This window comes from Heteronotia binoei, chromosome 12 (assembly GCF_032191835.1).
Source record: "Heteronotia binoei isolate CCM8104 ecotype False Entrance Well chromosome 12, APGP_CSIRO_Hbin_v1, whole genome shotgun sequence".
Classification (NCBI taxonomy): Eukaryota; Metazoa; Chordata; class Lepidosauria; order Squamata; family Gekkonidae; genus Heteronotia; species Heteronotia binoei.
In genome coordinates this window covers 24,122,116-24,194,204 of record NC_083234.1, presented here as the reverse complement: position 1 = coordinate 24,194,204, position 72,089 = coordinate 24,122,116, and positions in this window count along the sequence as shown.

Genomic DNA, 72,089 nt, shown 5'->3' with positions numbered 1-72,089 from the left:
TCATTGCACCTAATTATGTTACCTGGGAACATTTTTGACAGGACTTGCTTACCCTGCTACTGATTTTTTTTTGGGGGGGGTAGGAGTAGGGCTGGTCTACAACTAAGTTTTCCAGCCTCCAAGTGGGACCTGAACATCTAGAATTAGAACTGATCTCTAGGTTACAGAGATAGGGTTGCTAGGTCTCTCCTTGCAACTGGCATGAAATGGAGGGACTTCCCCCCAAAAAACCCAGATAAAGTTTATTGACACTAAAACTACATAGATCATCAGCAATCATAACAGATATGGAAGGACTTATCTGAAGAAAGAGAAAGGCCAAGGACTTGTTGCTTTTGTCACACAGGAAGTGACATCATCATACCAGTTGAGTTCAGGTGACACTCTGGTATTTGGGCAAAAAACTATGGTAAAACCAACTTCTACTATATAATTTTTGCCCAAATACTAGAGTGTTGCCTGGATATCATTGGTGTGATATCATTTCCTGTGTGATGCTGGCCGCAAGCCCTGGGCCTTTCTCTTTCTCCAGGTAAGTCCCCTTGCCAGCCATCTGATTGACCACTGGGGGGTCCCCTGTCTCCACTTGGGGGAGTCTGAAAACCCTAGACAGAGATCAGTTCTCCTTGAGAAAGTGGCTGCTTTGGAGGGTGAACTTCACATCATTATACCTTTGAGGTCCCAGATGTCTCCAAACCCCTCCTTCACTAGGCTGCACACTCCAAAATCTCCATGTATTTCCCACCAAAGAGCTGGCAACCCTATCTACCATCTGCATGCCACCAGTGTCACCTGCCTGCCACTTTCAAGAACCACAGCCACCTTCTGCCACCACTGGCTGAGCAGCAGAAAGTTTGCAAAGAAGTCACTGTGAAGTTTTTGGCAACTAACTGCCAATCTGCTGGAGTATAATTGAAGGTCTTTACAACCTCCAGTTGGGGCCTAGGCATCTCTCAGAATTACAACTGGTCCCCAGACTACAGAGATAAATTCCCCTGAAGAAAATGGTTGGTTTAGAGGGAAACTCTATGGCAGTATAGCACACAGAAGTCCCTCCCCAAATGCCATGATTTCTAGACTCCACTAGGGTTGCCAATTCTGGTTGGGGAATGACCTGGAGATTTGAGAGGTGAAGCCAGAGATGACAGGGTTTGGAGAAGGGAGGGATCTCCACATGGTGCAAAGCCATAGAGTCCACCCTCCAAAAGCAGCCATTTTCTTCAGGAGAACAGCAGGAGATCCACAGCCACTACCTGGAGGTTGGAAATCCCAGTCTCCAGCCCTAAATCTTGGAATTTCCCAGTCCCAAGTTGGCAACCCTAGAAAAGGTCATTGGTAACATTTCCTTTTTTCATCTCTCTGCAGCTAAGGCTATTTTGAGAAACCAGCAACATGAAATTTCGCTTCCTGATATGCACCAATATTCATATTCCCCCAGCACGAATGTGGCTGGCTACGAGCCTATAATAAGGAGGAATATTTATCAGGCTATTTCCCCAGCCATAAATATTGTCCTCATTAGCACAGGGGTTTGGAGCTCTGGAGAAGAGAAGAAGGTGGAAGACGGGATACAATAGCAGGAGGGAGGGAGGAGGGTGCAGATCCAAGCAGGGGAGGGTCAGAACAGGTCAGAAGCCAGGTCCTTGTTAAATGTTTCCGTGTGTTTGCACAAGAGACAGAGCTGCCAACGTCAGGGCATAAAAGGAGCATCGGATTTCATGGTGGCGGTGGAGAAATGTTCGAGGAGGCTGCCCGGCACTCTCTGGCCTTGAGAAAAGCTGATGTCATGTGAGTGGCATGTTGATGCATGGCCTTCTCTCTGTCTCTCTGGAGTCTGAGCAAACAAGATCTGCGACGGGACAGCCACCCCTTCTTTGCATTCTGTATCCTGCTGACAGCCCAATTCTTCACGATCAGTTCCTTGACTTTCCTTTCCCTGCATGCGGGATTTAATTTGATCCAGGCCTGGTTTTGAAGGCTAGGACTCAGCGGTGGGATATTCTTTAGTTTGTTGTTTGTTTGCTTTAAAAAGAGTAACACTAAAGGCTGCTTCACCCTTGCATGCCCTCCAGTTGATTTCTTTGAACTGGGTTTATTTACTTCATTTAGAGCTGGTGTGGGTATGGTATACAGTTGCCAAATTCCAGGAGGCTCCTGGCAATCTGTTGCGATTACAACTGATCTCTGGCTGACCAAGATCAGTATCCCTGGAGCAAATGGCTGCTTGGGAGGGTGGAGTCTGTGGCATGATACCTTGCTGAGGTCCCACCTAGGGTTGCCAAGTTCCCAGGTCAGGTGGGGCTTCCCCCACCCCGGAGGTCCCCAACCCACTGGCTCACATTGGGCCAGTGGGGGGGATCCTCCCCTGACATTGTCGGCACGATGATGTCACTTGCAGTGACATCATACTGGTGACATTGCATGCCAGCCGCTCTAGGAGCTTCCGGGAAAACTCTATTGTACCATATTTTCCCCTCCCAAATTGCTAGAGCTACCGGAGGCTGTGGGGGACTTGGCAACCCTAGTCCCACCTCTCCCTGAACTCCACCCTACTCAGGCTCCTACCCTAAAATATCCAGGCATTTACCAACCAAGAACTGGCAACCTTTGCTGGTGTGGCGTTTAGACAGGGTGCTTTTTTTGTAGAAAAAGCCCAGCAGGAACTCATTTGCATATTAGGCCACACGTCCCTAACACCAACTGTGTTCCTGTGCATTCCTGCTCAAAAAAAGCCCTGAAGAGTATCAGAGTAGGAGAGGAGGATCAGGAACCAAGAAGATCAAGGTGGTTGGAGCACTTTCCCTATGATGAACGGTGGAAGAGTCTGGGGATAAGAAGGGACGTGATAGAGATTTATAAAATTATGCGTGCATGGGGTATGTCGCAGCTTCTCCCTTAATGTATGTAATGCTGCCACCAGGAATTTAATTCCAAACACTTTATTTAACATTCCCCACTGAATTGTGCACAAGCTCTAAGTCTTCTTTGTTAGACTATGCAGCTTTGAAAATGAGACTCTTATGTTTTACTAATATATCAATCCAAGTTTTAATAAAGCAAAATAAAACTTTATTTGTATACGAAGCATATTGGTTTCAGCATGTGTAGCTACTTATAGTTTTAGTGGATAAAACAGTGGAAATTAATAACTACTAACTGAGGTGTCACACTCATCGTAACACTCCTCACTCTCAGTTCCTTCTTTCTCTCACTCTTATAATACTTTGCCAGGATTAGGGTTGACTCTCTTTAGCCACTAATATGTCCTCTTAGTATTATCAAACTCTCCAGATTTTGGCCTCCAGGCTCTTCCCCAAGTCTCTGGGAATTTCCCAACCTGGAGCTGGCAACCCAATTAGCATTACATGGCAGTCATGTGGTTAGAACTGAGGGGGAAGTACAAAGGAGGGTGACTCAGATCAGGGCCGGCCCAAGGGTGCGCAGCGTCCCAGGCAGACTTGCCACACCGTGCCCCTCTGCAGCGCCACCCTCCCCTCTGCCCCCTCCTGTCCCCTCCTTCTTTTATTGTGGCACCGCGCTCCAGCCCCTGCCCCCCCTCCCGGTGCACTCAGAGGAGTGACGCCAGCTTCCCCCTTACCCACTTCAAGGCGGGAATCTCAATAAAGCGAGAGCACATGATGACGAGAAGCTGTCGTGTGCTCTCTTAAGAGAATGCTTTACTGAGATTCCTGCCTCGAAGCGGGTAAGGGGAAAGCTGGCATTGCTCCTCTGAGCATGCTGGGGGGGGGGGGGAATTAGGTATTTGTCTGGGGTGATGGGGGGAGCCTAATTCATTGCCCCCCTTCCCAGTGCCCTAGCAAATGCCTCGGATGAAGAATCTGGGACTGTTCAGTTTACAAATGACTGAGTGGGGCATTACAGAGGTTTATACATTTATGCATGGGGTGGAGAAGGTTGACAATTTCTTTTCTCCCTCTCCCAACATTTTAGAACTCCAATGAAGCTGATGGGCAGTAGATTCAGGACAATCAAAATGCGATTAAAATACGGGATTTGCTGCCAGAGGATGTAGTGATGGCAGGAATAAACAGCTTTAAAAGGGGATTAAATAGATTCAATAAGACTCTGAATCCCACAGCCAGGAGGCAACATCAGGGGAAGGCCTCGGCCTCTATGCCCTGTCATTGGCCCTCCAGAGGAACTGGTTGGTAACTGTGTGAGACAGGATGCTGGACTAGATGGACTATTGGTTTGATCCAGCAGGGCTCTTCTGGTGTTCTTAACCCAGTCTGAATTTCTACTGTGCCATGGAAGCTTACCAGGTGACCTTGGACCACTCACTCACTCTCGACCTAACCTACCTCACATAGTTGCTATGAGAATAAAATGGAGGAAAGGGAATGATGTAAGCTGCTTTGGATGCCCATTGGGGGGAAATAAATGCATAGATTTTATACCCCTTACCTTCTCCCCAATGGATGCCCCAAGAGACTTACACTGTTCCATTTTCCCCTGAAGAACTGATCTCTGTATTCCGGAGATCAGTTGTAGAGGCTAAGGAAGGTGGGGTTTGAGGAGGGGAGGAACCCCTGCGCGGTATAATGTCACAGAGTCCACCCTTCAAAGCAGCTATTTTCTTCAAGGGAACGGATCTCTTTTGTCTGGAGATTAGTTGTCATTCCGGGAGATCTCCAGGCCACGCCTGGTGGTTGGCAATCATATGCATGAAGACAAACAGTGTTGTTTGACTGCAGAATGATGGAGCTTTGGTCTCCTATATGAATTGTTTAAATGATTTTTTAAGCTTGTAGAAGCCTCATGTGAAACAGGGCATTATGTGCATCTCTGTTGTGATCTTGTGCCTTGCTGTTTCCAACATTTACACTGGCTAAAAGAAGACTGGGAGCATTGGACTCTATCTTCACGACTCACTCTACCACATCCTGAAGTTCCAGTTTCAAAGAACTGATTGTTCTATACAAACAGATGGACTTGATGTTCGGGTGCGGCTTGTTTATGCACTTTGTACAGCATTATTTTTCTATAAGTATAAAAAAGGTCGTACAAATATTTAAAAGTATTGAGGCTTGTCTTGGCATGGATGCCCTGGTGCTTTTTGCCTGCTCCAATTTCCATGTTACTCTTGTTGGTTGCTATAATCCCCAGGTGGGGGCAGGGGATCCCTCTGTTTGGAGGACCTCCCCCTGCTTCAGGGTCATCAGAAAATGGGGGGAGGGAATCTGTCGCTGGGCACTCCCTTATACCTTATGGAGACCGATTCCCATAGGGTATAATGGAGAATTGATCTATGGGTATCTGGGTCTCCAGAGGGGCTGTTTTTTTTAGATAGAGGCACCAAAATCTGACCATAGCATTCAGTGCCTCTCTTCAAAACACGCCCCCCCCCCCAAGTTTCAAAAAAAATTGGACCGGGGGTCCAATTCTTTGAGCCCTCAAACAAGGTGCCCCTATCCTCCATTATTTTCTATGGAAGGAAGTCATTTAAAAGGAGTGTGGTCCCTTTAAACGTGATGGCCAGTGTTCCTTTTGGAGTTCAATTGTGCTTGTCACACCCTTGCTCCTGGCTCCACCCCCAAAGTCTCCTGGCTCCACTCCCAAAGTCCACAGATATTTCTTGAGTTGGACTCGGCAACCCTACCTATGCAGTGGGATTCCACCATGAAGATCAGACCAAGACAACTAAAGCATCAAATCTGATTAATGTTTTGAAGGCTACACACTCAGGCTTAAAAAAAAAAAAATCCACAAATGATGCAATAGGTTCCACTTCTGTTTACATGGAAGCATAAGAGGAATTAATCACTAGGTCCATGAATGGGTGCATACCTGGTATTGAGATAAGTAGCCTTTGGTTAAAAGCCTCCAGGGGACTGACTTTCCCTCTGCTGCCACAGCAACCCTGGATTGTTTCTACTGAGCGTACTCACTCTAGTGTGAAATGACTGGCTGCCTTTTCCTTTAGTCCACAGGAAGGCAAAAGGTTAGACATAGTCAGAGCGATCATGATTAGGAGCGAAACCAGCCTCCCACAGACAGAGCAATGAGACGGACAGTTTCTCTCTTCAGGAGAGAATGAAAGAAGGTGCTGCAGAGACCCAGTTAGGGTTGCCAATCGCCAGGTGGGGCCAGGTGATCTCCTGGAATTAATAGTGGATCTCTAGATGACAGAAGGTGCTTTCACACAGTGACTGTTTGCAAGTGCGCTCTTCTTACACTATTCTTACGCTGTTCTTGCGAAGCCCATTATTTGGCGTGTGTGTGCAGGGCCAGATTAACAATTAGGCCAAGTAGGCACTGGCCTAGAGGCCCCCAGGCCAGCTTTCCCCCATGGTTTCCCCCCTGCTTGCAGCCCTTGGAGCCTGCACACAAAGCCAGCAGCTGAGCTGCTCTTTGTTGCCTGGTGTGGCTGCTGCTGGTATTTTCACCAAGTTTGCCTCTCTCCGTCTCTCCCCTACAGTTTTGTCAAAGGGGCTTTTGAGAAGGTGCCTGCAGGCTGCAGCGGGGGCCACGGGGATGGGGCAGGTGCTCCGACTTGGAAATAATTTGCAAGGGGGCCCCAAGATTTTGGCTGTCTAGGGGCCTCCACAGGGTTTAATCCGGCACTGTGTGTGTGAACGCACCCAGATATACTCCACTGAAACCCCTCCCTCCCCAACTCCTGCCGTCTCCAAGCTCCACCCCCAAATCTCCAGGTCTCCACCATCTCAGAGCTGGCAACCCTAGACTGAAAAACCAGGAAAACTCCATTACGGCTGTCTTCTCTTTTGTCAGGCACGGCCTCTGTAACGGTGCATTACTTCACCTAAATTTTAAGGAAGCCCAAGATATGTTTGTGTGAAATGACCCTTACTGTTGGGCCTGTTTAACTGCACCGTTAAAAGTTCAACTCCTACAGAGAGCAAACCCCCAAAGTAGCAAGACAAAGTTAAGACTCCGGGGTTGACCCTAAAAATATCCAAGGACTCGTTCATACCGTAAAAATGTAAGTCTATATCTGTCGAGGGAAAGTCCAGATCCTGCTTGCGGCTTTGGAGGTCTGATCAGTCATGCGCTCAGAAGAATGTCTGGATATTAGCTCATGTTGAGCTCATATTCACAGTCTAGCCGATAGAACATTATATGTGCATCTAAGGGCCAAATCGATACCTTCTGGTGGTGGTGTTTTCATACAGGAAGGTTTCACGTGATTGACTGGGATCTCTTGCCTTTTGAAACCAAAACAGGATATAGCTTGGGAAGACTGTAAAGACAAAGAGGGGTTTTTACAATGCCTAGAAAAAGGATGGTGAATACCATTGGCAATTTCTCATCATCCAATTTAAAAATCTGGTTTACAAACCAAGATTCCAAGGAAACCTGGAGTTCTTTCTTATTTTACACGGTGAGTCTGACATTGCAATGCACAGTTCCAGGGGGTGGGGGTGGGGTGGGGCTAGAGTTGCCAGCCCCCAGGTGGGTAATTAAACACATAGAACCAAAGCTGTGCAAAAAAAGATTTAAGTATTTATCACACCATTTATTTATATAACCTTTTTCTTCTTTCAGACACTTCTGTCCTTATAAGTTTTTTCAGAATCCTTCACCGTCCATTTCATAACACAAAATAAAAAAAAAAATCCTTTCTTGGATGCCAGATTTCATTGTAAGATACCCACACCTGCTGTCCAGTGTGACTTTCACTCGCAGGAAGTACCATGTATTCACATTCCTTTTTTTCAGGCAGCAGTCTGCTTATCCACCAGGTGCAGCAACACGATTCCGGCTATTCCTGTGTTTCATTTTAAAGTCCCCTGGTTTGGAGATCTTCCTCCTGCTTCTGAGTCATCAGAAAGTGAAGGGGGGTGGAAATGTCTGCTGGGCATTCCATTATTCCTTATGGAGACTGATTCCCATAGGGTATAATGGAAAATGGATCCACAGTTATCTGGGGCTAGGGCTGCCAAGACCCCGGTCCAGGCGTGGAATCCCCCACCCCAGAGGTTCCCAACTCGCTGGCACACATTGGGGAACCTCTCTCCCTGCGTTGCCGGCCCACTGCACAATGCACACGCAAATGTCCCTCGCCGGGGCTTGAAAAGGACTTGGCAACTGGGGTGTGTGTGTGTGTCTCTGCTATGGCCCCACAGCTATGGAATCAGCTTCCAGAAGAAATGCGGGCCCTGCGGGACTTTGAACAGTTCCGCAGGGCCTGCAAGACGACCTTGTTCCGAATGGCCTTCACCGACTGAAACTGATAAACTGCTAAGTAAACTTGCCAGCGATTATAGCACCAATATATTAATGTTTTTGTTTTTAGAATTTTAATAGATTTTAATCAATTGTAGTTAAGTTGTTATATACTGTACAATGTATGCATTAAGTTTTTGTTGTTAGCCGCCCTGTGCCGCTTTGGCGGGGAGGGCGGGATACAAATAAAATGTGATTATGATGATGATGTATTTTTTGAGGTGGAGGCACCAATTTTTATCATCGCATCCAGTGCCTCTCCTCAAAACACCCTCCAAGTTTCAAAACGATTGGGCTAGGGGGGGTCCAGTTAGGGTTGCCAAGTCCAATTTAAGAAATATCTGGGGACTTTGGGGGTGGAGCCAGGAGACATTGGGGGCGGAGCCAAGAGCAAGGGTGTGGCAAGCATAATTGGACTTCAAGGGAGTTCTGGCCATCACATTTAAAGGGACGGCACAAATTTTTAAATGCCTTCCTTCCATAGGAAATAATGAAGGATAGGGGCACCTTCTTTTGGGGCTCATAGAATTGGACCCCCTGGTCCAATCTTTTTGAAACTTGGGAGGTATTTCGGGGAGAGGCACTACATGCTATACTGAAAATTTGGTGCCTCTATCTCAAAAAACAGCCCCCCCCCAGAGCCCCTGATACCCACGGATCAATTCCCCATCATTCCCTATGGGAATCGTTCATGGAGGTGCATGATGGCTCTGGGGGCGGGGCTTTCCCCGCCGGCCAGCTGGCTGGGGGAGGGAGGAAGCCTGTAAAACTGGGGGATCCCCCTCTGGGACCTGGGGATTGGGAAGCCTAGGTCCAGTTCTATGAGCCCCAAAAGAAGGTGCCCCTATCCATTTCTTTTATTAGCTTTCATGACCAAAGGTCTAAGCAAACGAGGATGTGATGCCCCATCCTTCATTATTTCCAGTGGAGGAAAGGCATTTAAAAGGTGCATGGTCCCTTCAGATGTGATGGCCAGAACTCCCTTTGGAGTTCAATTATGCTTGTCGCAAACTTGTTCCTGGCTCCACCCCCAATATCTCCTGGCTCCACCCCCCAAAGTCTCCTGCTCCACTCCCAAAGTCCCCAGATATTGCTTGTATTGGACCTGGCAAACCTGGCAGGGGGGCACAGGGTTTCCAACTCTGACTTGGGAAATATCTGGATATTTGGGGGGTTGAGTTTGGAGAGGGAAGGGACTTCAGTAGGGTATAATGCCAAAGAATCTATCCTCCAATGCATCCATTTTCTCCAGCTCTGTTGGCTGGAAATCCGTTCTAATTCCAGGAGATATCTAGGCACAACTTGGTGGCTGGCAGCTCTAGTGTGGGAAGAATTCACTTCTGTATTCCAGGATGTGTGAGCATTGCAGCATGGCCAAGTCTGAGGTCTGTTTAACTATATGCAGGACATTGTTTGTAGCAGAAACTCCTTTATATATTAGGCCACATCCCCTGAGGTAGCCAATCCTCCAGGAGCTTACAGGGCTCTTCTTACAGGGCCTACTGTAAGCTCCAGGAGGATTGGTTACATCAGGGGTGTGTGGCCTAATATGCAAAGGAGTTCCTGCTACAAAAAAAAGCCTTGTGCATTACAATGGAACAGTTTGCTTCCTCCTAGATATTTCTGTCCATTGGTTTCATCTCACAGGTGAAGGGGGGAGTGTTTGTTTTGTTAGTTCTGTTGGTCGACTAGAAGTGTAGATTGTAAGGACTCCCTTTTTCTGAAATCAATTGTTTGTATCCCAGTATCTCCTTGTTAATAAACAGATGTTGTTTTGAGCACACCCATCTCTGCTGCATGAACCTGAGAATTGGAAACTCTCATCCGGACCTATAAGTAAAAAGGGGCATTTACACAGTCAGCACTTCCTGTGAACAGGCCAAAGCCCCAGAATTTTCTGCAATGTGCATATTTTCCATTGATAAATGCTCAATTTATAGGTGACAGAAGGGGCAGCCGTCTTACCTTTGGTAATGGTCTCATCAGCGTCTGTCTTTAAAAGACTTTTAGGAAGGGGTTGCTTGCCTGTGATTCAGTAAAGATGTTTGTAAAACATGGTTGATGTCAGTGTGAAAAGCAATCCATGAATACAGCATGTTGAAAACCATCAGCTAGAAATATGATATCAGGTATTTAGAAGAAACGAGAAGCAAATTTGGGGGTGGGGCAAAGAAGAAGGAAATCATTTTATCATAGAGTTGCCATAAGGTTGGGGTGGGGTGGTGACATGTAGCAATTCAGTACTAAAGTCATAGGGTATCAAATCATTCCTTGACAGGATTGATGTCACTTCCTGTTCACCCAGGAAGTGATGTCATACTCAGCCCAACAGCCATTTTTGTTTATTTTTCTCCTTCTACACTGCTCAGAGCAGTGGTAAGAAGTGGAAGCCAGAGACATGGGATTCCTCTGTCTCTGGCAAGAGCTTGGCAGCACAACTCTCTTGTCATAACTGAGCTCTACAATGCAATCTTCCCTCCATTGTGTGGAGCCTTGATATTGAATTATTGGCATTGCAGAGCACAACTAACACTAATATGATGCCAAGGAATCAATCATCTTTATATACCCATGATTCTCTTGTGCATATGACTACCGCACCAGAAATGTATGCAATGCAATGACCCTAGGTGCTAGAGAGGGTCTTTCCCTACATGTTATCTCCTCTCTTGTGAGCCTGGATTGCATTTTTCCCCCTTTTCCACATGTATTTTGCTCCCTCTAGTGGTCACCTCAATATTTCATCTCTGTATACTAGGGTCACCATGATGTGGAGCCAGGCAATGGCAAACCACCTCTGAATGTCTCTTGCCTTGAAAATAGGATTGCCAGCTCTGCACTGGGAAATCCCTGGAGATTTGGGGAGCAGAACCTCGGAAGCGCATGTTTCAGAGACAGGAGGGAGCTCTGCAGGATGTAATGCCATAGAACCCACTCTCCAAAGCAGCCATTTTCTCCAAGGATATTGATCTAGGTCACCTGGAGATCAGTTGTAATGACAGGAGGTATCCAGGTGCTACCTGGAGGTTGACAACTCTACTTGAAAACCCTACAAGCAAAAAACAACATTAATTGAAGTCCTTGTCAGCTAGTCTCCTGATGTTGGAGAGTATTCCTGGGAAGGAAAAAAAGACATAAAGTTTTAAACATGTTTGTATCGGGTTTCTGAACTGATGGATGTATGCAGGAAGATCAATTTATAATTGCAATCCAACTTTCCTGTACTTTAAAATGCATCTGAGATTTTGGTAGAGTTTATTTTGTAAAACTGATACAGGAGGGACATTGCTAGCCCACCCCCCGGGGATTGAACACACTCCCGCCTCTGTCGAAAAAGAGAATCATGACACTCATTGGAATAGTTTGGGTTCTGCTCACAGTGGATGTCAGCTTCATCATGGGATACAATAGGAATCTATTTTCCCATCCAGACCACAACAATTTCATGCTACTTCCCATTAAAATCATTTTCATATGAGACATTTTATGTCGACTGGAGATGTAGAAATGGTTCGTGGTTATTGTGCTACAAGAACACCATCATAAAAAATTAGACATTTCTATACTTTAACTAGGAACAGTTTATTTATAAATATACCTGATAGATCCAGGCCCCAAAGTGTAAATCCCAGATTTACAACAGTAAAAAAAGAAAACACCCACTGAATACAGATCTCTCAGCATACATATGTACTGATTTACTTCATTTGTATGCTGCCTGTCTCCTCGGTGGGGACTGAAACTGGCTTACAATATTCTCCCCAGTGCTTTTTTTTTTTAGTAGGAGCTCACAGGAACACAGTTCCAGCTGGCTTGGTGCTATGGGGAGTGGCCTAATATGCAAATGAGTTCCTGCTGGGCTTTTTTTGCAAAGAAAGCCCAATTCTTCCTGTGAGGTAGGTTACCTGGGAGTGTGTGATTAGCCCAAACTTAGCCAGCAACCTTCCATGACAGAGTAGGTATTCAAACCTTGGTCACCCAGACCAACATTCAAACCACTACACTACAGCTGGCCCCCACATCTGGTTTGTGCCCCCTCCCCCCAGGTATTCTACATCAGATTTCTGGAAAATCTCCTTTCCAGCTTCATGAAGGTGGGAATAGGGTTGCCAGCTTCCAGATGGGGCCTGAAGATCTCCCAGAATTATAGGTGCTCTCCAGACAATGGAGATCAGTTCCCCTTGAGGAAACAGCTTCAGAGGGTGAACTCTGTGGCATAATACCTTTCCAAGGTCCCTCTCCAAACCCCCACCTTCCCCAAATCTCCAGGAATGTCCAAACCTAGAGTTGGCAACCAACATCATGTGCCTATGAGACCCTAATCCAAACCCAGCCTGGATTTCAGCCCTGCTTAACCACACTAAAATTAATTAACTCTGCAGTAGATTGCTGCTGATAAGATGCCTCGTCTTGAATTAATTGTCTCTCTAGACTCTTGTCGTCTGTCGATGTGTGCACGCCAGAATACTGCTGAGTTGAGAAGCACATGATGCTGCTAGAGGGGAAGTGGGGGGCTAAGAAGCATGAACCCCAAAGTTCCAAAATGCCCCCCCCCCCAAAAAAAAATATATCAAGGGTGTCAGGGCTTGTGTTTTGATCTCTCCCAATTTGTAGGTCTTTGTAGGCTGGGATAACATTTGCCATGTGTTTTGTTTTTTTTATTATTATTTTTTTGGGGGGAGGGAAGTCAATCATATGGAAGCAATTTGTCAAAGCATCATTAAGCAGAAAAGCAGGGGGGGAAAAATAAGGTGCTTGTAGCATTAAAGCTCAAGTGATCGGCAAACTGGGACCGTAATTCACTGACACTTAATGGCATTTACCCTGCAGATGTGCTTTTTAATACAGAAATATCAGCTTACCACTTTGAAAAATTAGCCCTCGGAAGGCTGTCAGTGGAGCATGCTCTGGAGAATGTGAGATGTTGCCTGGGCAACAGTGTTACTCCAAAAGGTAGGGTGGGGTGGAAATGGTTGAATTCTCCTACGGTAGGATGGTCGGGCATCTGAATCCGGAAGGCCTTCAGCATTTCAAAACTACGACCAAAACACTGGCATGGGTGTTCATTTTTCTTTTTCTCCTGCTTTTCTCCCCAAATGGAGACCCAAAGCAGCTTACAACATGGTTCTCTCCCATATTCTCCTCACCAGCAGTGTTCCCTCTAAACGGAGTTAGCATGAGCTAGCTCACAGATTTTTAGCCTTCAGCTCACAGATTTTTGTCTTAGCTCAGGGAAAATGGCCCCAGAGCACAATAATTTATGCAGTAGCTCACAACTTTAGTGCAGAGTAGAATTCTTGCTCACAAGACTCTGCAGCTTAGAGAGATCATTGGTCACCAGGGGTCATTTTGTAGAAAAAGAAGTGCCGGAGCTCATTAGGACAACTCATTTGCATGAGCTGATATAATTGAGTACACCTTCCGGTGATGTCAGGAGTGGGTGGCATATGCAAATGTGCTAATGAGCTCCAGCACCTCCTTCTATGAAATGACCCCTGCATGGCAAAGTGATGGATTTGAACTTAGAGCCTCCCATATCCTAGTCTGACGTTCTAACCACGACACCCCACTGGCTCTCTGTCGATACAGCATGGCAGCCAGCTACAATGCTCAATCACAGTCAAGCTTGTGGGTTTAGCAGATTTCCCTTTCACCCCACAGGTATTGTATTTTGACTTTGGCTGGACAGTTTACTATGATTATTATTGTTACTCAAATTGGTCCCCATGCTGGGTGTGTCATGCACAGAACCATACATCTGGGGCTGTTGCAGTTTGTAATATACATTGATCCCTTTCTAGCACATCACCCTTAGAAAAGATAGAGAAAATCTCAAATACAGAAATCTTTATTCCTCTAACAAGATGCCAAACTAGAAAAAAAAAAGAAAAAGAAATACAACATAAAGCAAAAGCATACCTCCTAGCAATCCTTTCCTCGGTGGCTAGTTAATTGTGAAGCAAATGGGAAGTAAGGTCTACGGAAAGTAAAGGGAGAAACCCATTTGTTGTCTGTCCTGAAAAAGAAGAGACTGATGTACACTGGCCTGGGGTGAGAGAAGGAGAATCTGGCCTTAGATGGAAATTCCCAGAGCAGTTGAAAAATCCAGGACTGCAACCAGCTATGAGGTTAGGGATCCAGAGGAAGAACGAAAGCCCAAGAGCAGGAAGAGGGGATCCAATGATTCAGCAAACCAACTTCAGAGCTGGAGAAAGAGGCTAAGCTGCAGAGCCAGTTACTACATTGGAGGGGGCTAAGATGCGACCAATATACAAGTTTGAGTTGCTGTAGATTTTCCGGGCTGTGTGGCTGTGGTCTTGGCATTGTGAGACCTGATGTCCTGAAAAACACAAAATGCCCTACAGCTTTCAACCACACAACAGATAAGGTTAGAATTTTAATAGCCAATCCATATACAAAACAACCCACTCAGGAAGCTCCTCCATTAGAATGTCACAGCCCAGGAAGCTCCCACAAGATAATGACTCAGCCCTACCCCACCTGCCTGAGTAGAGATAAATTACCTGCCTACCAACTTCTTTTCAATTTGATCCAGAGAGAACTCCAGTTTTCTGGGTTACACCTCTGAGGATGCTAGTCACAGTTGCTGTCAAAATGTCAGGTCTCATAATGCCAAGACCACAGCCACACAGCCTGGAAAATCTACAACCAATGGACTCTGGTTGTGAAAGCCTTTGACAACATAATATATAGGTTTTGTTTCAAGAAGGAATTCTGGAATTGACCCAGTCCCTACTGGGGAGTCTGAATTTGGAGCGCTTGTGGGCAGACGAACCTTTAGGATGAAAGCCAAAATCCTAGGATTGCCCAGTTGGGGGCAGGGGATCCCCCAATTTGGAGGCCCTACCTCTGCTTCAGGGGCATCAGAAATCCTTTTGCTATCTATGCTACCAGTGGGCTTTGGAAACAAAAGTAGAAATATTTGGATTATAACTCTGCTAGCCATTGCTAGGATTGTAATTGCTTCAAAATAGGGAGATAAAAGCTCACCTTCTTTATCATCCTGGCAAAATGAGGTGTGGGAATGTTTTGTCCATTGCAGGAATTACTTGTTGTCATCTCATGCCTAATTGGCAAAATTATCAAGAAAACATTACAGCAGTATGGTTTCCAGTAGTATCATATTTGACTCAGCAAAATATGGTTCCTAACAAGCCTTATTATCGGGACTTGCTATTTTTTCTAATACATGTTATTCCTTATCTGTATCTTCCCTGTAGCAAATATGTATTTGTCTTTGTTTTAATGTATTGCCATATTGGTTTGGTGTAAGTTAAAAATAAAGATTATTTCAAAAATAAAAAAGCGGAGGGACGGGACAAGGTGACATGACTAGAGACGTCAGCACTTAGTTGGGAAACACCTGGAGATTTGGGGGGTACAGCCTGCAGAAGAGGGGGTTGGGGGAGGGGAGGGACCTCAGCAAGGTGAAATGCCATAGAGTTCACTCTCCAAAGCAGCCATTTTCTTCAGTGGAACTGATCTTGGTCATCTGGAGATCAATTGTAATAACAGGGAGATCTCCAGGTGCCACCTGGCATTTGTTAATCCTGGACATGACATCACTTCCAGTATTCCATCGAAATGATGTTGCATCATTAGCATAGTACCTCACACATACACTCTCTGGTTGCCTGTCATTGACTGGCAACCCTACAATCAGCATTGAACATTATTGCTGGATAAATTTCACTGAAGTTGAAAAGTTAATCTCTCTATCAGGTGTTCTTAGTAAAGCAAAGATCTTCAACTGAAAATCCAAAGCACTGCTGTCCTTCTCTTGGTAATATGCATTTTCCAGACTCCACCACACTTCCCTTCCAGGGAACACACCGTCTACAACTCCCCTGGGTCACCATAAACCTTTGCCTAGCAAGGAATGCCTGGTTACGAAGCTGCCTGATGGTTTCAGGTTCCTTTTCGGAACAGAGTTGGAGAAGGGGTGTTGGGAGATCAAGTCTGTTGGGGACAAGAAATGATCCAAGGTTTTTCTTGGAATGGTTTTAAGTCATAGGGTTCTTTGTTGGCTGTAGGCAGCGTGAAGGTCATTTGTTATTTAGGCAGCCTCTGTCCTTTGTGGCCTTCCTCCAGCAAGAGCTTAGATCACGATATTGTCTTGCAAAACTCTTTGAAGAACAATAACAGAGGCAAAAAAAAAGTTCCTCTTTTTTTAAAAGGAGGAGAACAAATGTAATCTTATCAGGAACAGGCAGCATGAGAAAAAAAACAGGAAAAGGCAGGGAGGCTTGGAAACCAAGGGGAGAGGGAGAGAGAGCAAAGGAGGACTCCGAGAGAAGCTTCTAATAGTCCCAGAGAGACGTCTCTAATCAGAAGCTGACTGCTGAGTTGGCACATAGCAGTCTGAAGCTTGTGGGGGGGAGAAACAGAAAAGACAATTGTGTATAGACAGGTTGGGAGCAGCAAGGAAAAGAGCCAGAAACTGAAGGTCACTTCGCCAATTAGCCTTTGCAGAAGTGTTAGGCCTCGCAAGAATGTAATGTAATTCCCGTGCATTTAGTACTGAGGCTTCCTAAAGGTTACAGTTGCCAAGTCCAATTCAAAATACATTGGGGGTGGATCCAGGAGTCTTTGGGGGTGGATCCAGGAGACTTTGGGGGTGGAGCCAGGAGCAAGGTTGTGACAAGCATGATTGAACTCCGAAGGGAGTTCTGGCCATCACATTTAAAGGGACCGCACACCTTTTAAATGCCTTCCTTCCATTGGGAATAATGAAGGCTAGGGGCACCTTTTTGGGCTCAAAAAATTGGACCTCCTGGTTCAATTTTTTTGAAATTTAGGGGGGCTGCCTCCTCTGGGGGGTCTGACAACCCTAGGTAGAAAGCTGATCTGCTCATGCCCCAATTGACATTGGAAAAGTGTGCACATTTTATCGGATGCATTTGAGCTAAGATGTGAAATGATATTGGGGGTCAGGGACAAAAGACCAAAGATGGAAATTGTCAGTTCTCTCAGAATTACCACCGATGGCTAGACTACACAGATCAGTCCCCCAAGCACAAAATGGCTGCTTTGTAAAGTAGACTCTACAGCATTCCTCCTCTTAGGTCCTTTATCAAACCTTATCCTGCCCAGGCTCCATCCTCAGTTCTTCAGAAATTTCCCAACCCACTATTGGCGCCCTATACATTGGATAGTATCCCTCACTTTGAGGCAGAACAAAGCCAGAGTGGCCTTTTTGCAGATATCTTGTTCTCAAAAGAGGAGCCATTTCAGTGAAGAAATTCTGCTTTATCCTAGCTGTGTTCCAAAATCAGTGTCTTCTACACCTTTCTGCTATTTGCCGCAGTACTGAGAGAGAGAGAGAGAGCAGTTTTTTTTCCAGCTTGAGGTGGGGGCTTAGGAGGCTACATTCTTACAAGGTGATGATCCCCCAACAACCACAGGGCCGCCATGTTTGATGTTCTGAGCACCGTTTCCTAATCTGAGCAAGGAAGAAAGTGTCAAGGCTAATGAAGTCCTGTTGATCCAGTCTGGATCCGAAATGTTTTGCAGGTGTTTGTTTTCACAGATGAGGCTAGATAATGAATAAAACATGTTTACTCCCTTCATCAGCAGGAAGCGAAAGGCTCAAGCCTTACGACTTGGGGAACGATGTGAAATATGAGTTTGAGCTCATCCGAAAAAGCCCCTAACTCATCCAAGATGTTGCACTGTGCATTACTGTTCACGGGGAGTTATTGGCTAGAACGGGCTTGTAAGGAACCTGGGGTGGGCAAGAGATTGGGAAGGAGGGGAATGCAGTGATCTTTTCCAAGACAGCAGGATGTGATCTTTGAGCAACAGTGATATAATGTCAGGTATTAAAAGCCAAGCTGCTCTTTGGCCCCTTTCTCTGTAACATGGATTTAACCCTGTTGCTTCGGAGTCTGGCAGAAAATAAAGGGGGGGGGGATGCCTTTGCGTAACAATGAATCTCATGCAAAATGAAGGATTCTAACTCTGGGTTGTGAAATCCTTGGAGATGCAGAGATGGAGGCTAGGGAGTACAGATGTCAGCCTCCACATGAGACCTGGAAATTACAGCTCATCTCCAGACCGCAAAGATCTGGGGAAGGGTATTTCTTCACCTAAAGGGTGATTAACGCATGGAATTCACTGCCACAGGAGGTAGTGGCAGCTACAAGCATAGATGGCTTCAAGAGGGGATTGGATAAACATGGAGCAGAGGTCTGATGGAGCAGAGATCCATCAGTGGCTATTAGCCACAAGGTATAGATGGAACTCTGTCTGGGGAAAGTGATGCTCTGTATTCTTGGTGCTTTGGGGGGCAACAGTGGGAGGGCTTCTAGTGTCCTGGCCTCACTGATGGACCTCCTGATGTCACTCTATTCCCAAGGCAATCATGTGCAGACCAGAAATGCATTTTTGCTGCCATCCTGAGTGCTTCATGAGTGGCCAAGCTCTATAGCAGCGCTGCACAAAAGCTTTACACATGCGCAACACATGCGCATAACTTTGGGCAGGTCCTTTCTCAAACATAACCCCCAAAGAGATGTGGTGTTTGGAAGTGTGAAATACATGTGACACACTTGGTATAGGGCAACATATTCCTGGTTTTTTTATGAGCAAAACTGTGAGGAGGAGGATAAGAAGAAGAAATCTCCCTTTAGGCTTTCCCCTCTTTCCTCCAAGGAGCTCCGGACAGCACACATGGTCCTCCCCTGCTCCATGACCTTCAATCACTGCAACAATCCTATGAAGTTGCTTCACTTGCGTGAGAATGACTGATCCATTATGGCTGATCTGAGATTTGAACCTGGATCTCACAGCTCTAACTCTTCACACTGGCCATTTTATCCATTTGTTCTATGAGTTAGCCTCATCTTGTCAGATCTCAGAAGCTAAGCAGGGTCAACCCCGGCAGTTAGTATTTGGATGAGAGCCCACCAACAGAAGTCTAGGGTTGCTATGCAGAAGCAGGCCTCTGTCTCTTGCCTTGAAAACCCCATGAGGAGTCACTATAAAAAAACTGCCACGTGAATGGCACTTTCCACCACCAGCAGACATAACTAGTAGGCCTCCCAAGCCTCTGGTCAAGGTAGGTCATCCTCTACCCCAAGCTCTTGTTACTAGACACCCTTCCAAGTGGGGAAAGATCAAAGGACAAAGTAGCAGGAACTCCTTTGCATATTAGGCCACACACCCCTGATGTAGCCAATCCTCCAAGAGTTTACAGTAGGCTCTTCTTACAGAGCCTACTGTAAGCTCCAGGAGGATTGGCTACATCAGGGGTGTGTGGCTTAATATGCAAAGGAGTTCCTGCTACAAAAAAAGGCCTGGAACTCACCACCAGCAATCAGGTGTGTGATGATGTCACTTCCGGATAAAACCCAGAAGTGAGGTCAGTCCCACCCCAGCAGTGAATGACATGGTGGGGGGCTCGTTACGCCAGCCCCTCCAACACATCCCTATCCTGAACCCTCCCGCCAGTTACCAGGATTGGCACAACCTGGCAACTCTTTTCCTAGTTTTCTGCCATTGTTCCTTTCATCTAAAACATACACATGCCCCTTTCCTCCTTTGCCAGCCCTGAAATCACATTCCCGTGTTTCCCATAGAGACTTCCTGCTTCAGTTCTCCATCCAGCTCTCCTGAATGTTGTTTATCGTCCGATGCATTATTAATAGTCATTTTGCCTTTTGGGTCAATCTAGGTCCTCAAGCAGAATGCTTAGCTTGTTTTAAATTCTTCAGGATACTCAGCTTTAGGGGCCGGACTCATTCACAACCGGGCTCCCCAGTGGATTTCAGGCCTGACCTTGGCGTGTTTTTCAGCATGATTTTGAACAAACGTGGGCCGCTTTGTGGAATCCTTTTCCTTCCCAATTCTGTCTGTAAACGTTCTGTGTGTTTTTAAACCCAGACGGCCCTTTTTTCCCTGTCAAAAGCATTAACTGTCAAGAGTGGGAAATGCAGCTGCTACGTTTGGTTTTGGCTTCTCTCCTCTTCAAAGGCGGTGACACCTTTAGCCCACTCAGAGGGAGGGAGTTTAAACCAAATACGAAAAGCTGGTTCACGTGACCACCTTTGAGATGGAAAAGAGCATACAGATAATTTCCCCATTGTTGTTTTAGAAGATGGAGTAAACTCAGATTGCGAGTTATCATTGGAGCCGGACTGGATATTTGCAAATATCTTCAGAACGTTTGACTTTGCCAGTCCAGTTTTGAATGTGAAATTGTGTCTGGCCTAATGCTTTAAGCATTATTTCATTGTTTTTGGTTTTCTTTCTGTTGCAACTACTAAATTTATTCCCTGCCAACAACTTAGAGTCTGGCCAGATAACAGATTAAAAAATGATTTAGTCAGGTGGCCAGTTAAATATTGTCAAATGTCAGTCAGGTATTTTAAAAGTATCATTACATACATGCTCCACTGAGTCATAACTAACTCATAGTGACCCCGGCAAAGGGCTTCCAAGGCAAACAAGAAGCAAAAGTAGTTTGCCATCATCTTCCTCTGCAGAGCTGTCCTTGGTGGCCTCTCATAGAAACATAGAGTTGGCAGGGACCTCTAGGGTCATCTAGTCCAACCCCCTGCACAATGCAGGAAACTCACAAACACCTCCCCCTAGATTCACAGGATCTTCATTGCTGTCAGATGGCCATCTAGCCTCTGTTTAAAAACCTCCAAGGAAGGAGAGCCCACTATCTCCTGAGGAATCCTGTTCCACTGAGGAATTGCTCTAACGGTCAGGAAGTTCTTCCTAATGTTGAGCCGGAAACTCTTTTGATTTAATTTCAACCCACTGGTTCTGGTCCTTTCAGGGCCACAGAAAACAATTCCACACCATCCTCTATATGACAGCCCTTCAAGTACTCTCTTCCAGTTTAGCTTCCATGACCTGACAAGACTGAACTATACTATGCTAGCTGTCTCTCCCAAAGAATTATTAAAGGTAGAGGTAGACAACTGTGCAAGCACCAGTAGTTTCCGACTCTGGGGTGACATCGCATCACAACGTTTTCACAGCAGACTTTTTATGGGGTAGTTTGCCATTGGGTGTTTTCGCACTCACGTTTTACTGGCGCCACGACCCTCCTCACGCCGGCGAATCTGCATGGATTTCGCACCAGAAGCGCCGGCGCACCCAGAAGCGCCGGCTACTTCCATCGCTAAGCCAGCGCAAACGTTTTCCTGCATCTTTGCGATTTCCGTTTGCGCTGGCTTAGCGACGGAAGTAGCCGGCGCTTCTGGGTGCGCCGGCGCTTCTGGTGCGAAATCCATGCAGATTCGCCGGCGTGAGGAGGGTCGTGGCGCCAGTAAAACGTGAGTGCGAAAACGGCCATTGCCTTCCTGTCATCTACCCTTTACCCCCAGCAAGCTGGGTGCTCATTTTACCGACCTTGGAAGGATGGAAGGCTGAGTCAACCTCAAGCCGGTTACTTGAACCCAGCTTCCGCTGGGATCAAACTCAGGTCGTGAGCATAGCTTGGACTGCAGTTTACCACTCTACGCCACGGGGCTCCTATTATTAGATCACAAAAAAAGATACCCATCAACAGCCCTGTTATTTGTCATCAGGTCATCGCCTTTTTATTTGTAAATTTCAGATCATATCCTAAAGCTAATTCTAATGCCATTCTCTGATACCTGGTTTCCAATGCGAGTTGGTCACAATCCCACTTCTGAAGGAGCAGGACGTGGACCTGGCTTGCATGACCGAGACCTGGGTGTGGGATGGGGAGACAGTTGCACTCTCCCAGATGACCCCCCCCCCCCCGGGTTACTCGGTCTTTCATCAATCGCGAACCAGCAGGCGGGGGGGAGGGGTGGCGCTTTTCATACAGGAGGGTTACTCCTTCCAGGCTCTCCCGGCCCCAACGATTGATGGTATTGAGTGTGCCAGTCTGGCGTGGGATGTCGGAGATGGGTTGGCGATCTGGCTGGTGTACCATCTGCCTTACACACCAGCCAGCGCCTTACCATCCCTGATGGAGGCAGTGGCAGGCTGGGCATTGGAGTACCCAGGGCTTATGATCCTGGGTGACTTCAACGTTCATGCCGACGATGCTGCCTCCAATCAGACGATGAGCCTGGTGTCTTCCATGGCAACACTAGGACTCTCTCAATTTGTTACAACTCCTACTCATCAGGCAGGGCACATGTTAGATCTGATCTTTGCATCTGGGATTTTGGTGAATGATATCGCGATAGAAGCGGTACCATGGTCAGATCACCTAGCCCTTAAGGCCCGTATGGAGACACTGCCTCAACCCTGTATGGGCGGAGAGCCTATTTTGGCTTGCCCGCGGAGCCTGATGGACCCGGAACAGTTCCAAATGGCTCTGTGGGATCCCTGGCCCCCTGGCAATTCCCTTGATGACCTGGTTGAGGCCTGGCAAAACCAGCTTTCCAGGGCTATCAACAAGATTGCACCTCAACGCCCTCTGTGCCCTCGTGTAAAGCTGGCTCCATGGTACACCTTGGAGCTACGACAGCTGAAACAAGGGCTCAGACGACTAGAGAGGCAGTGGTGGCATACTCGTGACGAAGCGACAAGAACATCCTATAGAACGTTTATGAGGTCTTATGAGATGGCAGTCAAGGCCGCAAAGAAAAATTACTTTGCGGCCAGGATTGCATCTGCAAATTCGCACCCGGCACAATTGTTTAGAATAATTGGAAATCTTATTACACTGCCTCAAGGCAGACCAAACGTGAGAGAATTAGAGATAGGCTGTGAGGCTTTTGCGAATTTTTTTGCAGATAAGATCACGTCGCTCCGCCAGGACCTGCATATCACATTGGATACAGTATATGAACTTGAGGCTCCGTGCCTGTCTTCTGATTTAGTTCTGGATCACTTCAACTCACTCAGCCTGGAGGAAGTTGACGGAATTCTCTCTACTGCATGCCCAACAACTTGTGATTTGGACCCTTGCTCCTCCTGGCTGATTAAATCCTGCCAGAGGGAGCTTAGATGTCCTTTATGGGACATCATAAATAGATCCCTCATGGAGGGGCGTGTTCCAACACCCTTGAAAGAGGCTATGGTCCGCCTCCTCCTGAAAAAAAGTACAGCAGACCCGGCCGAATTGGCAAATTACCGACTCATCTATAATTTACCGGTTTTAGGTAAAATTATTGAGAGGGCAGTGGCGTTGCAGTTGCAGGGTTTTCTGGAGGACACTTCCATCCTAGACCCTTGCCAGTCCGGCTTTCGTCCGGGTCATGGGACGGAGACAGTGCTGGTCACCTTAGTAGATGACCTCCAGCGACAACTGGATCAAGGTGGTGTGGCGGTGCTGATGTTATTAGATCTGTCGGCTGCGTTTGATACGGTTGACCATCAGTTACTGACCCGTCGCCTCGTCGACATAGGGGTTAGGGGGTCGGCCCTACAATGGCTTTCCTCCTTCCTCAAGGGATGGGGACAAAGGGAGGCAATCGGGAGTGAGCTATCCCAAAGGCACACACTAGATTGTGGGGTGCCGCAGGGAGCAGTCCTCTCTCCGATGTTATTCAACATCTATATGTGCCCCTATCGCAGCGCCAGCCTCACGGCCTCACTGGATCTCTAAATTTCAGTCTCTTCGGGGTATTTTACTTGTTTAGATGGATGGGACCACAGCAGCTTTGTAGTTTTTCTCACACAATATAGGCTCACGAGAACTTGAACTTAAAACCACAGGTTTATTGTTACAAACAGTCTTAAACTGGGGATATGGGAGATATTTACACAGGTTACTATTTTGTTTCAGGCTTCACGATTACTTTTACTTTCTTGAGTCTTGCACAGTTACACAGTCCACCTTTAACTCACTCTCCCACTCTAGCCAAGGTCTGGCCTCTTGGGATAGATGTGTCTAGTCTCACCCCTCGACTGGAGTCTCTCCTCTCAGCCCTTCTTGGTGTCTCAGACCCACATCCACTCCCTCAGCCTCCTCACTAGATCTTTAGAGTAGTTTCCCGGTGTCTGTGACCATTCTGGTCTTAACTGACTCACACACACACAGCCCTCTTGGCTGGTTTTGTCCAGCTGGCAGTCTCTGGAAGACTTCCCCGTCTCCGTCTCCAGCTTCCACTCAGGATCAGCTATCTTTTCAGCCCTTCTCAGGCCCCAACTGACCCTCTCAGTCTTTCTGTCAGGCTCCAACTCTGACAGACTCCTGACTGAGCTCCTGCCTCAGCAGTTTCTTGTCATAAACTAACTTTTTTTTCCCTCCCTGAGAGCTGAGAGCACTCTGCCCCCACCCTCAGGTCACCTGACCCAGCCCTGTGCGCCTTCAGTTTATTCTTAACCCACTGCTTTCCGTCACATGTCCCTCCCCCTTTTGAGACATTGCGCAAGGCGAAAGGTCTCAGCCTTTTGCTGAGCAATGGGACATGGGCACACTTGCTTGGGTTACACTACGTTATAACACTTTTGTCATAACACCAACTTCAAAATTATATACATTCTTCCTCAGTTATACAGTCTAATACTCTTTAACATTACTATACAAACAGACTTTTAAAATTTTACATTCTTCTAGACAGTGCATCTACTATCACATTTTGCTTCCCAGGGATATGCTGGATGTCAAAGTTGTAATCTTGGAGCTGTAAACTCCATCTTATCAGTTTGCTGTTCGTATCTTTAACTTGGTTCAACCATTTCAGGGGAGAATGATCTGTACACAGTGTAAACTTCCTTCCCCATAGGTATGGTTTCAATTTACCTATTGCCCACACAATCGCTAAACACTCTTTTTCAATTACTGAGAGGTGTTGCTCTCGGTCCAATAACTTTCTACTCAGATACAGAACTGGATGATACAGTCCTTCCTCTCCTTGCTGACTTAGTGTTGCTCCTACCGCAACATTAGATGCATCAGTAAAGAGGGTAAACTCCTTTGAAAACTCTGGAGTTCTCAACACTGGTTCCGTGGTCAGAACCACTTTCAGATGTTCATACGCTTTTTGACACTCTGCATTCCAGATTACTGGATCAGGGTTCTTCTTCTTGGTGCACTCACATAGCGGTGCTGCTATCGTGCTAAACTCAGGTATGAACCTTCTGTAGTACCCTACTACGCCCAAAAATGCTCGTATTTGTTTCTTGGTTTGGGGTCTAGGCCACTCGTGTATGGCTTGCACCTTTCCCCAATCTGCTTTGATCTTACCTCCTCCTAGCACATGCCCTAAATACTTAACCTCGGCCATGGCTAGTTGACACTTAGATGCTTTGATGGTGAGACCCGCATCTTTCACTCGCTGTAACACAATGGCCACATGCTGCAAGTGTTCCTTCCATGTAGCACTGTAAATAGCAATATCGTCAATATATGCAAGAGCAAATTATTTCAGTCCCACTAACATCTTATCAATTACTCTCTGTAATGTGGAGGGAGCAGTCCTTAACCCAAATGGTAATACAGTAAACTCAAAGAGTCCCTCTTTGGTTACAAACGCTGTTTTCTGCTGATCCTTAGGATCCATAGCTACCTGCCAATAACCTTTTGTCAAATCTAAGGTGGTAATAAAATTGGCAGCTCCAATTGTCTCGACCAACTCGTCTATGCGAGGCATTGGATACACATCCGGTACTGTTATTTTATTCAATCTCCTGTAGTCTACACAAAACCTCATGGTTTTGTCCGGTTTGGGGACTAGGACTACAGCTGAGGCCCACGGACTTTCTGAAGGTACAATTAAACCCAGTTGTAACATCTCTTCTGCCTCCTGCTGTACATACTTGGCATTCGGGCCAGTCACTCTGTATGGTTGGAGTGCTACAGGTCTCGAATCCCCTGTGTCAATCTTATGACACGCTAAGTTCGTCTTCCCTGGTACATCTGAAAAGATTGTCTTGTACCCTCCCAATATCGTTTGTAATTGGGCTCTCTGTTCTCCATTAAGAGAAGGGGCGAACTGAACCTCCTTAATGGTTTCTTCCTGGGATATTTTCCCCCAACCCGACAATTCAGTTCCCTCCCTGACTCCCTTCTTTGCAACTAAAACCAAATTACCCCTGTCAAAATAAGGTTTTAGCATATTCACATGGAACACTTTACATTGTTCCCCATCTTCACTTAAGTTCACTACATAGTTCACGTTGGAGACCTTATGGGCGATGGTATAAGGTCCCTCCCAGGCCACATCTAACTTGTTCTTCTTCCTGGGCTTTAAAACCAGTACTCTATCTCCTGGCTTGAACTCTCTGTCTCTGGACTTGGAGTCGTACCACTGCTTCTGCCGTCGTTGCGATCTTCTCATGTTGTCTGCAGTCTCCATCATCTGCTTGGCAATTCTTCCGGCGGTGCATTGTTCTTGCTTCTGCTGAATGAGCCGCTGCAGTTCTGTTTCACAAGTGGTGATGCATAGCTGGTATGTAGATGGGGAAGCTATACTGCTCAAAACTTGCACGGTTGGTTTCCTAGCTTGGACAACAGTTCCATTAGTTGTCTTGGGAGAGGATGACAAAGGTGCACACATACCAACTGACGACTCTGATCGAAGAGGCTTGCTGGACTGGACGATTTCTTGCTCTGTTGCTTGGCTGTGTCCTCTGCTCACTGGTTGGGCCACCTTAGAGGGTTCCAAAGAGCCAAACATGCTCTCCCACTCTTCTTCTGTCATCTCCCCAGTTCTCTGCCATAGTTCCTTCAGGCTGTCATCTTGTTGCTGCTCTCTGAGGAATTCTGCAGCAGGGATGGTCTGCAACATTGTTTCCTCTTCTTCTGCTGATTGCTGTACACACACCTCAGGAGCTGCTTCTGGCCTGCTTCTGGTAACAATGTTTACAGGATTAGCTTGCTGTCTCTTTAACTCAGCAGCTAAATCATTGCCCAATAAAAGCGATGTTCCTATGTCACTCAGGACTCCCACAATCCAATCACCTTGGAACTCTCTATACTTGATAGGAACTTCTGCCAGGGCCACTTCAAATGTAGGTCCTTTAATGCCTTTTATGGTGTAAGTTTTCCCAGGCAAATACTGATGACTTTTTACTAATTCTGGCTGTATTAGGGTAACACGCGCCCCTGTGTCCCTATAAGCCTTGACTTCCTCGTCATTTACTGTCACAGTCTCAGTATATTCCTCACTCAAGCTCTCCTGCACCTTCCACACTTTCAGAACACTATTGGGTCTTTCTGGTGGTGTGTTCTCTGGAAGTGAGGGGTTTGTTTCTGCTTCTTTCTGTTGACTCTGTACCATTTTGACTGTCTTAGCTGGTGGGGTCTTTTTTCCTTTTTCTGGGCAAAACCTGGCATAGTGCCCTATTGCCCCACATTGGAAACAAGCAGCCTGGGTCCTTCTATATGGAGGTGGACTGTACCGCTTTGCAGGGTTGTTGTTACCCGCCCCAGACTTCTCTGGAGAGTTCCAGACTCGGGGTTTTTTAGTTGGAGCAGTCCACATTGATCTCCCTAGATCTGATTCAATCTCATCTAGAATCATAGCTGCTTCTTCTACTGTTTTCAACTTCTTGTCTCTCAGAACCCACCTATACTGAGAGGGGACTTGGTTATAAAACTGTTCCAAGCCCACTAAGTTTTTCAGGTCCTCTAAAGTGGAAACTTTACTCCCTTCTACCCATCTGTTCAGGGCCCTGTCTAACCGACAACCTAGTTGAGAGTATGTTTCTCCAGGCTTCCTTCTGATTTCTCTAAATTTTTTCCTGCTTTGCTCTGCTGTTAAGCCAAAGCGGACTCTGACCCTTTCCTTATACAATTGATAATCAGAAGTCTCCTCATCCCTCAGTTCAGAGTAGATTTCACTCAACTCTCCACAGATCTGAGGTCTCAAATAAATCATTCTGTCCTCATCAGCAACTCTTAAATCTTTACATGTTCTTTCAAAATTAAACAAAAAAGCTTCTACATCATCCCCTTTTTGATACTTGGGGAATTTCTTTTGTTCTACTGTGAGGCGCCTCTCATTTCTAGTATCACGTTGAGACTCAGGCCTTCCTTGAATCTCCTGGAGTTTCAACCTGTACATTTTTTCCTCATGTTCTCTCTCTGCTTCCCTTTCTCTGTGTTCTCTCTCTGATTCCAGCCTAGCCATTTCCATTCCTTTTTCTCTTTCATGTTCCCTCTCTCTGTGCTCTCTCTCTCTTTCCGCTTCCCTTTCTCTGTGTTCTCTCTCCTCTCTTTCTACTTGAATTTTGGCCATCTGAATTTGTTTTTCTGCTTCTATTCTGGCCAATTCCAACTGTATTTTCATAGCCTCTATGCTATGAGTAGGATTCTCCTCAGGAATCTCCTCTTGTGTCTGCCCATCCCCCGTGGCTGTGGTAGTTCTCTTAGGAGGAGCCATTTCTGACAGGAATTTTTCACAAAACTGTCTTAATTCCTTCACTGCAGTGTCCCTCTACTTTCTGTGTGTCTTAGTGACACTTATTTTGGGGTTTTTCTTCGAAATCCCGACGCTGGCAACCAATTATCGCAGCGCCAGCCTCACGGCCTCACTGGATCTCTAAATTTCAGTCTCTTCGGGGTATTTTACTTGTTTAGATGGATGGGACCACAGCAGCTTTGTAGTTTTTCTCACACAATATAGGCTCACGAGAACTTGAACTTAAAACCACAGGTTTATTGTTACAAACAGTCTTAAACTGGGGATATGGGAGATATTTACACAGGTTACTATTTTGTTTCAGGCTTCACGATTACTTTTACTTTCTTGAGTCTTGCACAGTTACACAGTCCACCTTTAACTCACTCTCCCACTCTAGCCAAGGTCTGGCCTCTTGGGATAGATGTGTCTAGTCTCACCCCTCGACTGGAGTCTCTCCTCTCAGCCCTTCTTGGTGTCTCAGACCCACATCCACTCCCTCAGCCTCCTCACTAGATCTTTAGAGTAGTTTCCCGGTGTCTGTGACCATTCTGGTCTTAACTGACTCACACACACACAGCCCTCTTGGCTGGTTTTGTCCAGCTGGCAGTCTCTGGAAGACTTCCCCGTCTCCGTCTCCAGCTTCCACTCAGGATCAGCTATCTTTTCAGCCCTTCTCAGGCCCCAACTGACCCTCTCAGTCTTTCTGTCAGGCTCCAACTCTGACAGACTCCTGACTGAGCTCCTGCCTCAGCAGTTTCTTGTCATAAACTAACTTTTTTTTCCCTCCCTGAGAGCTGAGAGCACTCTGCCCCCACCCTCAGGTCACCTGACCCAGCCCTGTGCGCCTTCAGTTTATTCTTAACCCACTGCTTTCCGTCACAGCCCCCTTGCCCAGATTGCCCGGAGGTATGGGCTTGGGTGTCATCAATATGCAGATGACACTCAGCTCTATCTGCTAATGGATGGCCGGCCTGACTGCATCCCAAGGAAGTTGGACCTGGCTTTGCAGGCCATGGCAACTTGGCTTAGGCTGAGTGGGCTGAAGCTGAACCCGACGAAGACAGAGGTCCTTTGCATGGGTTGCGGCACTCTGGGGAAGGAAATTCCTCTCCTGGTTTTTGACAGTGTACCGCTGAAAGCAGCGCATCGAGTCAAGAGCTTGGGGGTCCTACTGGAGCCTTCATTATCAATGGAGGCCCAGATAGTGGCCACTGCCAAGTCGGCATTTTTTCATCTGAAGCGGGCACAGCAGTTGGCCCCCTTCCTAGAGCGCCGGGACCCAGCAACAGTGATTCATGCAACAGTCACCTCAAGATTGGACTACTGTAATGCCCTCTACATGGGGCTGCCTCTGTGCCAAACCCAGAAGCTGCAGCTGGTGCAGAACGTGGCGGCTAGGTTGTTATTAGGGCTCCCGAAGCGGGAGCACGTACGGCCGGGCCTGCACAGACTGCACTGGCTGCGAGTTATATACTGGGTTCGTTACAAAGTGCTGATTATTACCTTTAAAGCCCTATACGGCCGAGGACCTGTCTACCTAAGGGTCCGTCTCTCCCCATATGAACCCCAGAGAGCACTGAGGTCAGCGGTGAAGAACCAGCTAACTATCCCCGGGCCAAAGGAGGCAAAACTCCAAAATACTCGTACACGGGCCGTCTCTATTGCAGCGCCACACCTTTGGAACCAACTCCCGGAATAAGTGCAGGCCCTGCAGATCCTTGAACAGTTCCGCAGGGCCTGCAAGACCATCCTTTTTAAGATGGCCTTTGCTGATTGAATGATCGATGGATTCGCTTAAAGTGACTTCGCCATCATATTTGTGATAGAATAGCACCAGAAATGTTGATTTTTAATTTATAATTAGAATGTTTTAAGATTAATGTTGTTTTTAATACCCATTGTATAACTTATTGTATGAAATGCTGTTAGCCGCCCTGAGCCTGCTTCGGCGGGGAGGGCGGGATATAAATAAAATGTTGTTGTTGTTGTTGTTTGTTGTTGTTGTTATTATTATTATTAAAAGACACCCACAAACATCTGAGAAGAGATCTTCTATCTGGCTTTGTTTGGGGATAGGTGTTAATGAAGGAAGGGCTGTGGCTCAGTGGTAGAGCATCTCCTTGGCATGCAGAAGGTCTCAGGTTCAGTTCCCAGCATCTCCAGTTAAAAGGGATTAGGCCAGGGGGTGGCCAAACTGTAGCTCAGGAGCCACATGTGGCTCTTTCACACATATTGTGTGGCTCTCAAAGCCTCCACTGCTCCATCGGCCAGCTTGAAGAAGCCATTTCTCTCTTTAAATCACTTCTTCAAGCCAAGCCAGCAAGCAGCTTGGAGAATGCATTTAAAATTAAAGTTGCTTTCTTTTCACCTCTCCCTCCTCTCATCTATCTATCTATCTATCTATCTATCTATCTATCTATCTATCTATCTATCCCTTCCTTCCTTCCTTCCTTCCTTCCTTCCTTCCTTCCTTCCTTCCTTCCTTCCTTCCTTCCTTCCTTCCTTCCTTCCTTCCTTCCTTCCAACATCTGGCATTCATGTCTTGCAGCTCTCCAACATCTGACATTTCTTCTATGCATTAAGCAAGTATGGCCACCCCTGGACTAGGCAGTAGGTGATGTGAAAGACTTCTCTCTGCCTGAATCCCAGGAGAGCCACTGTCAGTCTGAGTAGACAATACTGGCTTGGATGGACCAATGATCTGAGTCAGTATAAGACAGCTTCATGTGTCACTTCAATGCCAGCCTGATGACATCTTCCAAGCTTCATTCAGACTTCCACCTTGACCCTGTCTGTGGAGTTCGGACAGCGATTTCCCCGCGGTGAGCAGCTCGTCTCCGGACAAGCCATTTTGGAAGCAATTGGCTCTTCAGGAGCCCTGTGCGGTGCAGATGCACCTGTGCTGGTGGGTCCCTTGCGGCATGGATGATGTAGTTGGACTGGTGAGAAGCTGTTCCGCTCCTCTTGCAGCAAGAAGTTGATGTTATCTAGTCCTTTGGCCCTTTCCAACTTTATTGTGTGATCCTCCGGTGATGAGATCCAGCAATGAGATCCCTGGGGGAGAGGGGCTCTGCTTCCTGGCTTCATTTTGAGCATGCAGGAGATGAAACTCAGCTGACCCAGAGAGACGCAGAAAGGAGGGCTCAAGTAAATCCAGGTCTGACTTCAACTAATAAGGCCTTTCTGTGCTCCCAGCCAAGAGCGTATGAATCATGCACGCATCAAGAACTTGTAAGCACCATGTCAACCTAATTCTTTTCCCCTGAATGCAGCTGACTTAGTCAAGATTCTTCCCCATAACCTGAGCATTTGTTTGCCTTCCCTATGGGCAAATCCCCCAGCCTTCAGACATTGCCTGTAACGGTCCAAAATAGAAAGTGGAAGGAAGTGACCTCCGCGCAGACATGCACACACATGCTTTCCCACCACAAACAGTCCATGAAACTTGGCACAGCTTCCTCGCCTCTAATTGATTCCAAGTGCCTTCGGTCGGCTGTTAGAAAAATTTCCTGCTTGCAGCTAAAGGAAAAGATGGAGAGTCGGAGGAGATGAGGGCCTCCCGCCTCCCCATTCCCAGCCTTAAAATGTGTTCCTCATTTACCCCCCCCCCCCATCACATCTTGTTAGGTTTTTTGGAGGAAGGGGGAAAGTTTTATGTCTGCTGATGCTTCGTGACTAGTAGCCAAGAGAAAGGTTACCTTCTGCATCTTACCATGGAGAAAGCGCAGCACACCTGATGCCCTCTTTGCTTGTTGCGGCGGTTGCTTGTTTGCTTGTTGTGGCGGTTCCTGGAGACCTGGAAGAGTGGTTTTGACCATTAGGGAAACCGTCCTCCATCAAGTTAACTGCTGAGGGACTCCTATTTGCCTGCCGTGGAAACCCATGCTTGCCTTCTCTTGCAAAGGATTCTGGGGCACACAATGGATTCATGAGTAGCATTTTTGAACAAATGCCAAATGCAGTAAGTAAAAAGTAAAGTAAAATTTTATTTGTATCCCGCCCTCCCCGCCTAGGCAGGCTCAGGGCGGCTAACAACATCTCATACATATACAATAATAAATATGAAAACTTTAACGATAAGACTTAAATTTAACATCATTTAAAAACCAGTTAATGTATTTAAAAATTCATAATTTAAATTAATCTGGCCGCAATGGTGGCGTCCTGACGCTAGTTTCTGCCGGTTTGATTAGTTCCAGTGGTTAAATGCAGCCTATGGTTGACCTGTCTGTTCACCACTCTTGTACTTCAGCATATTTTAATATTTCCAATGACCAAACAAGGATGAATGCGGATGTATATTGCCTTAGTGGTGAACAGGGTCAGTGTCAGTGTATCTTCAGGCGGGGCAACTACCAGAAATGAGGGTTATTGGCAGGGGCCACTGCCACCCATACCCCCTGCCCAGCCCTGACCTTCACAAAACAATACCGGAGCCCGAAAAAAAAAAAAGTTTGATCTGATAACAGTACAAAGGCTTGGAAAACAAAATCCAAGTCTGACAGAAGCATGAACAACGCTCAGCAATTCAATTCAGAAGCTGGTAAAACAATTCCATTTGGAAGGTTATGAAACAATTCAGTTCAGAGCCTCATGATTTTTTTTTTCCCCCAGGACTGAAGGCTGTTTTTTCTCCTGCTTCTATGAACATCAGTATGATGCCTAACTGAAAAAAGCAATAGGTTCTAATTGATATGAAGCCCTATAAATAGAGATGGCACTTAAATCATCCACAACGTGTTCTGCCCAACCAATCGCAGCCCACACAGTAATTACCAAAGAAGGCAATTATCATCATTAGACAAAAATGTCTTGATGGAACTCCTTGTTCACATGGAACTCAACCCTCTTGAGAGCCAATTTGGTGTAGTGGTTAAGTGTGCGGACTCTTATCTGGGAGAACCAGGTTTGAATCCCCACTCCTCCACTTGCACCTGCCGGAATGGCCTTGGGTCAGCCATAGCTCTGGCAGAAGTTGTCCTTGAAAGGGCAGCTGCTGTGAGAGCTCTCTCAGCCCCACCCACCTCTCAGGGTGTCTGTTGTGAGGGGAGAAGACATAGGAGATTATAAGTCGCTCTGAGTCTCTGATTCAGAGAGAAGGGCAGGGTATAAATCTGCAGTCTTCTTCTTCTTCTTCCCATGCCATCTTGATGTTGTTGCCCTAGGAATGCCAGCCTCCAAGTGAGACCTGGCGATCCCAGCCTACAGAGATCAGTTCTCCTAGAGAAAAATGGATGCTTTTGAAGGTGGACTCTGTGGCATTGGACCCCACTAAGGCCCCTCTTCTCCCCAGGCTCCATCCCTAAATCCTCAAGAGTTTCCCAAGCCACATCTGGCAACCATACCTCCCCATCCCCTGCTGGTGACCACAAGGCACCTGGCAACCCCAAGTTGTCCATTGTTTGACTTACTGAGAAGCCCAGCAGCTTTGCTCTGTGCAGTAGCTGCATGCACATCATAGTCGTGGACCACTCACGCCTTGGTAAATAAATAATACTCATATTTCCATTTGTGACTGCTTTTACACTTATACAGGCCAGAGACTAATTACCAAAGAAGGCACCTATCCCCCGGGTTCATGGTCAGCTCATTACAGCATAAAAAAAGAGAAACTGATCATAGAATCTTTGTGCTTGTGCAACTGAATGTGTCTCAATGGCCAACATTGGACACATTGTCTGCTTTGTGCAAGAACTGACTGCAAGATCCAGTTCAAAATGTTGAGCTTTTCTTCCTTTTAGCAGTGTGTCTTCTCAGTTGGGAGTGTTGGCAGCAGCCAATGCAGGAGTGAGGAGGAAGTGGTTGCAGCAAAGCAGTCAAGTAATCACACATTCACTGTAATTGCATTCTGCATGTCGACACCATGAAGCTGTTGGGCTGCGACTAAACAGCTCATCGAGTGTTCAGCTTCCGTTCCTTACCGGCATGATATAAGCAGGAGGCAACCCAAAATCTCTGGAGGTTTATATGATCCAAATTACTAGGCTGTGATGTCCATATTGTATCACAAAATAGTTAATAAACTGGGTGTCTCACTGAAATGTCTTGCAAAGGTATTGTTCACAGTAGAACCAGGCATCAGATTCAGCAGGAGCCCACAGGAGCGCAGCGCCTGAACCTTTCTAAGGGTTCCCTCACCTCCTCCCCACCTTAAGCTGAGAGACACAGAGACTAACCCATGACTGTTCTGGGGACTTGAATGCAGGCCTCCTGAGTCTATGCTGTAACCACTTCAATATACCATACTGGAGCCCAAAAGAGGATTTTTGCAACCCTTCTAGCTCTACAGTCCCAAGCAGAGTTCAGCCATTCTAAGCCCACTGACTGACTGATTTAGAGGGGCATAACTCTGATTGCACTGTAAATGACTTGAGCCTAATGACTCTCAACAGCCCATCTGTAGTGCCGAGCACTACAGGAAGGGCATCTCCTTGGCATGCAAGGTTCAAAAGAGCAGATAATAGGTGATGTGTAAGACCTTTACCTGAGACCCAGAAGAGCCTCTGCCATTCAGAGCAGACAATAGTGACCTTGATGGACTATTGGTCTAATTCAGTGTAAGGCAAAGATAGAATCAAATAGTCCTCAGATTCAGCGGGAGCTCACAGGAGCTCAGCTCCTGAACCTTTCTGAGAGTTCCACCTCCTCCTTCCCACCTTGTCCATGGAATAGTAGGTACAGCTGCATAACAATCCCTGGATGAGGTCCACCACCTATTTTTCTACAAAGCAACCCCTGAGTAAAACAAGTATATCTTCAAATCCCAAAAATTGAAGATTGCGACAGAATTGTTAACATGCAATTCCTGTTTCATTCATCAATTTCTTCAGGTTTGGGATTTACTAAGAAACCCAGAAATTAATCTGGTGCTCAATTCTGTTTCGTTTCCAAGGTACTCGAAGGTCTCCACAACGATTCTATAGCCGGCAAAAAAGCTCAGTCAGGCTTACAGCATCTAACCTGACTCGGGACCTGATATAGCAGCGCAGCTCAAAGTTATTGCATATTCTTTGTGGTACTGAGGATTAGCCGAGCAGAGCTCATAACAGCAAAGTGAAAGTCAACTACATTTCCCAGAAGGCCGCACTGCCTATCCATCATTAGGTACTTTCATTATGTAAATATTTGCTCACTGCTGCTCTGGGGGGGGGGGGGGGGAGAAAGGAAATGCTTGTCATAAAGAAGTCAGATCAGAGAGGCTGTTTCAAACATTCCCCAAGAAATCCAACGGCGCTTATTACAGCCAAAGGGGAAGAAAGTCATTGTTCGGAATCCCTAGAGAGCCCTGTAGAGTAATCTAAAATATTGCACCAAAATAACTTTTGATTGTGTTGCCAGAATTTGGACTCCGGGAATCTAGAATGTCAGCAGAGGAAGCACAATAAACAGAGAAAAGGAGCCAAGGAAAGCAAAAGCGGAGGAATGCTGGATATGACTTTAAAAAACAGTGTCTCCGCCCGCTTCCCCCACTCTCTAGTCAGGGCATGGACAATGCAGGCTGGAACTGGTTGAACAGTGTTTCTTTCTCTCTCTAGGGATTCCTTGCATCTGTAGTCCTCTGCAGGGGTCTAAGAGAAAATTCTTCCCAACTTCATCAAGCTCCAGTTCCAAGGACTCTATAAAACTGATACATATCTGCATTGAAAATGTGTCCTAAAGAGGCTTATCCAAAGTATTTTTGACCCAATATTGATGGGGTTCTATACTACCAAAGAAGAAGGCCGCCTACCCATGCTGGTCTGTAGCTTCACACTGTTGAAATGTTGAGGGATTGAATTTCTGCATAATCACTTAACAAACCTAGTTGGATACAGAATTCTTATCACACTTTAATCTCCCCTTGCCTCCATGTTTAGCCCCAATGGTGCAGAGTGGTAAGCTGCAGTACTGGAATCCAAGCTCTACTTACGACCTGAGTTTGATCCTGGCGGAAGCTGGGTTCAAGTATCCGCCTCAAGGTTAGCTCAGCCTTCTAGTCTTCTGAGTAAAATGAGTACCCAGCTTGCTGGGGTGAAAGTGTAGATGACTGGGGAAGGCAATGGCAAACCACCCTATAAAAAGTCTACCAAGAATGTCATGATGTGACATCACTCCATGGATCGGTAATGACATGGTGCTTGCACAGGGGACTACCTTGGGCAGTCCATGACCAGGGAGCTGATTTTTCATTGATCATTTGTCTGCTCACAAGTTGTTTGAGCCAATTTATTAAGCTGCTTTTAGCATATTTAAACAGCACAATGCAATCGTTGGTGTTTCATGTGTGCACATCCTTATACAACTGGGTGAGAGTTCTAGTTTCCTCTCTGCCCCACAGACCTGTTATCACTGCACATCCTTTGGCAGCCAATCATGTAAATAAATAGTGAGCAAATCAGTCACTCAACTGCCATTTGGGCCAGAGCAACTCCAGGCAAATTCAAAATTCACCTGGCTTAGCTGCCATCTTGGTTTGCATAACAAAACTGTGTTGAGAGACTCCTGTCTCCTCCCACACACACACATCATAGATCAACTTAAAGTTTGGCCAATGCTGTTCATCACCAAGATAATTCCCTCCCCCATGCCCAGGCTACACAGCCAATGAGCAGCTGTTTTAGGAAAACCTACTTTCAAAGTTAGCCAACTGTCCTTACCAATGCTGCCCTAACAACCCATACAGTTCCAAAAAACACAGCCTAATCAGCCCTAAAGACCACCCATAATTATTATGGCACCCCTTCTTATAGATTAATCCAGAGGAGGTGATGTGAAAAACAAGATAAACCGGAAGAGGCACCCAAAATCCCTGTCCATACCCAACAGAAACCTGCTGATCTCTAGTCAAATGATGGATAGGTGAGGCAGCAGTCATAGCAAAAGCCTGTGGGAAAGATATGGATGTGACTGAATATCTACTTCTAGGCTCCATTTGCCCTGACCTGGATAATATTGGGATATTTTGTAAACATATTAGAGTTTTGCGCAGTCTTTATTGGCATGAAACAGATTTAGCAGTAAAATAGCAATATAAATAATATAAAATCCTAGATTATAGAGTACATAGGGAGCTAAAATACATAAAATAAGTTTTATATATATATATATATATATATATATATATATATATATATATATATATATATATATATATATATATATATATATTAATCCCTCTATACACTTGTTTTGTGCAGTCATAGAAGTGTGATATTGAGCGCACAAAATAAATCTCCCAGGAAGTATACTGCAAAAAAAAGGTAAACTTGCATTTATTCAAATAGATCCAGTTTACATTCAGGTTGCACTCAAAAGAAGAGAAAGAAGCCTGATTTAAGCAGTGTTTTCCTCTATCACAAATGGCCAGCTTGTCCGGCATCATGTTTGTGAGAGAATATGAGGACATTGTATCTACAGAAGAGACTTGCAGAGATATGTGTCTCCATGGAAGGCAATGTGCAGAAAGGGACAGTAGAGAAGAGAACAGATGATCTTTATTCAGCCATCTAAGTGTTTCAAACCATATACCTCCAGTCCCAATGCTTCTGTTGTTTTATACAGTTTTTTCTGTCCCTGGCTTGTTTTTATAGCTTGTTTCAATATTGATATTTTTTTTAAAAAAAAGAAATTATTTTAGTGTATTGTTTTTACTTTGGCGAGCTGACTCAAACAGATCTCCAAAGAGGTGGCATAGAAATTCCCTTGATAAATAAATGTATTGCTTTTCTGAGCAATAATCTGGCAGAGAGCAGTGCCAGATTAAACACTATGGAGGCCTCTGGGCAGTCGAAATCTCGGGGGGGGCCTCACAAATCATCTCCTAATATCTCCTGCAGGCACCTTCTCAAAAATCCCTTTGACAAAGCTGTGGGGGAGAGGCAGAAGCAAACCAGCCCAGGGCCTCTAAAGACGTGGGGGTCCATAGGCCGGTGCCTACTCAGCCGACTTGTTAATCGAGCCCTGGCAGAGAGAATGGAGACTAGGCCTATATCTGTACCTGCTTTTCACTTGTTAAGTGAAAAAAACTTCACAATATGGTAAAGAAAGACTATTGGTGTATAATCGTTGCTAGCTGCCTCTTGATTCACTGGAAAACTTGGTGAACTGGCATGTCTGGGATACACAGGCTGCTCTGCCCTGTCAGGCATCCAGAAGTTGAAAACAGCAGTAATTGGCTGGCTTCCAAGCCAGGGACCCTCAGTGACACAGCCATGTTTGGTTAAGCAACAATCCTCATGGATGCCAATTAACAAAGCTTACTGTAAGTAGGAGAGTCAATTTGATGTAGTGGTTAAGTGCACGGAATCCTATCTGGGAGAACCGAGTTTGATTCCCCACTCCTTCACATAAACCTACTGATGTGACCTTGGGTCAGCCACAAGTTCTCTCAAAGCTGTTCTGAGAGAGCTCTCTCAGTCCCACCTCCATCACTGGGTGCCTGTTGCAGGGAAGAGAAGGGAAAGGAGATTGTAAGTCTCTCTAAGACTTGTTTGGATAGTGAAGGATGGGGTATAAATCCAACCTCTTCTTCTTCCTATCATTTAATTTCTGTACCGCTTAATGGGTCATGTTAATACTTATGCTGTGCTCCAGCACTTTCTGGAGCTTTTAGACCTCTAAAATACTAGTGTATTGGTTATTGAATTTCCCAGATTGTTGTCTGTGCTGACTCATTATGTGTAATTCATCTTGAGTCCCTGGGAGAAATAATAATAATAATTCACTTGGTTGAAAAAGGAACAGATATAAAGCAAAAGAGCAAAACCAGAAAGGAAGGGGCATATATATATATATATTTTTTAAAGAAATCCCTCTTCCCCAAGGACCTTCATCTCAGCTTGGAAGATGCGGCCACCTACAGGTTGTTGAGGCTCCAGGAAGTCAGAAGGTCAGAAAGAACAAAATTAACCCAACCATTCTGAATCAGTAAAGAAGGCGCTGATAGATACCATTAAAGACCAAGCAGGTTAAAAGTGTGTCAGGGCATGAAGGGGCTCCTCTCCTAGTAATAAATGCATCTGGCCTGTATTGCTGGATAGATCATATATCTGACAATATCCTCCGTCTAATGCTTTGCAGACCCAGGGTATATTATCATACCCCAAGCATGAACTCTGCAGGGAAATCATGTCAAGGAATAGCGGAGGAAGTTTGCTCATAAACCAGAATGGAGAGTAGTTCCGACCAGTCTGTGCGGCTGGCTGCAAGTCTTGTTGGAGACCAAGAGGTGGTGCTCATAGACTGACTGATGCTTTCACTGGGCGCTTTGCAGTCACATTAGGTGGGGATGATTGTGTTTCTATATACGTATGCACAGCACAACCTTCTCCCCCTCTTAGCCCTTGTCTCTGTGCACTCAAAGCTGGACTTTGTCTTTCCATGCCGGATAAGCTTCTTGATGGTTTTCCTACTGCACAGGCCAGCAACCAGTCCCCCCCCCCCACACACACACACACAAAGCAACAGGAAATCTCTTGTATATGGCAGGGGTAGCATATAACTTTTAATTCTATCTGCCCTATGCTGGGGTGTCACTAATTGAGTTATATCAAAATCAAAGGAATGTTCGTTTTTCCACTTAATGGCATTATCATGAAGAGTCACAACATAAGGGATTTGATTTGGTTGCAGTTTCCCAAAGAAAAGGAGAAATATGGGATCCAGTGCATACCTTAGGCTTACATTGTCCTTATTGAAGCACCCGGGGCTTGTGAAAATAATCAGAAGGACTAGATTATGTTACCAACCTAAGATAGGAAATAAGGGCAAAAGGTGGTAGAGGATCCTTTAGATCAAGGGTGTCAAACATGCAACCTGGGGACCGAATCTGGCCCCTGGAGGGCTCCTATCAGGCCCTCGAGCAACTGGCTCTTGTCTGCTTCCTTCTCCATCTCTCTTGCTTCCTTCTGCGTCTCAGCTTGCTTTACAAGGCTTTCTCAATTGCACAGGAGCTATAGAGCAAAACCTTGATTTTCTGAGGCTGTTCACCATCCTGGTCCCTGGGGAAGGAAGGAAAGAGCCAGAGCTTTCTTTGGCCAGTTCCCTGGATCCCATGAGAGAAATACAAAGAAAGCACCTTTAAGACCAACAAGTGCTAAAGTTTTAAGCATATTTAAGGGTTTCTTTAAAAAAAAGAAATCTTTAGTTGTGTTTGTCTGTGTCCTTTAAAAAGTGTATATCTCTTCTACATAATCTTAAATAGGTACAAACATGACCTGGCCCAACATAGACTGGCCCGGCCCGACAAGGTCTCATTTATGACAAATCCGTTCCTCATAACAAATAAGTTTGACATCCCTGCTTTAGATGATGCAGAAAGTCCAGTTGCCACTTTAGGATGTGAAATCAGCATTTCTTACGGGAGTCTTCACTGCTGAAAAGGTAGGGTTGCCAAATCCCTCGCAGCCTCTGGCAAGGGATTCTCCTCGCACGTGCAAAGCATGCGTAGTGTCACGGCTAGGGCCGGGTCAGGCAAAGTCCAGAGGCAGTCCGAGGTCTGTAGCCAGTAAGCAGGAGGGTCCGAGGCGCCAAATCCGAATCACTGTAGAAGTATCGCAGGTCTGAGGTCCAGAAGCCGAGGTCAGGGAGTCCAGAAGTCCAAAGCCAAAGTCAGGGAGTCAGGAACCAAAGTCAAGCCGGAGTGGATGCTAAAATGTCAGGGAGATGACTAGTTGCTTCCCCAAAGCCTCCTCCCAAAGCCCACAGCTATATAGCCCTCTGCTGGCTGTTGCCCGTTTGGGCTAATTGCTGGCTCAGGGAGGCAGCCAGGATCCTGTTACCACTCAAGCATCCTTGCTCTTGGAAGGGCCAGAATCCTCTCAGAACTCAGGGCTCAGGGAGCATCTTGCTTGTGAGCGTGCCGCCCTCCTCCGATCCCTGAGGTCCTGCCGGAGGCGGTCACGCACACGAGCCACCCGAGAGGGCGAGGCAGGGGGGCTGGGATCTTCTCCAGCAGGAGGCAGGGGCGCTGGTGAGGTGGCAGGGGCACAGTTTCCTCATCAGACTCAACTTCCTCTGAAGGGTCCCCAGCACCCATGACACGTAGCACGATGATGTCACCTGGAAGTGACGTCATCATACTGGTGACATCGCATGGCAGCCACTCTACACATACCATAGAGTTTTCCAAATGGCTAGAGCGTCAAAACCATAGAGTTTCCCCGGAAAATGCCTAGAATGGCCATCACGTGGCATTGCCAGCGCTATGACATCACTTCCAGGTGATGTCATCACGCTGGGGACATCGGGGAAGGTTCCCCATGTTGGCTCAATGTGGGCCGGCAGGTTGGGAACCTCCTGGGCTGGGGAATCCCCGCCTGGACCAGGTGCTTGGCAGCCCTATGAAAGGGGTGGGGGAGGAGAATGATCCTCTATTGGAAGGTAGAGCTTCTCTAATGACCATTTAGTCTGTGATCAGATTTCCTGATGTTTTAAGATTAGAAAGCAACTGACCTTTTCTTTTCTAGGACTGAAGGCAGCTCAGGAGGTATTTCTGTCAGAAAATATTTCAGGGGGTGGGCTAACAGTCCCTCCTGCAATATTGCAGCCCCAGTCCTAACTGGTTCTTCACAACTGCTGGATCCAGTCACAGGTTGCTCCCCCTGAACCTGCAGGGTACGTTCCAAAATCTCTTTGCAATGTATACTTTGCCCCTGAGAGTTACTGTTGTGCAGTTTCCAGAGTATTGGTTTTGGAGATGGGAAACTGTTGGGATTCTGAAGCAGAGTAACAAAAGAGGGACAGGCTTGTATGTTGAGCTTTTATTGAAAGAAAAAAACTTTACTAGAAAACTGGGTAGGTATATACTCCAACAGAAAACCAACCTAAGTTGCCGAATACTGCCGAGGAGCAAATACTAGAGGAGGGAAGATAGCACAGTATAGACCAATTTCACCATATGTCAAAAGCAAAGTTGGTACCTGGATGGTTGACCATGAAGAGAGACTCTGCAAAGGAAGGCAATGGCAAACTACCTCTGCTCTGCTTCTCACTTGCCTTGAGATCCCTTTGCTGGGGTCACTGTGAGTTGCAAGTTGATGACACGTATGTACATATCAAATATTAGATGAAGAAGAAGATATTGGATTTATATCCCGCCCTCCACTCCGAAGAGTCTCAGAGCGGCTGGCTCACAATCTCCTTTACCTTCCTCCCCCACAACAGACACCCTGTGAGGTGGGTGGGGCTGGAGAGGGCTCTCACAGCAGCTGCCCTTTCAAGGACAACCTCTGCCAGAGCTATGGCTGACCCAAGGCCATTCTAGCAGGTGCAAGTGGAGGAGTGGGGAATCAAACCCGGTTCTCCCAGATAAGAGTCCGCACACTTAACCACTACACCAAACTGGCTCTCAGATGAAACTGTTGAGCATTTAGCAGCACTTGGGCAAACATTCTCATATTCAGGGTGTTGTGTTTGTGGACTCAAGTGGGGACTGAACTGGGTGTTCCTGCCTGGCTCATTGGAGCCATACAATCAGAACTTGGGGACTTGGGAACAATGGGCAACAGGATCCAAATCCCTGCTACCCTGCACCAATCACAAGCCCCTTCTGGCTTGAATGATCCAATAACATGCTTGCACGGGAACCCTGAGTTGTATATAGTTGGCCCCGTTGGCTCAGTTCTCCAGTCTTTGTAGAGCAGCCACCTACCATGCTGTATCTAGTAAAGAGCTGATTATCATTACCACCTCACCACTTCTATGCGTGGAACCCACTATATTATACAGGATACATGTGATGAATGTCCAGAGACAATCTAGGTTCTACTTTGTCACACTTCCCATGTCTAGCTGGTTGACTTTGTTCCCCCATTTTCCTCCAAGCACCTTCTTACAGCCCATCTAGGAGCTGCACCAGACAGGAAGAAGCGAATTTGTTCCTGTCATTCTTTTCTTTAGACACACTTTTAAGGAAAAGATGGCTGTTGCGTTGCTTCCCTCCTGGCCTCCCGCTTTTCATGGCTCTTATGGACAATCCAGACTCTGCTTCCTTGCGTGGTGTGTAGCTTGTGTTTAAGGCCCCTTGCAGCATGCCGCATCTCATGGAACGATTGCATGGCAGTCTGCCGATTGACCTCTTTGTCCCTTCATCTATAAATAACTAAACGTGAAAAACCTTCTTTGTGCTTTTTCAAGTAGTCAGCATTAAACGTGACAAAGGGAATATGCCAGGGGAAGAACAGGGGAAAGGAAAGGAACGATGTAGGATAGATTAACGTGACTTTACAAAAGCTTTCTCTTTCTTTCTTTCTTTCTTTCTTTCTTTCTTTCTTTCTTTCTTTCTTTCTTTCTTTCTTTCTTTTCTTGCCTGCTTGCTTTTTGCATTACATTTTATCCAGATATTCATCCAACAACCTGAAGGTGGTGTGCATTATTCTCCCCTCCTCCATGTTATCTTCACAAAAAGAGAAGAAGAAGAGACTGGATTTATCCCCCACCCTTCACTCTGAGTATCAAAGCAGTTTACAATCTCCTTTCCTTCCTCTCCCCACCTTCTGAGGTAGGTGGGGTTGACTAGGACTTTTTTTTAAGAAAAAGCCCAGCAGGAACTCATCTGCATATTAGGCCACACCCCCTGATGCCAAGCCAGCCAGAACTGTGTTCCTGCTAAAAAATAATTTAAAAAATCTCTGGGGCTGACACAGTTTTTTCAATGGTCTTGAGAGAACAGCTCTGAGAGAGTGACTGACCCAAGGTCACTCCAGCAGTTGCATGCGGAGTAGTGGAGAATTAAACTTTGTTCTCCCAGATAAGAGTCCATGCATTTAACCGCTACATCAGACTGGCTCGCTAAGTCAACTGTGACTTGATGGCAATGTTCCCTCTAAGCTGCAGAGTTTTGTGAGCAAAAATTCTATTTTGTGAGTTACTGGCATTAAAGCTGTGAGCTACTGCATAAATTATTGTGCTCTGGGGTCATCCTTCCTGAGCTAAGACAAAAATATGTGAGCTGGAGGCTAAAAAATGTGTGAGCTAGCTCACACTAACTCAGCTTAGAGAGAACACTACTTGACGGCACTTTCCACTGCTAAACTATGGAGGCTTCTGACATGGTATTTTTCGCATTTCTCTCACAGAGTTCCAAATCCTTGGTCTTGCATCCAAAGGGCAACTGAAGCATTAAAAATTCTCCACTGTTCTGTTTTGATGCTCTGAATGTTCTATACACACAATTTGCCATAGCTTGCAGATACTTCTATTCATTCATAACCTTTCTCCCACCGCATTGCTCATGTATATTGATAAAACCCTGTAAGGCAACTCCTCCAATTGCACCTGCTAGCATGGCCTTGGGTCAGCCATAGCTCTGGCAGAGATTGTCCTTGAAAGGGCAGCTGCTGTGAGAGCCCTCTCCAGCCCCACCCACCTCACAGGGTGTCTGTTGTGGGGGATGAAGGTAAAGGAGATTGTGAGCCGCTCTGAGACTCTTCGGAGTGGAGGGCGGGATATAAATCCAATATCATCTTCTTCTTCTTCACATTGCTAATACCATTGTGTTCTTAACATTCTTAGTGTAAACATTGCAGATAAGTCAATCGAACTTTTAAACCTTTGCACTATGATGGCACCCCCAATGTCACTGTGGTTTTTAACATAGAGATTGTGCTGGTTATATACCAAATAAACTTTTGGAACTACCAGTGTGCTGTTTCACATGTTCCACTTGTCTGAAAGCTTCCCAGGAGGAGAAGAAAGAAAGAAGACTTAAAAAAAAAAAGATTTGCTTTCTTTATAAATATACAGATAGAGCACAGATGGAGGCAAAGAAGGCATCCAGTTGGGCAGCAGATGCTCTACTCCTCCCTCAGAGCTTCAGACAGAGGAATCCTGCACCATCCAGGTGCCTTAGCCAGTTCCAGCATGGGTCCAACTTCTCTGCCTGCCATCAAAAGTTCACCTTCTTTTTCATGTGTGCCCACCTGCCTGCTTCTTTCAGCCAAGGGAGGGACACCTCCTCCAATGCCCAATGGTTGCTTGAGTGGAGCCATTATGGTCCGTGGAAGGGATAGATCCACAGTCGTTAAGAAGGATTTTGTTATGTCAGATAGACTGAATCACAGTGATCATAGCCCAAGCTTGTTATAATACCTATCATCACAACCAAATTGTTTTTAGTTGTAAAATCCAAGGGTGGAATTCTAGCAGGAGCTCCTTTGAATATTAGGCCACACACCTCTGATGCAACCAATCCTCCAAGAGCTTACAAAAGAACCTTAATATTCAAAGGAACGCCTGCTAGTATTCCACCCCTGGTTAAATCTAAGGGAATTCATTCAGTTGTTTCCAAACTGAAACAGTGCCCCAAATCCCCAAATTGGTGCCGCATTGGGTATGGAGTCCATCCTATTCTATGGGCCCATAAGGGAGCAACATTTTTAATTTTGCCCGCCGCCCCTCAAAAAACATGTAGATCTGGTCCTGACTGGACTTCAGGAGAGGACATATAGAGGAATTCTGGAATAATCAATGGATGGAAGGGAGGAAATCTGCTCCTCACTTTCTCAGGCAGCTGTGAAATGGTCAGTGGGAAATCAGTCTGTGACATCCTCATGGCATGTCGACAGGGGTAGAGTTTCTGGCCACATGTGGCTGGGAACCTTTTTTTTAGTTGCACATATGAGTTTCTGACCTCAAAACAAAAGCAGTCAGCAGAGAGCGCCTGGGGAGTCCCCCTTCCATTGAATCGAGGTGACCCTCCCCTGCCCTTGCTGTTATGGCCCATGCCTTCCAAGACGAAGCATCCCATAAAATGCTTTTTAAAATGCCTTATGAACCACAATTATGTGTGGTAGGTAAATTCTATGACTGCCTACCAAGCTTCAACAGCTGCCTTTGAACTGCAACCCAAGATCAACAGTGTGTTTTTATTTGGGAATCAATTTTTAAAATAAATAGGTCCATATTTGTTCATTATTGGGCTTGGGTTAAACAACTTGCAAGTGCCAATTCAGATGTATAGTGATGAAAAGCTGTTTATTTATAGCTTCTTGCTTTATCTTTCCTCTCGCCTCCTTTGAAGAGGTGGCCAAACATTTGCAGAGTTATTTAGATGTGAACTTTGATTTTCATACCACATGGAACACTTTCCTTGTAGCCCAGGAAAATGTTCCAGGACAGGTGAGGATGTGACCTCAAATCTATCCAGCCAACATGCACAGAAGATGCCTTAAACTTGCAGAACCTGAGAGATGGGACTCAATGGTAGGGTTGCCAGCTCTGGGTTGGAAAATTCCTGGAGATTCAGGGGGTGGAGCCTGAAGAGGGAAGAAATGGACCAGAGCAGAGTATATTGCCATAGATTCCACCTTTCAAAGCTGGCATTTGCTCCAGGGAAACTGATCTCCATTACCTGGAGACTAGGACCAATCCCCCACTAGGTTTGTTCTGGTGTCAGAGCTCTTTTTCCCCTGATGCTTCTGTCTGATTTTGCACAAGCTGCTGCTGGGCTGCAACTTGCCTTGCCTCTTTCCTGTGGCAAGCAAGATCCTCCGAAAACCGGTATCTGATTGCTGTGGGAAAGAGGAGAGGCAAGTCACAGCCCCACAGCAGCTTGTGCAAAATTAGATGGAAACGTTGGGGTGGGGGGAGCTCCAACGCCAGAACAAGCCTAGTGGGAAATCAGTCTAGGTGTAATTGTGGGAGCTCTCCAGCCACTACCTGGAAAGTGGCAGCCCTAGAACGAGCAGCTTTAGAGAAAATACAAGCTTTAGGAGGCTCCCTTGGTGAGAAGGGAGTGAAAAAAGCAAGGGGAAATTCAAAAGATTAGACGCCTGATGTACAGATGGGAGAGTTAATGTTGGAAAAGTTGCTATTGATATTTTCTATCTTTTTGGCTGTCTTATTCTCCCATATGTTCCTGACAAGCTACTAATGTCATCTGGGCAGATCCTGCTCTGCAGAAGAAAGATGGGAAGCCACAAGGAAGAGGAACTTTTTCAGAGTTGTACTCTATTTATGGAACTTCTTCTTACTGGAAGCTCCCCTAACATTTTTTTCCACTTCTTTTCCAAAACACTTCTTTTCGCCAAGCTTAACTGAGAGGTATTTTTTTTAAAAAAAAAAATTCAGATAGTTTTATATGATTGAATATAATCTTTTAAATTTTTATTGCACTGTGAGAATCATTGCCAATTGTTGCATCTGCATGGGTGGAGAGCGCAGGATGTGAATTTCCGAAATAAATATCAAATTCTGAATAAAATCACCGTGAGACTTTGAGGATAGAACAGAAGGAACTTTCAACTCCATCTAATGATGATGGGAGTTTCTCCCACAACACTGTTTCTTCATGTAACATTGCTGGGGATGCTTCACAGGCAAGAAATAGACTCAAAATATTGTCTGGCTATATTTGGTGGCCTCAATAGCAGACAGAGCATGTCACTGTCTGCGTGTGACACTCTTGGCTGCAACAGCCAATGTCACACGAGAGGGGCCAACTGAAACCCTCTGATATTTCAGGATCTCCCTCTTTGGTGTCTGAATCATGTCTTGCCCTCTGGTGCTGCGATAAGACCCCGAACGGCAGAAACGATGACAGAGAGTAATTGATAAAAGGCCCAGTGACTCTGGGCCCTTGCCAAAGACAATTCTGGAAGTCACATACCTCAACTCCATTCATCAGCCCAGCAATTCTTGAGGCATGATATAATTTCCTCTCTTCAGAGGGACTTGTGTGCATCAGAACTCGGAGATAAGTGAGGTTTCTATCTCGGAACTATCAAAAATTTGTGGGAGAGAAGAAGACAAGAAGGCCTCTTTGCCACAGCTGGTCTAGTAGAGTTGCCAACCTCTGGGTGGGGGATGGAGATCTCCTGGATGACAACTGAACTCCAGCCTACAGTATTCACTTCTTTATTTATTATTCATTTATTTAAATCATTTTTCCCCACTTCCGTTGGATGAAATGGCTGCTTTGGAAGGTGGCTTGCCTGGCATGATGCCCCACCAAGGTCCTTCCCCTCCCTCAGCCCCACTCTCCCAGGCTGCATCCTCAAATCCCCAGGTATTCCCGAACCCAGGGTGGCAACCCTATAATGCAGCAGGATCTTCTGTCTCTTCTGGGCAAAGGGCTCTTGAGATTTGCTGCATCAGCCTTCATGTTCAAAACATACAAAAGCAGTTATCATAAAAAGTGGTGGCTCGAAATTTCCCAGGATTACAAATGATTTTCAGGAACAAAGATGAGTTCACCTGGAGAAAATGGCTACCTTGGAGGGAGGACTGTATGGCATTCTACCCCACTTGAGCCCCTCCCTTCCTCAAACCCCACCTTCCTCCACCCTCAGACTCTCCAGGTACTTCCCAACCCGGAGCTGGCAAGCAACTATGTCTGTGGGGACTCCCTAAGAAGGTGCACTGGCCCCTACTTGCCAGACCTGCTGAACATCCTCATTTATGTGCCCCCCACAGAAAACTTGGAGTGTTGATAAGAACAGCCATAAAATATACATCGTCTGATGAGAGGACTGCAAGGGAGGCCGCTGTTGTCCCCATTTTACAGACAATAAAAACTGCCTAACAGTGCCAGATTAAACCCTGTGGAGGCCCCAGGCAGTCAAAATCTTGGGGCGGAGCTCACAAATTATCTCAGAGTAGGAGCACCCACCCCACCACCCGCAGCCCCTGCTGCAGCCTGCAGGCACCTTTTCAAAAGCCCCTTTGACAAAGTTACAGGGGAGAGGCAGAGGTAAACTTGGCAATGACACCAGCAGCAGCCACACTAGGCAAGTCAGGCAAACAGCAGCTCAGTTGCTGGCTGTGCATGCAGCTGGGAGGGCTGCAAGCAGGAGGGGAAATGGGGGGAACCTAAAGGCATGGTGGCCCATAGGCTGGTGCCTACTTGGCCTAATTGTTAATCCAGCCCTGCTGCCTAAGAGCAGGTTATTTATCCAAGGGCCATGCCATACATTTCCTTGGCGGAGATGGGAATTGAACTCAGTCCAGCACTTCAATCTTTAGACCACCCCTCCTCCATTTTGCATTCAGATGCAACAGTAAGGCAGGTGACTTCAGGAAAACCTCTACGCTCATGCTGAGCTTGCATGCAACCCAATTATATGTGTGTCAAATTAAATGGTATCGTATGCATGTTAATTTGACTGTTCAGCGGGACATACTATAAGAATACAGCCTAATGATATCCCCCCAGGGAGAGAAGGAAGACCACTGTCAGAAGTTGCCCATTACTTTGTTTACATGCCTTTGCTATCTCTTCTTGCGGTGGCTGGGAGATCTCTGGGAATAAACTTTTTAAAAGCCATTTGGGAGAACATTTTGTCAGTGAAATATATACAGAGGATCAAGAGTCCCATGAGATACGGCATTTAAATATTTGCAGGCTTTGGAAAATCAGGTTAGCGTTGCATTCGGCTGACACTGTTGTTATTATTATTTGCAAGTCATGGCTCATAGAGCTCTCTGGATGGAGATCTGGATTAACAGAAGAATTTGCCTATGCAAAAAAAAAAAAAAGATAGAATCACAGCTCTGCAGCTGACTCTAGCAGGCTTCTGGGCTGCTGTTGAAAGGACGTGTCGTTTCTGGACTCTCTTCCTTACAAGGTGACATTTTAGAATCTGGCTTTTTAGAGCTGGTTTGCATATGTGTAGATAGCACTAGTCCTGCGCATGCAACATATGTGTGTAAAGGGACAAAACATATTGGGAGCAGGCTGGAGCACACGGGAACCACTGTGGAGTCGTGGCTAGGGCAGGGGTGTCGAACTCATTTGTTATGAGGGTTGGATCTGACATAAATGAGACCAAGTTGGCAGAGCTGGTGCATGGAAGTAGGTGGGGTAGGTGACTGCCTCAGGTGCCACCTCCTTCCCCTGTGAGGCTCCCAACCCCGCTCAGGCGTCCTGTGACTCCTTGCAAGGAGCGCAGGATGCAAGCGTCGTAGAACTCCTCTGACCCCAATCAGGCTTCCTGTGATGTGGGAAGCTTGAGCGGAGGCAGAGCTGGCTCTTGCGAACCACATTCCTTGCAGCTCTCCCCCAACTTTGATCAGGCTTCCTGGGATGTGGGAAGCCTGAGTGGAGCCGGGGTAGGCGGGTGTTGCAGCAGTGGGCACAGTTAGAGCCAGGCTCTGAGCATGTCCACTGCCACATGCCCTGCAGTCGGGGTGGGAAGCAAATTTTTTGCCTGAGGCAGCAAAAGTCCCAGTGCCATCTAGGGTTGTCAAGTTCTCGTTGTGTGCACGTGATGAAATGACATCACCCGGAAATGACGTCGTCAAAATGGTGGCACGCACGCGGGGCCACTCTAGGCGTTTCCAGAAAACTCTATGGTTTTCCAGGACACTCTAGCCATTTGGGAGGTTAAAACTCTATGTGTGCTGCCATTTGATGATGTCATTTCTGGGTGATGTCATCATGCCAGCAACGCAGGGGGAGGTTCCCCCACCAGCCCAGTGTGGGCCAGTGGATTGGGAACTTCCGGGGCAGGGGAGAAGGAAAGGAGAAGGGCTGGAACACTTTCCCTATGAAGAAAGGTTGAAACGCTTGGGACTCTTTAGCTTGGAGAAACGTCGACTGCGGGGTGACATGATAGAGGTTTACAAGATAATGCATGGTATGGAGAAAGTAGAGAAAGGAGTACTTTTCTCCCTTTCTCACAATACAAGAACTCGTGGGCATTTGATGAAATTGCTGAGCAGGCAGGTTAAAACGGATAAAAGGAAGTACTTCTTCACCCAAAGGGTGATTAACATGTGGAATTCACTGCCACAGGAGGTGGTGGCGGCCACAAGCATAGCCACCTTCAAGAAAGGTTTAGATAAAAATATGGAGCAGAGGTCCATCAGTGACTATTAGCCACAGTGTGTGTGTATATATAAAAAACATTTTGCCACTGTGTGACACACAGTCTTGGACTGGATGGGCCATTGGCCTGATCCAACATGGCTTCTCCTATGTTCTTATGTTCAGACTTGCTCATGGGCCTGATAGGAGTTACACATCTGACACCTCTGGGTTAGGGTGTCAGAGGTGGATCTGTGAGACCCAGCTTTGGAAGAGAGACAGTGGCTCACTGGTAGAGCATCTGCTTGCTATGCAAAAGGTCTTAGGTTCCATCTTCAGCATCTCCAGTTAAAAGGACTAGACAGAAGATGCTGTGAAAGACCTTTGCTTGATACCCTGGAGAGTGCCAGTCACACTTTCAGCCTAGTGGAGGGTTATTGTGAGGATGAAATGGAGAAGAGAAGGACAATGTAAGCCATTTTGGGGTCCACTGAGGAGAATGGTGGGGTATAAATAAGTTAAATAAACAAATATGGGGACCCTGCCCCTACCCAAAACGAAATACTTGTGGTCCTGTCTACATGTATTTTCTTCTCATAAAGACAATGTGTATAGGCTCCATGTACAAAAGGGAGGAGCCCCATGGTGCAGAGTGGTAAGCTGCAGTACTGCAGTCCAAACTCTGCTCATGACCTGAGTTCTATCTCGACAGAAGCTGGGTTCAGGTAGCTGACTCAAGGTTTACTCAGCCTTCCATCCTTCCAAAGTTGTTAATATTAGTACCCAGCTTGCTGGGGGTAAAGTGTAGATGACTGGGGAAGGCAATGGCAAACCAACCCATAACAAAAAGTCTGCCAAGAAAATGATGTGATGTGACATCATCCCATGGATCAGCAATGAGTCAGTGCTTGAACAGGGGACTACCTTTACCTTTACAATTAAGGGACATTGTGTCATCAACTGTAAGTCAGCCACCAGCCTCTGCACTCACCTGTGTTTGCAGGTATGAAACTTCCAAGTGCCAGGTAGGAAGCTGACCTGTGGTGCAGTTTACGTAATGCCCCTATTGAGTGGGCTGGAACAAATTGCCACCCAGAGTGCATATCCAAAGCACTGGTTGGCTGATTGACTCAGACCTCATAGCAGCTCCTGAAATATCTGTTCTGGTGGTAAAAGCACATGTGGTCTGAAACGCTGGGGGAGTAGGGCAGAGGCTGCTTCCCCTAAATGAGGCTACACAGTATAAAGGCTGTCACTGCTTTGTGTCTTGACCCATAGATGAGAAGATCAAGCTGTTGGTCATGGAGGGCAACTTAAAACAGAAAAGCCTCATCTACCATCCTGTAGCAAGAATTTCCCACTGTTCTCCAGATGTATTCTGCATCATAAACATGTGTGTGTGTTTTATTTCTCATGAGCCCTTCTGATATGACAGCCAGAATTAATTTTTCTTATTAGTTACTCTAGTCTGGTGTCCAGCCAATACCAGATACTTCATCGCCTCCACAACCAAAATTGCTAGTATGGTGCATAGACAAATTCATCCTATTGCAATACAGAAAGAGCACAGATCAGTAAGCCTCGTCCTAACCTACATGAATCCAGGATCTAGAAATTGACTCCCATCTCAACCCTCTAGGAAATGTTCCTTCTTGATGAAATATACTTGTAATTAATGTCATTTTCCTTCTTCTGGCACACAGTTGTCAAAGGTGAGGAGCTAAACTTGAAAGAACAGCATGGATACATACAGGTAGAGGCAGGTAAATAAAGCATCTCTAAAAAGTTGAGTGATTCCTGAGCATCGGGAAGGCCTTTTCTTCAATGCCAACCATCTCCCCAGTATCCTGAAGAGCTGCTGTCTGTCAAACAGCTCCATACTGAGCCAGAGGGAACAACGGCTTATCCAGCTCATAAGTTATCCACTTATTTAGACTCTGCTGACCTAGCCATGCAGATCCATATGACCATAAACTCCAGACTGGGGCTGCCTTTGGAGATGTCTTGGACGTTTCCATTGGTGCAGAATACAGCACTGAGGCTCCTGTTTGGGGTCAGTTACTTGGATACTGCTGTGACAACTGCATTAGTTACCTATTTGCAGGGCTTTTTGGGTAGAAAAAGCCCAGCAGGAACTCATTTGCATATTAGGCCACACCTCCTGATGTCACCATCATTTCACGTGGTGTGGAAAAAACCCAGCAGGAATTTGTTTACATATTAGGCCACACACCCCTGACACCAAGCCAGGTAGAACTGCGTTCCTGTGCATTCCTGCTCAAAAAAAGCCCTGCCTATTTGCTTCTGAGCCAAATTCAAAGTGCCACTTATCACCTTTAAAGCCCTTTATAACCTGGGACCTTCATACTTCTCAAACAGCATCTCATGGTGTACTCCTCTGTGCCAGTTACTTTTCCTCAGCCTTTTCCTGCAGGTTGTGCATTTGGCACTTTCATTTGCCACATTCTAGAAGACGTGCAAGATTCTTCTGCTCCGGAGGGCATTTGATGAAGGGTAAACTTTTTTTAGCTGTGTTACCTCTGTGTATTGCCTTTTAATGGTGTGTTTCCAGGGCTTTTTTATGTAGCCGGAATTCCTTTGCATATTAGGCCACACCCCTCTTATGTAGCCAATCTTCCAAAAGCTTACAGGTCTCTTCTTTACAGGGACTACTCTTGGAGGATTGGCTACAGCAGGGATGTGTGGCCTAATATACAAAAAAGTCTTGTGTGTTTGTGTTATTGTTCAGCGCTAGTGATGTCTGTGTCCGGCGATGCCTACTGTCTTGTTAACCACCTTGAGTGTGCAGAAACATGGCAGGGCAAAAAATATTTTAAATAAATAAATTTAAAAAAAAATTATCTGATGTGTTATAAGGCAGTTTCCTATATTATGGAAAGGATATTCAGTCCAATTCCCTGCTCAGCCTAAGAAGTCCAAAGCTTAACCATCCCCACCATTCACACGTCCTACAGACTTTTAGGGTTACCAACCTCCAGGTGGGGACCTAGGGTTTTTGTGGCATTCCAATTGATCTCCAGACAACAGAAATGAGTTTCCTTGGAGGAAACAGCGACCGATATCGCACTCACCTTATGCCTCTCTCATGTTCATCTTCTCAGTGCAGCTAACTTCCAATTTCCCAATATCTGCGCCGGGACTGCAGCAAGGATCAGCATTTTTGCACGGCAAATGAAAACTGGGTTTTAGCGGTTTCTATTTGCTGTGCGAAAATGCCGATGCTTGCTGCAGCCCCGGTGCAGAGAGTGGGAAATCGGGAGTTAGCCGCACTGAAAAGATGAATGTGAGAGCGGCGTAAGGTGAGTGCAAAATCGGCCAGCATCTTCAGAGGTGGACTCTAGGATATACCATAGAGTCAAGGAGAAATTAAAGCCCCTGCTGAACTCCTTCCCATCCCCAAACTCTGGCCTCCCCAGACACCACTTCCAAAACTCCAGGAATTTCCCAACCCAAAATTGACAACCCAACTTCCAGCACATTTATTTCTTCCCATGTGCTCTTGTTGCAATACAAAATGGGCACTTGATATTACCGGCACAGAGAATTCACAATAATATCGTCCTTCTCTGGGCTATAAACAAAGACATGTCACAAATATCTCATACAAACACCCACAGTGGGGAGGGTTTGTTTCTGTAGCCAATATCCTCGCATGTATTTACTACAGAAGGAACCTTCTGTGAATTGTCACCACCACTCGGGCCGAATTCATGAGATGATGCATTCCATCCGTAACAGATAAATGCAGAACCTCGGTCTCTGTGCCCAGCTGGAATAGATTTTGGCTCCTGTCTGTTGGAGTGGGAGGGAAGGAAGCACAGAGAAATGCAGCACACTCCACAGATCCTCAGGCTGGAACAATTTATTGTGCTTCATCTCTATGTGTGTATTACAGTCTTGGCAATTTCAGAGGAGAGGGTCTGCCAGCAGAGACCCGGTAATGCCGCGCTCCGGTGTAAAATGAAACGGACGAGTGAGAGGGTTGCTTCATAATGCCCTGGAAACGCTACGGTCCAGAGGAGCATCCAGCTATCTCTTTGATTCCCCAAATACTTGGCCCCCTACACAATCTGGCAAGCAGCCTCTAAGATGTACAGAAGTGATAAAACCACTTGCCAAGCCCTCGTTGTCATCTGACTCCAGCTGGGAATGCAGGCTGCATGTGTCTCCCGGATTCGGGCTTGCCGTTGTTCCAAAAAGCCCAGCTGCTGAAGGCTAATTAACTATTGTTTGTTTCTTCACATCACAGCAGTGCCAGAGATGGCCTTGGAGGTTACATATTGCAGAGTCTGCCATGGCCAAGGTTCGGGTTAAATACCTACAGGGGGAGCAGATATAAATCCAACTGTGGTTGACAGTAGCATGAGCAATTGGTAGGGTCAGACGGGTCCTAAGGGAATGAGGGAGTTTGGAGGCTGGGTGGACAAAGTTGGGGCTGAGTCATAATGGAGGGGTACTTTTCTTGAAAAATGTTGCTCCTGTCCTATGTTGGCAAGAGTCAAAACAATTGGGGAAAAATGGGGCACAAATATTTGCCCAGGGCTTTTTTTGTAGCAGGAACTCCTTTGCAGGCTTTTTTTTTGTAGCAGGAGAGCCAGTTTGGTGTAGTGGTTAAGTGTGCGGACTCTTATCTGGAAGAACCGGGTTTGATTCCCCACTCCTCCACTTGCAGCTGCTGAAATGGCCTTGGGTCAGCCATAGCTCTGGCAGAGGTTGTCCTTGAAAGGGCAGCTGCTGGGAGAGCCCTCTCCAGCCCCACCCACCTCACAGGGTGTCTGTTGTGGGGGAGGAAGGTAATGGAGATTGTGAGACTCTTCGGAGTGGAGGGCGGGATATAAATCCAATATCTTCTTCTTCTTCTTCTTGCATATTAGGCCACACAACCCTGATGTAGCCAATCCTCCAAGAGCTTACAGAGCTCTTAGTACAGGGCCTACTGTAAACTCCAGGAGGACTGACTACATCAGGGGGTGTGGCCTAATATGCAAACAAGTTCCTGCTACAAAAAAAACCCTGTATTTGCCCACTGACAGTGAGAGAAGGAAGTATTATCCTTCCTTGGGTCTGGTGGCCTGGGCTAATGACCTCTGGATGGAAAAAAACTGCAAACGAGAGAAGTCACTTAGGAATATTGGAAAACGCAACCACTGGGTTACAGTGACAAAAGTTCATAGATGGAGCCTGGAGTTACAACTGATCTCCATGACTGCAAAAATCGATTCCCCCGGAGGAAGCAGGGGCTTCAGTGGGTGGACTGTATGGAACGGCATCCTTGCTGAGCTCCCCCAGTGCTCCAAACTCTGCCCTGCCTAGGCACTGCCTCCAAATCTCCAGGAATCTGCCCAGCCAGAGTCAGCAGCTCTATCACACAGCCAATATAGGGTTGCCAAGTCCAATTCAAGAAATATCTGGGAATGTTGGGGGTGGAGCCAGGAGACTATGGGGGTGGAGCCAGAAACAAGGTTGTGACAAGCATAATTGAACTCCAAAGGGAGTTTGGCAACCACATTTAAAGGGACCGTACACCCTTTAAATGCCTTCCATCCATTGGAAATAATGAAAGATAGGGGCACCTTTTGGGGGGGGCTCATAGAATTTGACACCCTGGTCCATTTTTTTTTTTTTGAAACTTGGAGGGTACTTTGAGGAGGGGCATTGGATGTTAAGCTAAAAATTTGGTGTCTCTAGCTCAAAAAAAACCCAGCCACCCCAGAGCCTCAGATACTCGCAGATCAATTTTCCATTATGACCTATGGGAATTGGTCTCCATTGAGAATAATGGAGTGCCCAGCAGGCATTTCCCTCCCCTACACCCAGCCCCCCACTTTCTGATGACCCTGAAGTGGGGGGAGGGCCTCCAAATTGGGGGGACCCTTCCCCTCACCTGGGGATTGGCAACCCTAGGCCAATATGATTGGCTAGTAAGACACAATGACCGATTTCTCACTCACCTTACGCCGCTCTCACGTTCCTCTTCTTAGCGGGGCTGCCTTCTGATTGCACACTGTGCAGCTGCAGCTAGTGTTGGCTTTTTTATGCAGCAAACAGAAACCTCTAAACACCAGTTTCTGTTTGTGGTGTGAAAAAAATAACGCTAGCTGCAGCCCCGGGGCAGATAGTGTGAAATCGGAAGGAAGCCCCGCTGAGAAGATGAGCGTGAGAGCGGAGTAAGGTGAGTGGGAAATCAGTCCAAATGTTGAATTTTGCAGCTCTGTTTTTGGCTTAAACATTCCTGTTCAGTTGTCTCTTCTTTCATTTGCAAATTGAACACATGGATGGGTATTATTATTATTATTTCCTTGTTCTGATCTCCTTCCTGTTGGCTTTATGAAAATTTTGAACTGATACACATAAACAGTGTCTAACATGAACAATGATGTAAAATTAGTTTGTAAATGCTGTCAAAGAGACATGCAACCCAGCAGGCAGAGCTCAGAAACCCATTCGGAGGCTCAGCTGTATGGCATGTGTAACATGAGTCAGCGGTTCTGATCCAGCTTGACTCCTGGTCAAACATAACATCAGGAAGCTAAAGTCTGCAAGTGCTCTAAGGCTTTGTTCAGCCCAGAAGCATAGATGTAGAAGAAGATATAATAAGTTATTGGATTTATACCCTGCCCTTCACTCTGAATCTCAGAGCAGTTTACAATCTCCTTTACCTTCCTCCCCAACAAGAGACACCCTGTGAGGTAGATGGGGCTGAGAGAGCTCTCTCCCAGAAGCTGCCCTTTCAAGGACAGCTCTGCGAGAGCTCTGGCTGACCCAAGGCCATTCCAACAGCTGCAAGTGAAGGAATGGGGAATCAAACCCAGTTCTCCCAGATAAGAGTCCACACACCTAACCATTACACCAAGCTGGCTCTTCCTCTTGGGAAGGAGGGGATTTGGCCTCTCCCATGCCCTTTCCCTGAGCCACAAAGGCCCTGTTTGCCCTGCTGTGGGGGCACTACATGCCCAGACCCTGCCTCCCCCCATGCTATATTCCCATGCTGTTTGGAAACATTAGTTCCCGGGTGTTACCTGTGACTGGGGTCAGGGGACGCCCAAGTGAGCTGATCTCCAGGGGTCCCAACACATGAGCTAAAGACTAGTACTTTCTCCAGTAGTCTTAGTATCCCTTCTTTCATTGGAACATTGGACCTGAAGATCCTAGAGGCCCCCCAGACCTCCCAAGTCTGTCCTCAGTCCTGCAGATCACACTGAGAATTCCATCACTTATTTGGAAACAAATCTGAAAACCCTTCTGAGGTGTGAAATTATGAAAAACAGCAACTTCAGTGTACCTGGAATTTTCAGTGGGGAGGGAGGAAGGCTTTTACATCTCATGACACTTCTTGTCTTTTCCATGGCGAGGACTGTGCAAAACTAGCCCGATCTTTTCAAATGGAGTCAGTTTGCACAATCTTTTAATGCCATATAATTTGGACAAGAAGCTGAGCATAGGATTCATAGTCTCAGTTCTATATTTTCTGAAAGGGCAGGACAAGCAAGCAGAAAAAAAGAGAGACCTTGGAAAAGAAGCAAAGAGGCTCCAATCGCAGGGTTCCTTCCTCCCTCCTGTGTCCTCAGTACATGCGCAGCAACAAGCCTCTGGAAAATATGCGAGTGGGTGAATTTGGCTTCAGCTAAATCCCAGATGGAACTTTATATCACCCTCATCGCAAAAGCATCATGCACAGTTTGACACATGAAGAGACCCAGAAACTTCCGCATGGACCTCTTTCACACTCCACCCACTGCTGTTAACATTGCTGTTGGCTGATGAAGAAATTGACCAATGCATAGGGCTGGCCCTCTTGATAACTGTAACAGCAGAAGACAACAATGATTTTCCCTCACTAATTCCAGTTACACACAGACACATATATGCACACATATATACATATAAATATGCAGGTATATAACTATTCTGAATTCCTGTGTTTGCAAGGGTTGTTGCCCATGGACTATGATTTTCAATAAACTCCCACATTTACAATGGGACTCTAATGGACTGTATCCAGATTGGCATTCATGCCATGCCAGTTATGAGCATCTGGCCCCTATGGACTGTTGCTATGCTGAGCCAAGCCAGGCTCAGGGCACCCCTGCTTGGAGTATTACTCTGCGGGTAGCCCCTGCTCACAAAATCCTAAGGACTCCAGACCGTGCTTCACTTCCTTGGCTGCATAGTCAAACTGCAACCCTGTCTTCATGGAAGACATGGCCAGCTACAGACCAAGGGGAAGCCATGCTCCTGGAGGAAAAGAGATGCCTGCCTCTGTGGAGCAGCCACAGATTTCCTGGGTGGTCTCCCATCCAAGTATTAACCTGGGTTGACCCTGTTTAGCTTCTGAGATTTGACGACACCAGGGTAGCCTGGACCATCCGGCCCCTTTGCACATATGCAGCAGTGCAAAAACATGATGCAAAGCAATTCAGCTGGTGCTCACACATAGCCATTAACCACAAGCCAAGCCAAGCCAATCACCCAATGGGGCCAATACCTTCAACTGTTGAATGCATTTCTGGTGACACTCACAGCAGCATCCCTTCTCAGAATAGGTCTTCAACAAAATCAGATTAGGGCCAAAGCATGGAAAACGCCAAACCAGTTTTTGAGAAATTGCTCCGCTACCCTAGGCTAGATTTCAAAACAAGCACATTTACTGTGGCTATTGGCTAAGTATCCATCATTACTGGACTCCTGCAAAATCATGCTGATTTTGCACTCTCATTCTCTCCTCCCTATCCCTAGACAGTTGCGGAATGATCAGCATTTCTTTCTACATCCTCTTTGTGTCCGTTCCAAATCTTTTTCCTCTTGCAGTGCATTGTATTGAGGACCACTCAATACGTGCTTATCCTTTATGGATCATTACATTTACTTTTCTTATGGCCACCCCACTAGATGAGAGGCTGCTTAAAAATTCCTTCCTCACCAGGAGCCTTCATTATTCTCTACTGATTTCCCCCGTCCCCAAATATTTCAGTGGTAGTTTTTGCAGCAGGAACTCCTTTGCATATTAGGCCACACACCCCTGATGTAGCAAATCCTCCAAGAGCTTACCGTAGGCCCTGTACTAAGAGCCCTGTAAACTCTTGGAGGATTGGCTACATCAGGGGTGTGTGGCCTAATATGCAAAGGAGTTCCTGGTATGAAAAAAAGCCCTGGCTTTTTCCATTGCTGAAGAGGCAAGCTGTTTTCCCTTTATCTGCTGAAAAGGGGCTTGCCTTTTTGGTAAAAAAGGCTAAGGAACATCTGGTCCTTCAGCTTTAGTTTCGCTTTATTTTCAGTGTGGGTTCAGGTTCCCAGATCGTGCTGCAAGAACTCCTGACCTGCTGAATTTCACAACGAGGCTCCATAAACTGTCAGGATTCTTCTCAGATCCCCGAGGGAACATTTGAAATAAGTAGTCTCAGCCGGGTGGTATTTTCACCAGCTCATAAGATTTTAGAGAAAGGGAAGCTATTTCCCCCCAACCCACACTGCAAATAACAGAAGGTAATTCTCAGGAAGATTCGCTAAGCTTTTGGCTGCGAGTCAGAAAGCATTAAAACTTATAAAAAAACATTTATTTTATCCAATTTCTCTCCAGAGCTTTGTTCAACATTATTATGAATGGGAAGGCTTATTGTTAGGTTTGCACTGTACAGATGGATGGTTCTCATAACTCCACTTAGCTCGAAAATTACTTGACCTATTTCGTATGAAACAGCCTTGCTAAAGCCAGGGAAACAGTTGGGCTTTCGGGGAGCTATGATCTATTCGCAATTTGGAGACAGCCTTCAGACAGATTTGCCCCCACCCCCCAGTGCATGAGCACAAATTGACAGACACTTGGAGTCTTGGTTCTTGCGCAGGGGCAGGCAGTGAAACCCACTGTGACCATTTTTATACAACCACTAGTGACCGTTTCATGCTCTCAGGTGAAGTCATTGGAGAACTGAGCTTGCCTTCCCCACAATGCATTCCCTAAGACTGCGGTGAAGACACTAAATAGGGATCATACACCATCTCTTCATCCATCATACTGAAGACCACCAACCGTGCCTACTGCCTTTAGGATTGCACTGGAGATGATCTAGGGTTGCCAGCCTCCAGGCAGGACCTGGAGACTTCCCACTTTTACAACTGATCTCCATGGAGAAAATGGCTGCTTGGAAATATGGACTCTATGGCATTGCACCCTGCTGAGGCCCCTCCCTTCCCCAAACCCCACCCTCTCTTGGCACCACCCCCAAAGTCTCCAGGTATTTTCCAACACAGATCTGGCAACCTTATGACCTTAGGCAAACTTTTACAGTGCTAATCAACCCCTCAACTCCAATGACGATAACAACACTCCCTTACTACGATTACTACTAATACTACTACTAAGCAATAATAGTAAGGGTTTTCAAGGCAAGAGATGTTCAGTGATGGTTTGCTGCCATTGCCTGCTTTGACGTAGCAACCCTGGACTTTCTGGAAGCTCTCCCATCCCCTAACCAGAGCTGACTTGCTTAGCTTTCATAAGATCTGATGAGATTAGTCGGGGCTATCCAGATCAAAGCAATGATACTAATATGTGTGTATGAAGAGAAATCAAATTGTAGTTGACTTACGGTGACCCCAGCAAGGGTTTTTCAAAGTAAGTGACAAGTAGAGGTGGTCTGCCATTGCCTTCCTCTGCAGAGGCTTCCTTGGTGACCTCCCATCCAAGCACTGACCCTACTTAGCTTCTGAGAGCTAATGAGATCAGGCTACATGCCACTTTCCCAAGCAATAATGGTTAATACTTGGATATATTCATCAGGTAATGCAGACTTTTGTTTGGTAAACTGCCTTGACTTTCCCAAAAAGGTGTCTCTCCCCCCCCACACACACACAAACATACATGCACAATAGACCAGTAACATTCATGGCAATGCTCTGATTGAATCCTAGTTTTCGTATTTATAAATTTAAATAAGCATGACCATATATTACATTAATGTTCAAAAATCTGTTGATAAGTTCTGTGCTTTAATTTTAAATTTTGGGGGAGGAAACCTAAGCCTTCAGTTCTTGGTTCCAGGCCAGAAGAAATTGCGAAAGCGGTAAATCAAGGATGAGAATCCCAGACGTACGCTGGAAAACAAAGGTCTGTCATGAAACTGTTGTTGCAACCCAGTAAGAAAACCAGTCACTTGGTGAGAGAAAGCTGTTTAGAATGAAGATTTGAACCAGGTTTTGGTCTGGATATCCAAGCTTCTGTTTCTGAGTATTTTGCCTCGGCACTCTGTGTTCAAGATTATTTCAGGAACACAAAGGCTGATCAATTATCTTGGGATTCCTCATGTTAATTCCATTCACCCTTTCCATCATGGCCCCCACTCTTCGAGAGGCTTCTCAGTCTAAGGGGATAACACTTAGGACTGGTTCCCTCTGACTCACAGGCCATGTGGATTTTCTCAGAAGCTCTAACCAGGTTGATAAATTTATAGTGTAGTGTGTTTGTTTATAATATCCCCACTGGCTGTTAGTCTTGGCTTCTGTCACTGTTTTGGAAAGAATTTTGGTTTCCAGAGATGAGACCAAGCCACCGACCTGGATCCCAAAATCCTTAGACTTGTTTTGAGGGGAAGAGAATACATCACAATCTCTATCTGCAGCCCTTACCAGGATAGCCCAGGCAAGCCTGATCTCATCAGATCTCAGAAGCTTAGAAGGGTCAACTCTGGCAAGTACTTGGATGGGAGACATCATTGGAATACTAGAGCTGGGAGGCTGGGGCAGGTTTTATTCACCCACTTCCCTGAATATCCTCCAGGCCCCCAGTAAGGATCAGTCACCAGACCTCCAGGTGTATACACACTAGGGTTGTCAAGTCCAATTCAAGAAATCTCTGGAGACTTTGGGGGTGGAGCCAGAAGACTTTGGAAGTGGAGCCAGGAGACACTGGAGGTGCAGGAAGGTTGTGACAAGCATAACTGAACTCCAAAGGGAGTTCTGGCAAACAAATTTAAAGGGACCACACATCTTTTAAATGTCTTCCTTCCATTGGAAATAATGAAGGATAGGGGCACCTTATTGGGGCTCATAGAATTGGACCCCCTGGTCCAATCCTTCTGAAACTTGGAGGATAATTTGGGGAGAGGCACTGGATACTATGCTGCAAATTCGGTGCATCTACCTCAAATAACAGCCCTTCCAGAGCTCCAGATACCTGCAGATCAATTCTCCATTATAGCCTATGGGAATCGGTCTCCATAAGGAATAATGGAGTGCCCAGCAGGCATTTCTCCCCCCTCCCGCTTTCTGATGACCTTGAAGTGGGGGAAGGACCTCCAAACTGGGGGATCCCCTGCCCCCACCTGGGGATTGGCAGCCCTAATACGCACTCACACATGCACATATTAAAAATGTATGTAAATACAAAAAAAAATCTGCTAAGATCGCTATCTGTACAGTTTTCTCCTGTCTTTCCTCCAAGGAACTCAGGGTGGTCTACATGGCTCTTCTCCCCCATTTTGTCTTCTCAAGAACCCCGTGAGGTATGTGAGCCTGAGAGATAGTAGTGGCCCCACAAAGGGTACCATATCTACACTATAACATGAACACTGTCACATGAACTGGGCTTGTGATTGGTCTAAAGTGAACCAGAGAGTTTTATGGCAGAGCAGGGATTGGGACCCAGTTTCCCCAGTCCAACCACTATTCCATTCAGACATTCCTAAATTCCACTGTATGTTACCTTTTAAATAATGTCCAATTCAAACGAGTGTTACGAACCTTGAATGGGTGACTTGTTCTATCCTACAAACTTTGGTCTAAAGTGGGAGAATGCTGAAGGAGCCAAAACTTATTACAACAGAATGGTAATGCTTCTTAAGAATTACGGATATCCCCCCAAATAGGTTTTAAAGAGGCCTTGGAGACAATATCTGCAGAATCCTTGCCCGTGATCATTTATAAAAGAACTTGTGAGATCCGCATTTCATTCTGCTCTACTTGAAAGGAAATGCAAAAATGGCTCTTTCCTGAAACCAGCAACCGGTAAAGAATCCCCAATTTCTTTCCGCACCGACTTCTGGACTGAATGTAAGGAATGACATGTAAGTCTTGGACATCCGTTCCATTGGTGCGGCTTGTCAGTCAAATGTTTGGAATCGGCTTCCACCACAGCCCAGCCTTTTTCATCATACAATAATAAATCCGGGAAAGAAAAAGGAGAGTGAGATTATCCAAGAGCGCTCCATCTGTGACATTGCTAATGATTTCCAAATGCCGAGTGGCCAGACTAGAACTGCTATCCATCATGGGACGAGGGAGGCTGTGTAACAGATACTACACAAACACTGCATTTTTCTGGGTCACCACGATGCTAATACTTCCATAAACATTCGGTTATGACATGTCCGACTTCATCTCCATCAACACATGACACTTTGAATCCAACCCGGGTGGGAAGAATATGAGGTTGTTGCTCTGCAACTGAGGCCCAAGCCAAAGGGCCATGGAATTCAGAGCACAACATCCATGGAATTTGCCAGGTCAACAGTCAGTCTAATATCGACTGCCCCTATCAGTTCTCATTATCTAACTAGGACAGTAATTCCCAGACCATGTGCTGGAACACACTAGGTGTGCGACAAGAAAAAGAATTCAGATTGTAAAGTTCCTAGAGGCTTTGCAGCATGGAAGGTCACACTGATGGAAGGTCTTTCATAGACAATGGCAACCAGGGCTGGCACTACCCAGTAGGCCAGGTAGGAGGCTGCTTAGGATGCCACCTGGCCACAGGGGCAGACAGCAGGCACCCCTCTTCCTCCTCGTGTGAACCCTGCTGCCCCCGGTGCCCCTTCTTCCCCACCCCCGCTGCTAGACTCACCCTTGCCACCACACACCTCTCTACCACCCTCCTCCACCTCACCGTCCAGCGTGTCAGCCTGCCAGGAGTGCTGTGAGCAGGTGGCAGCAGGGGGGAGGAGCACCAGGGGCAGTGGGTGCGCTCGGAGGCACTCGAAGCCCACCCTCCCAGCTTCTGCAGCAAAGGAGGACAGGCTCTGAGCACCTCTGAGTGCACAAGCTGCCCCCTCAACCCCTGCTCAGCCTTCCTGGGTCTGGGCTTCCACCAGAAGCACAGACCCAGAAAAGCTGAGCAGGGATGGCAGGGTTGTGCATGTGCTCAGAGGCACTCAGAGCCTGCCCTCCCTTGCCATGCCACCACGCTGCTGCCGTGCTCACCCTCACCACCACCCAGGAAGGCTGAACAGGGTGGAAGAGCGGTGAATCCATTCGGTTTCCACTGCAAGGGAGGGCAGGCTCCAAGCACATGCCACCCCATTACGCCTGCACAGACCCAGGAAGGCTGAGCAGGGGTGGCATGGCAACAAGTGCACTCAAAGGCACTTGGAGCCTGCCCTCCCATGTCATGCCTAGGGCACCAAAAACCCTGGCGCTGGCCCTGTTGGCAACATAGATCTTTAATTGACACTGGAAATAGTGGATACTAATACAGGATCTTTTGTAAACAGCCACATAGATATTTGGCACACAACTGCAGTGCCTGTTCAGCTAACCCTGGTTAGCACTGTGCAGAAGAAGGCAATGATAAACCACTTCTGATCATCTCTTACCTCAAAAACAGTCAAGGAAAACCACAGCCATGCAATCAAGGAAACCACAGCCCTCAGTTTGCAAGGTCCGAGCAAGGCTGTTAACAAAAGAGGAGGAGATTGGCTTACAATCTCCTTTCCCTCCCCCTCCTCACAACAGACACTCTGTGAGGTAGGTGGAGCTGAGAGAACTCTAGCAGAAACTGCTCTTGAGAGGAACAGTTTTGTGAGAACTTGTGACAGCCTCAAGGTTATATCAGCAGGTGCATGTGGAGAAGTGGGGAATCAAACCTGGTTCTCCCAGATAAGAGTCCACACACTTAACCACTACACCAAACTAGCTCTCAATAGGATGTTGTGGAGTTAATTAAGTTATCAGCTCAACATAAGTTTGAAGCAACTTGACAGCACTTAATACAATATAAAAGTTAGGACAAAGAAATAAACTGATGTAATCGTAAGGCATCATGGGTAGAGGGATGTGGTTGAAGTTTCGGACTATGATGTGGAAGATTTGGTTTCTAGCGCTTCACTACTAGGAACACAGTGGGCAACCTTGGGCCAATCAGCCTCTTTCAGCCCAACCTACATAACAGGGTGGTTATAAAAATAAAATGGGAAAAGAAGCAGTGGTGGAATTCTAGCAGGAGCTCCTTTGCATATTAGACCACACACCCTTGATGTAGCCAATCCTCCATGAGCTTATAAGGCTCTTTTTTGTAAGCTCTTTGAGGACTGGCTACATCAAGGGTGTGTGGCCTAATATGCAAAGGAGCTCCTGCTAGAATTCCACCCCTGGAAAGGAGGACCATGTAGATCAGCCACTCTGAGCTCCTTGGAAGCAGGGTAGAGTTTTAAAATCTACTGGATTCACAAAGAAATTTACACACCATACTGCAATGAGGATTTAAGAGACAAATCAGTGATTTTTGTTGGTCCAAAATAGCAAAGAAGGATTCAAAATGATTTCTGTTTGAGTGACTGAAGACATGATGGCTGAATCATGGGTTCCCACGTCTAACAACGATAGATAGATAGATGATAGATAGATAGATGATAGATAGATAGATAGATAGATAGATAGATAGATAGATAGATAGATAGATAGATAGATAGATAGATAGATAGAAAAATTTATTGTCATTGTTCTCAACAAAAAGAGAGCAACGAAATGAGGTGCTCTTCCACAAAACACACCAACACATCAAACACACATATTCATATTCATACCATTTAAATACATCTAAAACCGTTTAAACCATTTAAACCATTAAAACCATTTAAATACATCTAAAACAGATAAACATTCATAAAACCATTTAAACCATTTAAATATATCTAAAACAGATAATCCTTCATAACCCTGCATTTAGCCTAACCACAGCACTTGGATAGAAACTGTCCTTAAATCTGTTTGTCCTAGCCTTCAACACTCTATATCGTCTACCTGACGGTAAGATCTCAAATAGCGAATGGCCCAGATGTGAAGGGTCCCTTAGGATCTTTTGTATCTTCCTTTTACATCCCATATTATACAGATCCACCAATGAGGGGAGAGAACATCCACAAATCTTTTGTGCTCTTCTCGTCACTCTTTGGAGCACCCTTCTCTCAGCTTTCTCCAACACCAGAAAGAAGGCTCTGGGTAAAGGAACATCTTCAGGACAATGAGGTAACATGATTAGTTGAGAGAATCCTTGAAAAGTGATACTGGTTTATTAACAGACAACCTCCAGCCATTTCTCAGTTTAATTGGAGCCTATGCATAGAGCCAATTAGTTGTATTTATTTAAAACATCTAGAGAGTGAAATAAAACCCCAGGCAGAGAAAAGCTGATCTCAGGTACATGTATGTAAATAACAGAGAGGTGATAAAACAATTCTCAAAAGCCACCCAAGGATTGCCTTTTGCAGGGTTACTTATGAATCATTGAATCTGTCATTCATGCACAAGGAAACCTCATGACATACCCACAATCCACCTGGGGGGCTACTACTGTCACTCCATCAAGCCGCAAAACGGCGAGATTAGAATCAGGCTTATTTTCATTCTTGGGTCCTCCAAGACCTCACATTGTAAATGGCATTGATCTTTTCAAAGGAAATATGATTTGGTGGAGTTTCTATTTCCTTCCACTGTCTTGGCACCAATCCTACAATAGACATATGGTTTAAGAGTTTTAGCATCAAATTTTTAAATTGTCATTCATAACCTTTTATTTTCTTTTCATGTTCCAAGGGACCCTTCAATGATAGACTTTCATTGCCCTTCACTTCCTTAATAGTTGTTACTCTTGTAAACAGGGCTTTTTTGGGTAGAGAAAGCCCAGCAGGAACATATTTGCATATTAGGCCACACCTGCTGATGTCACCATTGTTTCACACAGAACTTTTGTGCAGAAAAGACCCAGCAAGAACTCATTTGCATATTAGGCCACACCCCCTGACACCAAGCCACAGGAACTGCATTCGTGTGCATTCCTGCTAAAAAAAAAGCCCTGCTTGTAAAAGGGGATTTGGGAGTCCTCTTTATATATGTGCAGGCTTGGACTCTAAGAATTGAGAATACTAGTATGGGAATCTAGATAAGGCAGTCTCAAAATCATGGATAAGTTCACCAGCAATCAGTGGGAGATGGGGGAGGCAGATACTTCTTTTGGGGGGGGGGCACTCAACATCCCTGCGACAGTGATGCAACCCCAGATGCCATCGGGGTAGAAGAAGAAGAAGATATTGGATTTCTATCCCGCCCTCCACTCCGAAGAGTCTCAGAGCAGCTCACAATCTCCTTTACCTTCCTCCCCCACAACAGACACCCTGTGAGGTGGGTGGGGCTGGAGAGGGCTCTCACAGCAGCTGCCCTTTCAAGGACAACCTCTGCCAGAGCTATGGCGGACCCAAGGCCATGCTAGCAGGTGCAAGTGGAGAAGTGGGGAATCAAACCCGGTTCTCCCAGATAAGAGTCCACACACTTAACCATTACACCAAACTGGGGTAGAATTCTAGCAGGAGCTCTTTTGCATATTAAGCCATGCACCCATGATGTAGCCAGTCCTCCAAGAGCTTACAAAAAAGAGCCTTACAAAAAAGCTCTTGGAGGATTTGCTACATCAGGGGTGTGTGGCCTAATATGCAAAGGAGCTCCTGCTAGAATTCCACTCCTGGATGCCATCATAACAGGGGGAATGCTGTAGCATTCACCCAACACTCTACACTTTAGCCATAGCTTTGGATGAAGACTACAGCATCACCCAATGAGATGATGTCACTCACCCATAGACACATTGTCACTCTGGGGACCCCCCCCCCCCATGTACACTATTTTGCCCAGCTATTTCCTCCCATCATTCAGCTGAGCAGCGATGGGGACAAGAACTGGGGGCAGGAGATCTCCCAGCCTCAGGAGGAAACTAGCAACCCAAATCATGGATGGTTATTTTGAGTGTTTAAACCTACTGTCACTTATTGATTAGGAATTATTTTGAATTTCTCAACCTTGCTGTTTTGACACACAAATCCTCAATTTGATCTCTTCTGTGTTAATTCAAACCTACAAGTCTATATTTTTGCACCACTATCGGATTCCACACACCCAAGTCCTTCAAAATGGACATATTTTACAATGTTATTTGAATATAAATAATCAGCGCTTCCTTAATAATTGTTACTCTTGTATACAGGGCTTTTTTGTAGAACAGGTTGGCCCAAGGATCCTGGAGGGTTTTTGCCTTCCTCTGGACATACAGCAGAAATCTCTGAGGGAGTAGCTGTGAATTCCTTGCATTGTGCAGAGGTTGGTCTAGATGACCCTTGGGGTACCCTCCAGCTCTATGTTTCTATAGCTACAGTACAAATAAATAACATGCACCATGCATAAAATCATGCAATATGCTTAAAAATGCAAGAAAATCTAGAGGGACAGTGAAGCACCAAAACCACTTAAAATATAAATTATTTCCACTTGTGGCTCTATCCAGAAGTGATACCATCTCACCGAATGATGTTGTAGTATTCATCCAAAACTTTGTGAGCCACTTTGGGCATCTTTAGCCCAAGACCCAGATATAAAACAGAGGCTAGATGGCCATCTGACAGCAATGCTGATCCTGTGCATTTAGGGGGAGGTGCTTGTGAATATCCTGCATGGTGCAGGAGGTTGGACTAGATGACCCTTCCAACTCTATGGTTATATAAATACTTCAATAAGCAGTCTGGGATGATTTTAACTAGAAAGAACTGGATTCCAAATCCCTATTGCTTGGAATTAATAATCTGCCCAACAGGGGTTGCTTGGGGAGGAATGGGAATGTTTGTGCAATGCCTAGTGTGCTAAATAACAATTATGTTCCTCTTCTGCAAGCATCTTAGACATGGAGTTTGGGAATTTCATCTCTTTCCCTCCCATTGTTTATCAGGAATTGGATAACATCTTGCCTTGGATGACGAGAAGACTACATAAAAAAATCTTCTCATGATTAAACCTGACACTCATCAAATCCCCATGTTGCATGCATATGAAAATTCTCTAGATCATAGGCAGGTCACAGCAAGCCACACAAAGAGCATTCAGTGTAAAAAGCTCCCTTTCCGCTGCTTCACCTGGAATTCAATCCTCCAAACTGGAGGAGATTGCAATCTTTATTTTCTTTTGGAACCGCCTCAAAGACCACCTCGCCTAAAGAGTGTTAACCCTCCCCGCTCAGGCATAATACAAACTCAGTGTTTCCATACAGGAAGAGAGAGCCAAGTTTTGATAGGGGTGTGTGTATATCTTTTAATGAATTGGGTGGGGGGGGGGAAGGAAAAGGAAATAGCACGCCATTCTTTTTGTTATTATAATGAAAACAAATATGAAAACTGACTACAATGGATATCAGCTAATATTTAGATTCAAGTCCAGGAGCGCTTTAGTGTTCAACAAGATTGTCAGGGTAGATGGTTTTGAGAGTCAGCGCTCTCTTTATCATATACTTTCACCAGATACCTTCATCAGACACAGATCTGACGAAGGGAACTTTGACTCTCGAAAGCTTAGACTGGGAGTGGCCAAACTTGCCTCACATAACAGCCACATAGAATAAATGTTGGATGTTTGAGAGAAGGGAGGGAGGCAAATTGATCAGGGAGAGAGAAATAGAAATAAAGCAACTTTAACTTTAAATGCATTTACCGAGCTGCCAGCTGCCTTGGCTTGGAGGAGTGATTTAAAGAGACAAATGTGTTCTCCAAGCCAGCTGATGGGGTGGTGGCAGCTTTGAAAACCATACAATATGTGTGAAAGAGCCACATGTGGCTCCTGATCTGCAGTTTGGCCACTCCTGACTTAGACTCGAGAATTGTGTTGGTCTCTTAAGATGCTGCTGGATTTGTATCTAGCTGTTCTACTGCAGACCAACATGGCTACTCTCTGAAACCAGCTAAGATTTCATACTCTGGGGCCTGGTTGCCTGGTTTAGAGTTCCAGAAGGTCTCAGAAAAGTCAGAGACTTCCTCTACCTCCTCTACCTTCTAATCACCATGTGAGCTCGGGCTGTGAGCCCCCAAAGATTGTTGAACTATTTTTGTTACTGTCATCCCAACTGGGGTTGGCATGGGTAGAGAGGGAGGGGACATATTTTGTCCGTTGCAGGTCCTACCTGGCTGCTGATGGTGGGCTATAAAGGTAGTTCCATAGAGGGGTTTTTTGCCAAAATGCCAAAAGTGTCCCAGTGAAATTACATCACTTCTGGGTGACATCATTTTGCCAGGCAGTCAATGGAGCTGTCCTTTTAAAATACGTTATTTAATGGGATGTTATTTGCCTTCCTAAATTGTAAAATACTGGGTTCGATGCATTTGGAGTTCACACAGAACTGTCTTTATTGCTAACTACATACTAAGGCAACATAGCGGGTCCATGCTTATATGCATGCAAAAAGGACCACCCCCCAACTTCCCATACCAAATCATGGCAGTCAAGTTTCACGCCCTGACCGCTCATTGGTTACTATAAAAGAGTCCAGATCTCAGGCGGAAATATCGTGTTGCTAGCATTCCTATGGTTGCCCGTGAAAGTTTTCCACCATGCCCGCAAAAGTTTTCCACCAAAGTCCGATACATAACATAAGTTGAAAAGTTTCAGTTGCCCATTTCATATTGGGTCTCTATTAAAAGGACAGGACATTCTTCCAGTTTGGAGAGCCAGTTTGGTGTAGTGGTTAAGTGCGCAGACTCTTATCTGGGAGAACTGGGTTTGATTTCCCACTCCTCCACTTGCACCTGCTGGAA